We start from the raw sequence: 72089 nt of genomic DNA, 5'->3' as shown, positions 1-72089 counted from the left end.
AGAGTTCTGGGCCATTATATTCTCCCAATGATCAGCCATTGGATGTGGACTGTCCTCCTAGGCAAGGTATATGTCTCTAGCCAAGAGTAGTTTCCAAGAAGAGAGGACAGTTTAGGGCAATTAAACAGAAGCATTCTCAGCAGCTGGCCAAGAAGTTCTGATAGGAAACCTGGTGTTGCATCACAGTGTTCATTATAGATAGTATCTTGTCCATTTGGGCGGTTATAACAAAATACCACAGACTGGGAAGCCTACAAAACAACAGAAATTTATTCCTCACAGTTCTAGAGACTAGAAGTCCAAGATCAGGGTGCTAGCATGGTAAGGCTGTGGTGAGGGCCCTCTTTCAGATTGTAGACAGCTGATTTCTCACTGTGTCCTCACATGGTGGAAAGAGGGGAGAGATCTTTCTGGGGCCTCTGTTATAAGAGCACTCATCCCATTCACAAAGGCTCCATTCTCAGGACCTAATTACCTCCTAAAGCCCTCACCTCCAATACCATCACTTTAATATTAGGTTTTAACATATGAATTTTTGGGGGGGGGCGGGATACAAACATTCAGATGATAGCAGGTAGTAATGAAAAATATAGCAGGATATGGTTATTCTGTGAAAGATTCTGAAAGTGAAGTGAATCAATAAATGGTTAGTAGACTGGATTATCCCTACTAGTCATCAGTACAGCACCTGTAAAACTAACTCATCTTCAGCTATCCAGACAGACACGATGTTTCTATAGTTAAATGAGCAGTCTTGATGTGAGTCGCATGTGGCAGATGCATCACTCTCACATATGGGCCCCACACACTGAAAGTGACCTGAAGAGGGGATAAGGATGAGGCAAAGTCTGGAAGCCAGGAAGATCTTTGCCATAGCGGAGGAGTCAATGGCTGCTTGGTACAGAATGGATCTGAGGAGAAAGCCTCAGTCTCAACGGAGGAAAGATTTCATGTCAGTATTGAGGCAATAGTTTCTAAGGTTAGAATTGCTAGATAAGGGAGTGAGGTGAACTTCTCTTCCCTGGAGATGGTTTAAGAGAGGTAACATGATCAAGAAGAAAATTTAAAAATGTAATTAGGGAGACATTGCTAGGTTAAATTTACCTTGACCTTACTAAGATATGATAAAGGAATGATAAGAAGAGATTTTTTTGTTTGTTTTTTACAGATTTTCTGGAAACTATAAGACAGAAGAAGAAACTGGAGTGGGACGGGGAGGGTTTCTGCAGTGGACAGTCACAGAGATCAAAAGGAAAATGTTTAATAGATGGATAAAAGGGATTGTATTGGTCTGTATGTCCAAGGTATTTTTGAGCATAGCATTTGCTGTTGTATGTAAGCATGTGGTGAACCCACAGTGTATCTCCTGAGGGTCTAAAGAATTCAGCCGTGGAAGGAGACTCTAGGGAACAGTTTTTAATTTTGTTTGTTTGGTGGACCCAACTGGCAGTCTGATGAAGCCTAAGGACATATTTCAGAATAATGTTTTTGTATGCATGAAACAAATATTTAGATTACAAATACAGTTATCAAAATATTAGAAAAGCAAATTTGTGATGTAGTATGATCCATTAAAGAACCAGATCTAGCAGTGGATCTAGTAACTGCTACATTTTTGAAATATTGCTGAACACAAATGATATCTTCAAAGACATCTGTAAATATCATGTGATGAGAAAAATGTGTGATTTCTATTGGTGACAGCATCACAGGTATTGCTAGGATTACTGTGGTTTGTTACTTACATTCATAATTGAAGGAAGTGCTAAATGTCAGTTAACTGAATATTAGTTTAGTTAAACATTAGTTAACTTTTCCTCACCCAAGTTTGGGGATCCCCTAAATTCTATCCACATCTGGTATGAAAAGCACAGGTTAATTTCTAGAGTGATCACAGTAGGGAGTCAGTAACCATCAAGGAAGGCTAGGGACCACTCGTTGGGTCAGATGTCGAAAGACTCATGCTATAGATGGGAGTCTGGTGAGAGTCTCTGACCTTCCCCTCTCTCTCTAACACTATAATCCTTCCTTCTGGCATTCCAGGCACTTTCTTTTTAATCTAATGTGAAACTATCATCCCAACGAGGATGAAGATAGTAAACAACTTGAGCTAAATTCTTTTCATGCCATTTGCTACTATTATTGACCTGGAGAAGTGTTATACTGGGAGGGTTTCCAAAGAGGAAGAGTTAAAAGCTTTAGGCAAGGATGTAGTTAGAACTGAGATCTGAAACGGGGTAGGCTCAGGAGAGGGTACGAACCCAGGGCCCATCTCTGCCACCTTTTAACATATTTATTAACATAAATACCTAACACGTGTTGTTAATTATGAAACAGGAATATCTTCCAGACTTAGGGATTCTTGAGCTAAATTCTGGGGATTTGAAGCCCCACTTTTCTTTCTTGTGCTAGTTTAATAGAGTTTTACTGATATCAGAAAATGGTCTGATTTTACATTTTATATTTTTCAAACCTAATATGATAGAATCATTAGTCTCAATTCTCCACTTCCTGTTTTATACATTCACCTCTATGCTACGGCTTCATGATAAATAGAATGTAGTCCCTGACTCCTTGACTTTGAGCATAATTATGTGACCTGCTTTGGCCAATGGGATATTAGCAGACAGGACACAAGCAGAAGCTTGAAACGTGCCTGCACAGTTGGACTTGCTGTCTGTGCTCCCGCCTTTGGCCATGAGAAGGACATCCCCTGGATAACTATCAGACAAGGAAAATATGGAGACACATAGAGCAGATCTTGACCTGGCCTGTAGCTTGGAACCAAGCCCAGCTGAGCCTGAGATTAGCCAACTTGCAGATGTGTGAGCATGAGAATCAATGCCTATTACTACGTGGCACTGAATTTGGGAGATGGTTTTTATTGCAGCATGATTCTAGATAGAGCTGACTAATCTACCTAGAAATATCATATTTTAAGGCTTTTATGATTTACAATAAACTCATGTTTTAATTTCTCCATTGCTTAAAATTCTGTATACTAAGTTTACTCTATAAAAGGGATGCCTATTAGTTTATTTAAGTACAATATTTATTTATTTATTTTTAGGCTCTGGAAGTTGGCCACTCAGGATAGTTCTGTACATTAAACACACATAAGCTGATGTAACTCAGAGGTAAATAGTGGGATGGTGGTGAGGTTAAATAGAGAAGGCTATTAGATATTAAATCCAGCAAATATTTATAGGATTCCTACTATAAGCAAGATACTTTTCTAGGTACTAGAGCTATACATATAAAACCCCTGCCTTCATGGAGCTCTCCTTTTGGGGGTCATTCACTAGATATAAGAGTCATTCTATTGCAGTATTGAACCATGAATTATGGGAGTGAAATGGAAACAAAGACCAAGGAAAGTTCATACCCATTGAGATTTTACTATGTGGAATGAACTATTTACCATTAAAGGAAAAAGGAAGAAATGAATGAAAACCTGGGAAATAAATAACAGTGCTTTACATTCAAGATAAGGCAAGAATCCCATCTGCCAAGTGGGAAACCTAAAACTATGAAAGTAAAGTTAAATTAGGGCAAAAAAGTGGCTTTTTTCTTGCCAAGAGTTGGCCTCAGAGACAAGAAGAGGAAGAGAAATGGACTCAAAGTTGTTATTAACAGTTATGGCCTCTTCCTTCTATTTAAATCAGAGACTCTCCTCTGTTGTTAACCATATATATCTCCTCAAATATCCTCTGCTTCTTCCAGGAATATTATGCTTAAAGAGTTGTCAAGCTCTCCTAGGCAACCTAAGTGATCTGCCTAAACTATCCACTCTACTAAGCAGTTCTAGGCTGATTCTGGCCTTCTTTGCCACACATTTCCAAGACATTTGCAGAAAAAGTGAAGAAGCCAAATAATCTACCAGATATGCATTTGGTTGACATGGTCAAACATCTGAATATATGAAAGATTCTGGAAACGACAATGGCTTAAACAAGGTAGACATTTATTTCTCACTCACATAAACATTTGGTCAAGATGTCTGCAGTTGGTATGGTGCTCCATGCTATCTGGGATTCTGGCTTCTTCAACTGTTGCTGCTCCACTTTTGGCCTTGACCTGTTGTCCAAGATGGCAGCATTCACATTCCAGGTAGCAGGATGAAGAAGAGGACAAAGAAAAGCAAAAGATATATAATTGCTGCTCCTTAAGGAAGAGACAATACTCCCACCTATGTTCCATTGGCTGCATTTTAAACATATTGCTTTTCCCAGCCACCAGGAAGGCTGAGAAATACAGTCTTCATTCTGGGTAGCCATATGTCCAGCCAAATGTTATGGGATCTAACACAATGGAAGAAAGGACGGATGCTGGAGATGAATTAGTTAGAACAGACTAGGCTATGGTGTGTTACAAATAAGTCCTAGTATTTCAGAAGCTTAACAAACTAAAGCTTGCTTCTCACGCAGGAAACTAGGTTGGCAGACACTTCATCATCTCTCAGCTGATTCGCTTAGAACTCAGGCCTTCCAAGATGCTGTGACAAGTAAAGAGAAAGCATGGAGGGAGGACATTGGCTCCTAAATATCTCAGCCCTCTAATGTACATCATTTCTACTCTCAGCCCATTGGCCAGAACTATAACTAATGGGGAGCTAGGAAATGTGGAGGAGTGTTTAATTATTATCAATGAACAATAATCATCTCTGCCTTATGGGTCAAAACAGTTAAGTTCAGTTAAAATTGTATATGTGTCTATGCATATACAATGATTGTTACAACAAGTTGAAATTTGATGGGGAACATTTCGTCAGTATTTAATATTCCTTTCTTTCTCCCAACTGCTTTATAGGTGGCTAGGTGCCTCAGTTTCCTTCTAGACTTGACTATTGATTTGTGCTTTTCTCTGTATATCCACATTCTTGAAGAAAAGCCATGGAAGTTGATGCTAGATTTTTCCATCTGACACAGAATAGGCCTCCTTTTAAACAATAAAAATAGCCCTCCATTTATGTTGCTGTTTTTTTTCCCCCCCTTTTGTCTCTTCTACTGAAGGAGCCAATTAAACAAAGTGTGTGCTTTCGGCGCCTGTTCTGTGCTCACTTTAAGATTTAATCAACCCTTTGAACCTGGAGCATAACTGCTTCATAATGTCAAGTTAATATATTGAGATCAGCTCAAACCCACCATTCCCAAGGGTGGTTTTGTTTAAAGGCAAATTGTAATTGAATTTCTAAATAACTGCCAAGCTTTCAAGGTACAAAAATAAACATTATCTAAACAGAAACTTACCCTGGAGTCTTTGGTTAACTTACGTGAGCTTTAAGAAAACAGAGATTTTTGTGTTTTAAAAAGTGAGCTGAGCTCTCTGATATCCTTTTAAAAATTAATCACCACTTTCTCCCATTTCTCGAGGTACCCACAGCTGAATACCCAGATTTACAAATCAGGTAAATCATCAGTTGATTATTCATTGAAACACAAATTTCTTTGCTTTATAGGAAGTTGCTTTTTGGCCTCTTTTAACCTATGAGCTCTTTCATTTCTCAACTAAATATCTTCAGGGCTGCTCACTGCCTGCAAGCTGGAATTCAGAAATAAGCCAGGGCTGGATATAATTAATATTTGAAGAAAGTGGGTTTATTTTCAATTTCGGAGCATCACTATACACTAGCATTTTACTACAGGAATGTCTATGTCTTTAATTATTGGAGCATCTTAATAGGAATATTTAATAATATTTTTACTGAGATATAATACAGGTACCATAAATTTCACCCATTTAAAGTGTATGATTCAGTGCTTTTAAGTTTATTCACCAGGTTGTGCAACCTTCAACACAATGTAAGTTTAGGTCATATTCATCATGTCTGAAGAAAACTCCATGCCCATTAGCAGTCACTCCCCATCCCTTCATACTCTCTCCCAAGTCCAAGGCAATTGCCAATTTACTTTCTGTCTCTATAGATTTGCCTATTCTGGACATTTCATATAAATAGAGTCATCAATATGTGGTATTTTATGACTGGCTTCTTTCACTTAGCACATTTCAAGGTTCGCCATGTTATAGCATGAATCATACTTAATTACTTTTTATTGCTGAATAATGTTTCATTGTTTGGATACACCATATTTTGTTTATCCATTCATCAGTTGATGGACTTTTAGTTTGTTTTCACTTTTTGACTATTATGAATAATGTTGCTATGAGCATTCACGTGCAAGTTTTTGTACTGATGTATGTTTTCATTTCTCTTGAATACATACTTGGGGTGGAATTGCTGGGGAATGTGGTAACTCTACGTTTAACATTTTGAGGAATAGTCACACTGTTTCCAAGGTGACTGTACCATTTTAAATTGCCATCGACAATGTGGAGAGTTCCAAATTCTCCACATCTTTGACAGTACTTGTTAATGCCTGTCTTTTTTTTTATTATAGCCATCCTAGTAGGTATGAAATGGTATATCTCGTCGTAGTTTTAATTTACATTTTTCTAATGGCCAATGATTTCGAGCATCTTTTCTTGTGCTTATTGGTCAATCATGTATCTTCTTTGGATAAATATCTCTTCAAATCATTTTCCCATTTTAAAATTGGGTTGTCTTTTAGTTGTTGAGGTTTTCTTTATATATCTTGGAATAAGAGGAATAAGCCCCTTCTCAGATATATAATTTGCTAATATTTTTCCCCATTCTGTGGATTGGATTTTCACTTTTTTGTAGCATATTTAAGTAAGTATTTAAATATTTAGCTCTTACATTTTACCTCTTACATTTGGTAAATGGGTCTTTGATCCATTTCATGTTAATTATTGTGCACGATGTGCAGTAGGGGTCCAAATACATTCTTTTGCATCTGGATTCCAATTGTCTCAGTGCCATTTGTTGAAGACTATTATTTCCCTCTTGTGAAGTTAACTGACAGAGAAAGACAAATACTGTATGATCTCACTTATGTATGAAACCTGAAAAAAAAAAAGATTAAACTCATAGAAATAGAAAGTAGAATGGTGTTTACCAGGGGCTGGGTATAAGGGAGATAAGGAGATAGTCGTTGCTCTAGAGTTTACAACATATAGCTTACTTATTAAATTTACTTCAGATTTTACTAGCATTACTTCCAATGAATTCAGAAACTTTTCTCCTCTATAGCTCCAAACTCTTTCCCCCTTTATTCTATTAATATTATAAATATTACATCCATACATGTTCGAATCCAGAAAAACATTGCTATAATTATTAATTTATATAATTGTATGTCTTCTATGGAATCTAAGAAAAGAAAGGGAAACATATATATATATAGAATTTGTTATATTAACCTTTTTATTTTCCATTTCTGGCTTTCATTTAATCCTATGGATTCCAGTTCCCATCTGGTTCAGTTAATTTCTTTACTCCAATGTATCATTGTTCCCAACTGCCTTCTTTTTGCTGTTATTATCAAAAACATTACATTTCTATATTAAAGGTCCAATAATACAATTATATATGTATTGTTCTATGCAATAACTCTTTATATCAGTTAAAGAAAGATAAGACAAGAAATATGCCATGATATTGTCTTTTATAATTATCTATACAATTACCTTTATTGGTGCTCTTTGTTTTTTAGTATAGATTTTAAATTAGTCTTGTGTCACTAGTTTTAGATTGAAAAACTTCTTTTATTATTTCTTATAAGGCAGATCTGCTATCAATAAATTCTCTAAGCTTTTGTTTATCTCAGAATGTCTCTCTTTTGCTTTAATTTTTTGCAAGATAGTTTTGTTGGATATGAGGTTATTGATTGACAGTTTTTAACTTTCAGCACTTTGAATATGCTATCCCATTGCCTTCTGCCCTCCATTGTTTCTAATGAGAAGTCAGCTGTTAATCTCATTGGCATCCCTTTGTATGTGATTAGTCAGCATTTTCTTATTGTTTTCAAGATTTTTCTCTTTATAGCTGGCTTTCAAGAATTTGATTATGATGTAGCTGAGTATAATTCTCTTTGAATTTGTCCTTCAGGGAGTTTCTTGAGCTTCTTGGATGTGTAAACTATTTCATCAAATTTGGTAAGTACTTAGCCATTATTTCTTTGAATGTTTTCTCTGCCCCTTTCTCCTATCCTTCTGCTATGCCCATTAAATGTATATAGATGAATTTATTGTTCTACATTTCTCTGAGGCTCTGTTAATTTTTCTTTATTATTTTTTTCTCTCTGTTCTTCAGATTGCATAGCATCTATTGGTCTATCTTCAAGTTCTTGGATTCTTTGTTTTGACAGCTCAAATCTACTGTTGAGCCCCTCTAGTAAATATTTTATTTTTGTCAATGTACTTTTCACCTCCATAATTTCCATTTGGTTCTATTTAATAATTTCTATTTCTTTGTTGATCTATTTGATGAAGTACTTTTTTTTTTTTTAATCATACCTTCCTTTAGTTCTTTAGACATGGATCCTTTCAGTTCTTTGAACATATTTCTAATGGCTACTTTGAATTCTTTGTCTGCTATGTCCACCATCTGGGATCTTTCGAAGATAATTGCTGTTTTCAGTTGCTTCCCACTCCTGCCCTCAACACCCTGCCCCCTCCCACTGCCCCATGTATAGGCCATACTTTCCTGCTTCTTTGCATGTCTAATAATTTTTTTGAAAAGTGGATATTTTAGAAAATATATTGTAGAGACTCTGGATACTGGCTCCCCTCCTCCTCTGGGGTTAATATTATTGTTGTTGTTTTCTTGATAATTTATTTGTTTAGTGACTTGGCTGAACTAATTTTGTGAAGTCTATTTCCTTTGTGGTATGCAGCCTCTGAGGTCCCTACTTAGATTTGTTTTTCTGGCTACAAATGCTACTATTGGTCAAAGGTTATGCTTAGATTCCTTTAGTTAGTTAGATTTTTATCTCCTTTTCTTTTTTTCTTTTTCTTTTTCTTTTCTTTTGGTGTATGTGTATAGCTTGGAGGTTACTATCACAGTCTAGCAAATTTGTGTTTTGACTTGACATTCAGCCAAAGGCTAGCTTAGAAGTTCCTTCTTTAGCACACCTGAAAGGGCATAGCCTTGTCTTACATGCATTTGTCAAGACTTCTAGGGATGTTTGTGGGTGTTTTTTCAGTTTTAAAAACTTTTTATTTGCATATTTAAAAATTGTGCATTCCAATAATTAAAATAATTTAAACAACAACAACAACAACATAGCACTCTGATTAAACTGCATTTTACAGCCTGTAGGACATCTCGGACCAGCTTGGTTTTTACTCTAGATTTCACTGTCTTCCCACCCAGCTTTTGCCTTTACTAACATGCCAGTTCTTTTCCTTCCCTGTGATCCACATAGGCTAGGGAGAGGCAGGTGTGGCCTTCCATGTCAGTAGTTCTTGGATGTGAAAAAGAGGCAGCACAGGCATTTAAACTTGATCCAGTCTTTTTGCTTCTTACAGTTAAAAGAAGTAAAATAAGAATGCAATGCTTGTGGAACGTACCGTGCATATTGGCGGTGCGTGCCTCATTAACGATTTGCCAGCTTGCTTTTCTTGTGCAGTCGTTTCTTTTGAAGGCAGTGAATTCTTCTCTTGCTTTTCTGTCTTCCTCAATTTTGACTTATCGAATTTCTCAATCTCAGCCATATCAGGTTTGTTAGACATGGTTGCAGAGGAAGCGGAAGCACGAGAATTAGTGAGTCCTATCTTCTCAGTGGCTGCCACAGAATCGTGGTTTTATTTTTAATCTTGGCTTCGTAGGAGTTCCCCTGTGTCAAAGTAGCTTATTGTAAGTGTTTCATCAGAGGTTGTATTTACACTCCTTGTGCCCGTGAGGCTTCTGCTCTTTGTTTATTAATCTGCATGTGGCTTGGGGAATGCTTATAAGTCTGGCTCATGTCCAGCTTTGGTTGTTCCCAAGTGCATGCAGACTACTACGTGTGCATAGCCTTCCTAACTCCCCAGACTAACTATGACCCCATACTTTACCCTGGCTGTACTTTACCCTGATCCTTTTTGGTAAACTTCTAGTTACTCTGCCACTTCATTTGTTGCTACCAGTATCATAGAGCTACCAGTACCCTCTTAATTACTCTTCACCAAGGTCTCCAAGTTTTAAACAACATGCTTAAGCATGAAATTTTCCACATTCAAATAAAGTCAGTTCCCTCAGGCAGTACTATGAACCCTTTCTCATTATGGCCTGTCTCTTCCCCTGGAAAGATTCTTTGTACCACTGCACAGTAGCTGGAGTGGAGACAGTGGCCCATTTCTCCTGGAGTGACACTCTTGCTCTGCAAGCAGGTATTGGGAGGGGTGGTAGTTTCTTGTCTTCTTAGCTTTCCCCTGTTAGCATGGAATCTCTACCTGACGAATGAGCAGGGGAAGGAATAATTGGGGCTTCCATATGTTTAGTCTGCTATAGGTAGAGCAGAGCTCCCACCATACAGATAGGGCCTGGGTGGGGGAAGGGAGCCTCTGTCCTTTCACACAGAGTAGAGGTTCTGCAACATGGGGCTGGAGGAACATGAGAAACATTGGAGCCTTGTCCTTCCCAAAGCGAAACTGTAGCTCTAGACTGGGGACTTAAGAAAAAGGGTGTCCAGTCTTCTTGGCCATATTCATCTGGAGTAGAATTTCCGTAAAACAGAACTGGAGAAGGAAGAGAAGGGAGCAGGTCGTGCACCAAATACTGCAAACTCTTGCTGTTCTTATTGAGATTTCATAGATTTTGCTCAACAAATATATTTTTTTTTTTACTCACTGTATGCCCTTAGGACAATTTTAGAGATAATAAATGATTATTTTTAAAAATAGTTTTTGCCACTTAAATTGTTGTTTTCTGGGAAGAGGATCTGCCAAGCTCCTCACTCTGCCATTCCCAAAGTCCCTAAGGTCAAGTATCTTAATATTGTCATTTAATCTCAATGTGAGGATGACCATAGAATTCTTGACTCTTATTTCTCATAGCCCTACCTGTCAAGAAATCCTGTTTGTTCTCTCTGAAAATTTATCCAGGATTCAACCTCTTCTCACTTCTCACTTGCTATCATCCTGGTCTGAGCCAACATCTTCTCTAACCTGCAAGAGCCTCTTCCTTGGGGTAGTTTCCACTGTCATTCTCCTGCTTTCTGTTCTGGATACAATAGCCAGGGTGATCCTTCAAAAGTATCAATTATCTCGAGCCATTCCTCTACAAGGACCCCTTTGTGTCTGACTCTGCTCTACCTTCCTTTTGTTCACTCCACTCTTGCCAATCTGCTCCTCACTGAACATACCAAGCCCACTTGTACCCCAGGGCCTTTGCAATGATTGGGCCCTCTGTACATGATATATTTCTCCAATTATCTACATCGCTAACTCCTCACTTCAAGTGATTACTCAATGTGACCTTCCTGAAGAAACCTACCCTGACCACCTTTACATTGCAATATTCCCCCTTCCTCCCAGTATTCCTAATCTTACTTCCCTCCTCTACTTTTTCATTTTCCATAATGCTTACTACCTTCAAATATGTAATATAATATATTATGATGATTGTTTCTGGAATATATTTCCTCACTGGAATATGAGCTGCATTAGGGCAAGAATGTTTATTTTTGTTCACTGTTGCATCTTTAGCACTTAGAGCACTGCCTAGAACAAAGCAGGTGCTTATTAAATATTTGTTGAATGAATGAATTAAAAACTCTGATTAATTATGTGGACAACATGACTGAATAAAAAGAATAAGAGATGAATTTTTAGCCTCGTGTCCAGAATAAACTTGGAGTTTAGTTAATGTCTTTTCCTGACACATTTTAGACCCTTGTCCAAAGGAAAAACAGAAATTTCCCAGTGGTATTCTCTGGAAAATACCAAAGGCAAAAAAGTGGTGTTATAGTCTCATGCAGGTGGGTGTGGGACTTCCCTATCAGACTGTACACCTCTCTTGACTAAAGGTTTAACAGTTAAGCCCAGTATGTTGAGAGAACAAAGGTAAAGATTATTAGAGAGGGAGTGATGTGGCTGTCCCACCTGAAATGATTTCCCTTTTTGTGATGCACTTCCAGCTTTTCTCTGCCCCTTATTTACGCTACCCCTGGGCAGGAGGAATGATGTGGCTGGTTGCTAAATCTGAGAAGAATAAACTGAGTCTGCTCAGATTAGCGACTCCAGTTTTCCTTTAGGGAGAGAGTCTGCCTGTCGGTACCAGGTCTCCTCTGCTTCTTTGGGCTATAACTCTTAGCCCCATCTCTACCAGATAGGGAGACCTGTCCTAGTTAATCTGGGGTGGACAGGTCTGCCTTTGTTTGCCATTTAGTTAATAGGCTTGTTTCATAATAAACCACACTCTCCAATACTCAGCCTTTATAAGTAATTAGAGTGATATTTTGGACCTTCAAATGTTACTCCTTTGTCTTAATTCTCAAATTGTTGAGAAACCAGAAAGGGGAGAGAGGTGCAATTCATGAGCCTCTTAAAAGACTGCCGCCATTTTGCTTTCATCGTGTCGTTTAGAACTTGTTCACATGGCCACCCTGGCTACAAGAAAAGATGAGAAAGTGCTTATTTGGCTTTTATAACTTCTATAATGAAAGGCAGCAAAAGAGAAAAGATTTAGAATGGTGATAGAGTTAGCTGTACCTGTCACAGGAGTTATCAAGAGCTTTATTCCTGAGACCAGCAGCATTAATATCACCTGGGAGAGTGTCAGAAAGGCACTACTCCAGAACTGCTGAATCAGAAACTGTATTTTAACAAGATTCCCAGATAATTTGTGTGCATATTAATATTTAAGAAGCACTGCCTAGATCAGTAGTCTGCAAACTACATCCTGTGGGCCAAATCCAGCCTGTGTTTGTAAATATGACATAGACAATATGTAAATATGTACACATCTGTGTTCCAATAAAGTTTTATTGGAACACAGATGTGTACATATTTACATATTGTCTATGGCTGCCTCTGTGCTACAATGTCAGAGCAAGCAGTTTTGACACAGACCGCATGGCCTGAAGAGCATAAAATATTAACTATGACCATTTACAGAAAAAGGTTGCTGTTTCCTGTTCTGAATCTAGTTGAGAGGTGAAAGCATGGCTTGGTTGACAATGCTGGGGAGAGATTTGACAAAGAAAAAATAAAGATGACATTTCTCCAGAATGAGAAAAACATGAGAATATTGAAAGGTAAGAGGTTAGAGCCATGAAGGGAGATACTGATAGAAAGAAAGGCAGAATAAGATCCCGGGGGAGGGGCAGGATAGTGTCAAGGATGCAGGTTAGACCTTGAGAAAAGGATGGAAGGGTGGAGGTTGGATGAGAATCTAGGTAATTGTTCAGGAGAAAGGAGGGGAGCTGACAGACTTGGTTGGTTTGCCTTGGCAGTGTGAATTTCCCACAACACCGAGCATACACCAGAACATTAAGTGGGCACCAATCAATGTTTTTTGAATTGAAAATGGCACTTGCTCAGTATATACACTGAGGTCTCACTCAGAGCACTTTGCTTTCAAACTCTAGGACCATGTGTCTTCATACAAGGCCTGTGGGATAGAGAGGGGAATGAATAGTCTTATTCCCACTACACAGCTGGGAAATTGTGGCCAAGAGAAGGTCAATGGCTATCCTGAGGTCACCGGCCAGGAGGCCTCCTCAGTTGGGGCTGAAATTCAGGCCTTTCTGCCCAAGACCTTTCTCCCATGGAGGCTGCAGAGAACTTCAGATTCGGGGGGAGGGGTGGGGCTGAGTTTTCCGCCAAGAAGAGCTTGCTGGTAATTTATGTTGGCTGAAAAGAGACTTAAGTTATCCTTTTCAACAAATCAAAACTCAACTTGAGGAATTTTGAGAAGGCCTCTGATTTTGTGATACCTGTGCCCAAAAGTGAGGGTTGCATTTCTGCACCAGACTGAGTTTTTGCTGGAATGCGAGGTGGGGTGGGAGCCAGCAAGAGAGTGGGTAAGACTGTCTGCCAAATGCCTGGGCCTCAGGGAAACCAGAGTTGACAGGAGGGGAGGGTGCCAGGGCAGTCTTTGCGGCCCTTTTCCTTTTCTGGGGCCCATCCTCCTCCTCCCTCCTTTTTCCAAACATCCTTTGACTTTGACTGTTTCCCCAGCTGCTCTGAGGCCTGTTCCCCAAGGCCTAGGCTCTGGTGCATGCTCTGACTGCCTTGATTCCTCTTCCCAGGCCCTCCAAACTTCCCTAGGATGTGTCCCATCTCCCCAGAAACACTTCCTAACACACTCATTAGTGCTAACGGCCTGCCTGAACACTCTTGGGTGCAGGTGGCATATTTTGGAGATAATCCCAGGAAGCAGGACTTAAGGAGGTGGGAGGTATGTTAAGGAGGGAGGAAAAGCCATATAAAGTTGTGTTATTAACATTGAGTTTGTGGATAATGAGGCTTCCTTCTTCCAGGACCCCAGTAAACGTGCAGAAATTCCCCATGTCTGTCCAAAGGGCAGAAGATGGGAGTACTTATTCCTCTATTTCTGATCCCTGCTGGTCAAGGATTATTCCTGGGGGCCTTGACTCCCCTAAACATCTGGACTGCACTTGTCCACAGGATGAGAAGACTTCTGAGGCTCTGTCAAAAGTTCCAAGACATAAAAGTGTAGGAGGGGGGTGGCCTCAGATAGGACACTAACAATGTGAGTCTAATTTTGCATAGAGTTGTCCACTGTAGCTGAGGCTGAGATCAAAGGTAGGTGAGAGGATGTGATATGGGCACCACAAGTACGCCCACTTTGAAAGTATGTTATAGACGTATATGAATTTAGAATAGTTTCATCTTCTGGGTGAAATGAACCTTGCATCAGTATACACTAAGCCCGTTTAAGATTATCTGCCTTGAATTATATTGGGTTTTGTAACACTAACTTTCTTTAGTTGCTATTTGCTTGGGGTATTTATTTCTATGCTTTTCCTTCCAATATTTTCTTTCCAATATTATGTTGCTTGTAAATAATACATAGTTGGATTGGAAAAGAATCTAGCTTTATTTTTTAATAAAAACTTCTGTTTTTAACTAATTTATTTAAACAATTTTTAAATTTTTCAATTAGAGTTGACATACTATGTTATATTAGTTTCAGGTGTACAACACAGTGATTAGACATTTATATAACTTATAAAGTGGTTATTCCGATAAGAAATAAGAGCTTTTTACTTTATATTCATTTATTGTTATTATACTGTATTCATTTATTTGTGTAATTGTATTTTTCTAGTCTTTTATTTTAGATATTCTATTTTTTCAATTTTCTTCTCCTTGTCAGCTTTTGGGTAGAGGTTTTTACTTCCCCTTATTCCATTTTTTTCTTCTCAGTTTTGAAGTTATATTCTTTTGTCCTTGTTATGGAAACTTTAACATGCATATTTAACTCAGTGAAATCTCAAATTAATCAAGAATTTTACCTTCCTTCTGAGCGATAGAGTATCTCTGAGCAATTAACTCTGACATCTGCCTTCTGACTTCTTTGTATTTTTTGTACAGAGTTTTAGTTCTATATTCTTATTTGGCACATTAGTATGATTATTGTATTATACATCAATTCCCGTTTAGATTTTCCCACATTTTTCTTTCATTCTCCCTGTGCTCCATTCCTTCTTGCATCTCAGACTTTCCTCTAGGGACCACGTTCCTTCTTTTGGAATTATGTCCGTGAGAAGTTCTTTCAATGAAGGTCTGTGGTAGTGCATGCTCTAAGTTCATTTTATCTGGACATTCTTATTTTGCGTTCATTTTTTACTGAAGCATTATAATTTTTTTAAAAAATTATTTAATATGTATAAATTTATATGTAAATAAAATAATATATTCATTACTTTGTCATTTTACATACTTTTTTTTCTTTCACATGTATTTCAATAGTAGCTTGTCAGGTTCTCTAAAAAAGAAGTATCATTTTTGGGCTTTGGTTGGAAATGAACTTAATGTGGAGATCAGTTTGGGAAAGAACTGTCATCAATATTGGATCTTTATACATCTGTGGGCCTTATGAAATCTGGCTGGACTGGTCTCTTAGTCGTAGGTTGGGTCCACAGGAGTCTCTCCATCTCTACAGTTTTTTATACCCTAATGTATTCTTTTCCTTCAAAATGTCTTGCACACTTCTTCTTTCATTTATTCCTAGGTAATCACTGATTTCTTCTCTTTTTTTGTCACTATTATAAATGGGACTTTTTTTTTTTTAAATCATTCTACTTTGTAATTTTCTATTTGGTTTTTGTTCATGTAGAAGAAAGCTTTTGAATTTCATGTATCGATCTTGTTGTGTCTGGTCATTTACCAAATTATTGTGTTAGTTCTAAAAGGTTTTTGGTTAAATAAACAACTGCATTGTGGTAAACAAGGACATTTTTCTCTCTTTTCTTCCAGTATTTTTACCTCTTTTTTTTTCTTGTTTTATTCTTGTCTAGGACCTATTATTGCAGAATATCCTTGAAGGCTAACATCTTTTCCTTGTCTCTGACTTTTATGTGACTATTTCTAATGTTTTATTATTCAGTACGATGCTTGTTTCAGATTTCTTGTAAAATTTTTATATTGTTTTATTTCTTCAGACCAAGGAAGCCTTTTCCTAGTATTAGCTTACCATGGTTTGCAGGTAGTTGTGTAACAGTGTATGGATGTGTGTTTTATTTTATTATTATTTTATTTTATTTTTTAATTGGATATGTGTTTTAGAACAGAGACCAAGGTTGAATTTTACCAAAGGCCTTTTTTGCATTCTATCAGTCAGCTATTGCCATATAATGCTGTGTCACAACCACTCCTATACTTAGTAGATTAGTACAACAATTATATTTCTTATTCACAGATTTTGTGGGCTGACTCGTGTTTGGCTGTGGCTTGGTTTTAAGTTTCAGGCTGAATCTAGGACTGTTCCAAATGCTTCTTACTCTTACGCTTGGATCAGTGATCTAGCCAGGGTATGTTCTGCTATGGCGATGGCAGAAATGTAAGAGGGGACAAGCAGAAACAAATAATAACCCATAAGACCTAGGCTTGGTACACTTCCACTTCTGCCCAATTCTCATTGGCTAAAGCAAGTCACATGGCTAAGCCCAACAACACTGAAGGTGGGAGTATACTCTGTAGGAAAGAACTCGAAGTCACATGACAAGTGTGGATACAGGGAAGGATGCAAAACTGGGAAGAGGAATGCTATTAATCACATGCATCTATTGAGAAATTTATAGACTCTCCCACCCTTAGAATGTTACAAACATTAAAAGATTTTCAATGTTTAAATATTCTTACATGCCTGGAATAAATGCTGCTCATCTTTATCTGTTATTATTGTTATAATTAAATGATTGGTTTTGATTTTCTAAAGTTATTCTTGTGATTGATAGGCTTCTATTGGTGACTGTGGGAAAAGGGAAGAGAGGACTCACTTCCAAGTAGGTTCTGCTAACAGTTTGTTTCATGGGAATGGGGCTTTCCCATATCTCTGAAGGGTAAATAGCCACCTAGGACATTGTGCTTCCTCTCACTGTCATGCGTAATTTCCTACTTTGGTACAGGGGTAGGTGGCCTGCTCCTGCTACTTAGCATAGACAGAGGGAAAAGAGGATCCAACTACTGAGTAGCTCTGACTATAGCTCCTTGTTATGTCGAATTGTGTCCACCCAGAATTTACACGTTAAAGTCCTAACTGCCAGTACCAAAATGTGATCTTATTTGGAAATAAGGTCATTGCAGATGTAATTAGTTAAGATGAGTCATTAGGGTGGACCCTAATCCAATATGAGTGGTGTCCTAAAAGGGGAAATTTGCACAGACCATGTCATGTGAAAATGAAGACAGAGATAAGGTTAATATTTCTACAAGTTGGTGAACACCAAAGGTTGCTGGCAAACCACTGAAAGCTGAGGGACAGGCATGGAAAAAATTCTTCCTCACAGATCTCAGAAGGAACCAACCTTGCTTCACCTTGGACTTCTAATTTCCAGAACCGTGAGGCCAAAAAAAAAATGTGTTGTTTAAGTCATCTAATTTGTGGTACTTATGGCAGCCCTAGGAAGCTAATACACCCCCTTTCCTAAAATAATCACACTGGCAAATGCTTGAGAACACTTGCTCGCTCCTTGTGTCCATTAAATTTTTCTTCTGTAGAGTTTTTTCTCTGCCTGTGTTTTTTGTTGGTGTTGTTTCCAATCTTTTTTCCTTCATAGATTTGATACTATCATCAACTTTGTAGTCAACATTTTCAATCAAGTGATGTCAGTCTCAATTTCCAGGTTGTTATAGTCTTGTTCAACATTATATATATTTTTCTGTCATTCTTGCTATTCAGGGCCATCTATTTCCCTTGACTGGTTTTGATATAGATATTATAAACTCCAATTTTATATATGAAGACAATGATGCCAGAGGGTAAATTACTTGTCTCTAATCATACAATCGTTAAACAGGAAAGTTGGGACTAGAACCCAGGCACTGCAATTCCTAAGTCAACATGTTTCATGGCTAAGAATTGCAGAATGATTTGTCTGGTATGATTTCTATCAGATTAGTGTAGAGTCTACATAAAGCAATATGTTGTGAATAGTTCTTAGGCTTCATCCAAGTTCAGTGCTGATCAATTAGAGATGTCTTCTGTGGGTGTGGGAGGGAGAAGTGGCAGCAGAGTGTCAGGAACTTATTTTGTCTGCACTAGATCTTGTCATTCCTCAAAATTTTGGCTCATGCTCTCAAGACTTCAATTTGAAAATAATGCAATGGAACTCCCCAAAGATCAATTTATATTAAAAAGGATTAACTAATCAGTAAAGTGGAGTAAATGTGCTTTAAAAAAACCAACAACTTGAATTTCCAGTTTGTTTTTTTTTTAAATTAAAAATGGAGGTTGCAGTGGTGTATAGTGAAAATCGAGGCCGCGAACTAAGTGATTTTAAATTGCAGGCATCTTTGTTTCTTGCTCAAGTCTTTTTTCTTATAGTTTGTGGGGGTTTGTTTTTGGATCAAAGAAAGTGTTTTGGATCAGTCTTGCTCCCACATTCCTTCATCAGAGTGTTTTCATTTCTCTAGAAAACTTTCCTCTCCGGACGGCTGAATAGAATTAAGTAACTGGTCAGAATGGCTGCATTTGCTTCAATTATTAACTCTTCCTTTCAGCTTCACTCAAGATTTTCATTATAAAAATTTCAAGAAGTGAAAGAACTTAGTCCTGCTTCTCACTCATCCATTACCCCTCCCTATCTTTATTTCTCTTATCTTCTTTTGAGCCTTGTCAACAGATATTCAGGTGATCCTGTAGAAAAAACAATGTTCTGAGAAGTTAGTGGTCTACTAAGTAGAATTTGGGGCCATAAAACTTTTAAATGGCTAGAAGATCTCTTGCAGGATGGGAAGAAGGATGGATTTTGAAGTCGGACTCCTCAGGGTTCAAATCCTGACTCTGCCATTTATTTGCTGGGTGAACTTGCACAAGAGGTTTAATGCCTTTGATACTAATTTTTCCTCCAGTGTAATGCAGATATGAAAAGGTTTCCTGGACCCAGTTCCAATGTGTGTAGGGGTGCAGGCTTTCCCACACCAACAAGCAATTTTTGGACACCAGCAGGTATCTTGACACAATCTACCCAGTGATAGAATCAGATTCCACAGGTAAAGTGTTCAATCCCATAAGACTGCCTTCCACTTCAGATGCCAGTCATAAGCCTAGGTTTTTACCTGACTGGCTATAAATCAGAGGCCCCCACAATCCCCTCTTAGGGTTCGATTAATTTGTTAGAACAACTCACAGAACTCAAGAAAACCCATTTACTTAGTAGATTACCAGTTTATTACAAAGGCAATTAAAGGATACAAGTCAACAAACTGATGAAGAGATACATAGGGCAAGGTCCCAAATGAAATAAAAAAGGCAGAAGAGTTGTCTCTGGGTTTTAAAGGAGGCTTCGTTACATAGTCACGATTGACCAATTCCTGGGCCATTGGCCATTTATTCAACCTTAAGCCCTTTTCTCTTCCTGGGAAATCCGGGTGTGGGACTGAAAATTCCAATCCTCTAATCACTTGGTTGACTTCACTGGCAACTAGCCCACACCTTCAGGTGGGGTTCAAAAAGTCATCCATTAACATAACAAGAGATACCATTGTTGCTCTCATCACTTAGGAAATTCCAAGGGGTTTGGGAACTGTGAGCCAGGAACTGTGGATAAAGACCAAAATATATCTGAGAAATATAGTTCAGTCGTCCGAACGACTAAATATATATGTATATATGTATATATATGTGTGTGTATATATATATTTTTATAAATCACTATATCACAGGATACAATGGGGACAAACATTCCTATTTGTAGACTTCTTATAATGGATAAACATTATAATGGATATAAAGAACACGAGACAGAGCATTCATTCATTCATTCATTCATTCAGAACATGTTTATGGAGGGCCTGCTGTATGTTAGCCTCTGGAAAGCCAAAGTAAATAAGACATGGTTTCTGCTCAGGATGTTCTTAAAGTATGATGGGAGAGACACACATTCCATCCATTTCAAAGGTCATGTGCCAAAGTCCTGGGCCAAGGGGTGCATAGGGCGCTGCCTCACATAGGGAAAGAGGTGGTCATGGGGAACTTCCCAGAAGATGAATTTGAAAAGCTGAAGCTTGAAAGACAGAGGAGGTGCTTTTCAGGAGGTGATAGGAGAGGAGCAGCCACCAAAACTGGAGGAATTTTCCCTTCGCTATGCAGCAGTGTTGCCTTGTGGGACATGCTAATTTTCTGTTCTGCTTTGTTTCTGGGGACTTGGAATTTGAGCCATCCCTGAGAAATCCTCTGAGACATAGCCCTTCCCTGTGTTAAGGAATGATGTTATCTGCTGGGTGAGGTAAAGCAACAGCCCGTTAGCACTTGACAGAACCAGTTCTCCTTCAACTCCAGGACGTGTGTGGTTGGTCCCATGGGGGCTGTTTCTGGGGAGGGAGGAGGCAGGAGGACTAGGGGCACAACCCCTTCCAGGGGAGGTGAAGAGATATAGTGTGGGCCTCCCTGAAGAAGCCTGCTGTTCCCTGTTTATATTTAGCCAATAAATGAAATGTGCTTGTGGAGGGTGGGTGTACACTATTATTTATTTCTTTGTAGAAAACTCCCACACAGGATTCTCTGGCAAGGGAAGCTTTGCAAAGAATTTCTGGCAGTAGCAAGGTATGGTTTTTATTTCCAGTGGGCTAAATGGAACACTTTGCCTCCAATGTTTGTCAACGTGTCACCATTAAGAGGGAAAACAAAATTGGTGGTTACATTTCTGGCCCAATGTGTTTCATTAGTTAACATACATTTATTGAGCACCCACTCTGTGCTAGATGCTGGGGGTCTAGTGGAGCAGTAAGACAGATAATAAGCAGTTAATAACATTATGGCGGGGATAGGCTCAAGAATTACCCCCTCCACCATCTGGGTTCTGATGATAGAGGGTCATGACACAAATGAAAACCAAAGTGTTATCAATGATTGGGTAGTCCATCAAATTCAGATTCTTATATCCGAGAGACTCGAGAAATTGAATGAGAGCTGAAAGCAAGTAGAGCCTTTCTTATCTCTCTCTTCAAATCTAGGCCTTGGGATCTACCTATGCAGAAAAATTCCCAAGCTCAGGCAGGCTCACATCTGTTGCCAGCTAATGAGAGAAAGAAAGACTGTGAGAAACAGGCCAGTGTATGCAGCCTTCCCTTGCAACAACTCTGCACTCTAGCAAAATGTGTCTCCAACAACATTTTAAACATTTGAACTTCCTAAACTTCTATAAATTTTTTTGCGGATATGGCCGCAGTTCTCTACCATTCCCTTTGCAATGTGACTTGGCAGCTCATCCCATCAACAGGTGTAGTAGTCTCTTCCCTTTCTCCTTGACTGTGGGCTGGCCTTATGACTTGCTTTGGCCAATAGAGCACAGCTGAAATGAATGCATACCAGTTCTAGCCTAAGACTCAAGAAGCCTTGTGCACCTGCACTCTCACTATTGGAAGCCTGCCTCTACCCTGTGAACAACCCCAGGCTAGCCTGCCTGAGGATGAGAGAACAAAAGATCAGGACCAGGCCCCAGGGAGGTGAGAGAACCCAACCCCGATCAGCAGAACTGCCCAGCAGGCCCATAGAATTGTGAGAAATAACAAATGATGCTTGTTTTAAGCTACTAAGTGTTTTTATTTTTTTAGAAGAAAGAGGGAATTTATGCAGCAAAAGTGGTTTGATACTTTTTGTACAGAGCTGCATCTCAGTAGAAAGAGTCTAAGAGATTAGAAGCAGTCTTTTCTATTCTTCTCAAATCAGGATGAGAACAAAACCCCCAAAGCTCTGAGCAAAGTTGGGGGAAAACTGCCTCCTTCCTTCCTGAAATGAGAAAATGTTTTTTTATTGACTATTTGGAAGGAAGAGGAAAGGAAGATAGATGTAATGAGGACTTCTTAACCTAATCTAGAGCATGAGGGAGACTTCCCTGAGATGTAGAAGATAAAGAATTTGCACAACTATGAGCAAGGTCAGGAGCAATTCAGCAAAATGTGTAAAAGCCAAGAGGTGTTGGTAAGCCTGGCACCCTCAACACTCTAAAAGTTTAGGTTGAGTGGAGGGCGAAGATCCAGAAGCCAAGTATTGAGACAGACAGGTGGGACGGGAAGTAGCAGGAGCTGATTATGCGTGTCAACTGGAGGGGTTTGCAATCTGTCTTAAGAACAATAAAAAGATGCTAGAAATTTTGAAGTAAGAGGATTTGAGTGCAAGTAGTTATCTGAGAGGTGATCCCAGGAAGCACTGGTAGGGGAATGGGGAAGTGAGACAGGAAAGGGAAGGCAGCCAATAAAGGGAGGTTATCAGCCAGTCACCACTGTGGGCTCAGGCCCTGCACAGAGCGATGGCTCACAAGCAACCCGCCGGGGCCAGGGAGCTGGTGTGTGAGGGCCCCCTTCAATAATGGATGAACGCTGCTCCTGGAGGAGGGATGTAGATGCCCCCACACCCAAGCATGCCCACATGGGCAGATCAGGCCTGGTGGCCAGAAGAACCCTCAGGCAGAGAGCCACAGAAGCTGGCTGCTGGAGTCAGTGAGCATGCACTGAGTGGTAAGGGTGAGGGGATGTGGGCAGAGCATGAGCATTAGGTGTCCCCACAATGGGCACAGTTTTATGCTAGGGGCCTGCCCTCCAAGCCTGAATGGTCTAAGTGGGGCAGCGAGTTCCAAGAAACAGTTGTCATGCCCCGTCACATCCACCAGTCTGCTCTCATCACCCCCATGTACCTCTGTTTTGGGACTTACCTCAGTACGGTGTAATCGTTTATTCACTGCTAAGTGTCCCCACTAGACCAGGCCTCCCTTAGGATTTGGAAAGCTGTCCTTCACTTAAACATCTATTGGGCCCTGAGTATGTACAAGGCATTGTAAGTTCTGACAGTAGAGATAATTCAGATGGTATTTCTGTCTCAAAGAGCTGTGTATGGTCTAGTCAGGGGGGCTATGTTCATCATTAAGTAAGTATGAGAATAAATTTTTAGGTCCTCTGATAAAAGCATTATATAGACATCGAAACATATATAAGTATGTGGTACTATGGGACATAAAGGAGCGAGCCATCACATTACCTGCTGGGATGGAGGGTGGTCAGGGAACGCTTCACAGGGAAGTGATGCGATGAGCGCCGAGTGCTGTACTCCAGGTGACTGAGGAGTGTGTCTAAGGGAAGGGGAGTCAAATGCCATACTTGAGGAGTATCATAGGCAACAGCATGGAGCTTGAGGATAGCTGCAGTTGTCTGGCCTGGCTGTGCCCGAGTGAGAGTGGAGGCTGAGGCTGAGGTCAAGGGATTGAGATGAGAGAGAGGTACCATTGTTCTTGGAAGGCTCACATGCTGTGCTGTGAGGTTTGACATTTATCCTAAATTATTTTTTTTCTTGGGGGGCGGAGGTGGTGGTGGTGGTGGTGATTTGGTTTGGGCTGTATTTCAATTTTAAGATACCAAGGGAGGAAAATTTTGTGATCTAACTTCAACCCACTGTTTATGTTCGACATTTATTATTCTTATTGATTGTTTTAGAATCTGAACATACTTTCTACGTTTGCACGGTTCCTTATTTTGTGGGGACTTTGCCATTTGGGGGAGACAGAACCTCCTCCTGCCATATAAAAGCTGAGATGTCAGACATGCGTTTTCCCAGTGAAGCCTCCCTAACTTCTCTTGCAGACACAGGTGGGCACAGGGAGACCTCCGAGTTTGAACTGGAAGATGGTGACAAAGGAGCAAGAGCCGTGGGACTCCCTCTGGGAGCAACCGGGTCCCTTTGTCAACAATGACTATTGTAGAGAGATCAGGCCCCAGGGGTGGGGCAAGACAGTGATAGTGGCCATCGTGTCGAATGCTGTGTGCTTCAGTGTTTAGTGCTCAGTGACAGCGGTAGAGATGTCCTTGTAGTCCAAGGGTCTCCCAGCTTAGCCACCAGCCCATCTGACATTTCTGTGTGCACAGAACCCTGCTGTGATAAACTCCATTTCTGCTTAGATAATCCAGAGTTGATTTCTTTCGCTTACAACCGAGAATTCTGATGGGTATTCCATCTTTCCTCAGAAGCTCTTCACAACAGACATTTTTATATCAAAGTTAAAATTTGGTTGACATTTATCTCTGTGTCATCATATTTTGGATCCTAATTTTGTCACCAGGGTACGAGCCTCTTGTCCCTCGCCTGGCACCATCTATAAGTGATACTACTCTTGACCTATAGGTCTCCATCGTGCAGGTTGAAACCACACCTGAGCAGTCCATGCATAGTCCTGCCCTCATTGTTTGAAGTTAAACACAGTTCACGGAAAGGGCAAGCTGTGGCCAGAGCCAAAGATGTGTGGTTCTCCAGGGATCAACACTTTATCTGTGATTCTCTGGACTTCCCTGTGCAGTAGGATGGTTGAGCTCTGGCTATTTGGGTATCTATCTACATGATACCATTGAAACTTTTCTTAATAAAACAGAAGTGGGAAAACAAAATCCAAACCAGAGGAAAAGGAAGGAGTGATAGCAATGCCTCCCACTAGTCTAGAACTGAGAAATGTCCCAGGATGAGCTCAGGGTAGGAAGCTTTTGTATCCCAATTTTCCTCTGGGCCTCTGTGGGCATTTGAGCAGACCAGTAAGGGTCATTGGTGGTGGTGGTGGTGGTGCTGTGGTATGTGAAGTTCTTGTTTTCTAAACTTTGTCTTCTTTACCATCTTTTCCCTTCTAAGTCTTAGAGAGTCTGGATGAGTGGAAAGTCAATTCTGCCTGGGGCTTGTTATGAAAGCTGTTGTAGCGCCTAGGAAAGTATATATACTGGGCAACCTAGTTCTGGTTCTGGGCATAGTATTATATATATTAACATCACCACTCAAGGCTGCCTATGGCCACATAAGTCATTCTCTCTTATTAGCATCAACATAATAGGACTGCCTAATTCATAAAACTACAGTCAAGTAGTTGAGATAGTAGAGCCAGCCTTCGAAACCCTTAATTAACCTGTCCTTGGATTCAGCTACCCCGGAGAGTGTTGTAACTTTCAGGGAGGTATCCACCGTGGACCCAAGTACAGTTCCCAGGGTGGAGTTCAGCTATGAGCTCTCATCAGTTGACACTCCTGGCAGCTGAGGGAATGAATACCTTGGTCCTGAAAGATGACTCTAACATTCCAACACCACCACTTGAGCCTCCTTAAGGCTCAAGTCCTGCGTTCCTTGTCGTCAGTCATCCACTCTTTATTTGTGAGTGGTTCTTGCTCCTGACTGGCACCCACTCTCCAGGGCAGGAGCTCAGTCTCCCCACGGCGCAGGCCTAGGACACTACAGCCCCTCACTCAGGTCGTAATTTTGTTGTTAGCAGGGTTTCCTAGAAGGATGTTTCCTCTTTTCCTGCTCTCTGCTCAATATGAGAACATAGTGACTTCTTAAAAACAAGAAGACATTCTGTCTTTTTTCTGACTTGCCAACAGTTTTTTTTCAAAAGAGGGTTTAAAATATTTTTGAATATGAAGAGCCTAATCTTTCTGGAAGAAGACAGTGGTGGTAACAAGCTTCCCACAGAGAAATGGCCCCTGACCCCAGTTGTTTTGTAGATAGGTCTCAGCTGGGCCATCTGCTCCCTGCAGTGTAAGTTGCTAATGAGCTGCGGCATTCCAGAACGGAATGTGGTGCTGTCTCCTCCCTTCCTCCATCTTCTCTCCCTCCCTCTTCTCCACTTGCCTGGAATCAAATACAGTAAGTCTTCACTTAACGTTATTGGTAAGTTCTTTGAAACTTCAACTATAAGCAAAACAACATGTAACCGTAGATGAAAGACAGTCCAAACTTATAGAAAAATTTTATAACCATTTTTTGCAACTAAATCCGAGGATATGGCCGAAAGCAAGATCTCAAGAGATTGAGAAAATGCTCTAGAGAATGGCAGTTTGGAAATTCCTTTAACGTATTTAGAATGAAAGAGAGAAGGTACATGAAATCCATTGGTGATAGATTAAGGAGGCAGGAGAAAAAAACAGGAAAATCTCTGGGATTGGATAAAAAAATAAAATGGAGAGAATACGTCTTTTACATTGGTACAGGATAATTATTAATAATTAACATTTACAGTACATAGAGATGGTATACAGGCAACAAGAAAATAATGAAGAGTTTCATGTGCTCTGGTGCCAGAGGTTGTATCTCCAAGGGGTCAGCAAAAGAAGATTACTCTGACATTTCAAAGGTATGTTATCCTAGATGCATAAGAACAATGGACAGGGCTCACTTAAGGTAAAGACCGACTTTTGCTGAAGAAGCTATAGGCGTAGGGCATGACTTCCCACCACGATCTGCCCAGTTAGAAATTTATGATCTGACCATCCTGTGTGGTTACTTTCAGTCACTGAGCTCGTCAGGCCTGCCATGTGGCCCCCTGAGCTTGCCAGGTCAGCTATGTAGCCCCTTTTTTCATTCAGATAACAAAACTGATTTTACCCTAGGCTAATTGATAGAAACAAGGTTAAGTTCCTATGGCATATTTCTGGTCACAAAAACATCACCAAACTTCTAAATAAAGACCCCAAACACTTTGAATATTAAACATTGAAATAAATAGGAGCTATACATACATTTTAGAAAGATTAATAAAAACAAGAGAATTATTTTCCAAATCACTGATTCCATTTCAGGGTCATGGGTGGCCAGAGCCTATCCCGGCAGCTCAGGGCGCAAGGCAGGGACCAAGCCTGGACAGGACCCACTTTCATCACAGGGAGCACTTACACACACCTACCCTCACTCAGAATGGAACAATGTAGACACACTAATTCCCCTCACATGGACATCTTTGGGATGTGGGAGGAAATCTGATTCCCCAGAAAGATCCCACACAGACATGGGGAGACCATGCCAACTCTGCTCAGACAGTGGCCCTGGCCAGGAATTGATTTTTCTTTCTCATCAATATTAGAACAAAACAACTTTGAATGAAATGGTGTTATTCAAGGACCTGCTGCATATGAGATTCTAGCCAAGGGAGGGCAGAAGGAGGAAAGAGAGAGAGAGCGTGGTGAGTCCATTAAACTGATGGCCTAAGGATATTAAGTTATAAGCAACTTCTAAGTCTGCCTATTCCAGGGCTCCTTAGAGTGTGGTCCATGGACCACATCATCAGTGAACCTGCTAGAAATGCAAATCATAGGCCCACTTCAGTTCTGTTGATCCACAGTCTCTGTAGGTGAAGATCAGGAATCTGTTTTCATAAGCCCTCTGCGTGATTTTCGTGTGTGTTCATTTTTGAGAAGCACCACTATAAAACCTATTTCATCCCAACCACACTTTGGAACTACCTTAAGCAGAGTGGGCAACAAGTGAATATGCAGAGCATTTAGAGGGGGAGCTAAATATGCACCCCCTGCCCCATGCAGAAGTCATCTACTTCCCACAGCATCTGCTACCTGTGCCTAAATCCCTCCATTATAGCAAAACTGTGAGTTCCATTCTGTCTCTGTTCAAACACACCATTCTAACCCTTTTGACACATCATCTACCTCTACCCTTTGCTTCTCACCTCTAGGAAAAGCTTTTGAAGAAAATCTTCACACACAGTGAAAACAGCAGGAATTCCAGAAACTGGGGTAGGTGATAACCATGGTGGTAGAGGGGCTATTTTAGACTCAAGATGCTCATATCCCAAGGCACTGGCTATAGGTGACAACTGATTTTGGTTTATTGGTCACATACCTAGAGACTGAGCCGTTGTCTTATGCATGGTTCTGCCTCATAGTCCTAGCATCTGTCTAGGCCCCAAGGACACTGGAGTCTATGACCTTACATTTCATGTTAAGGAAGTCTGTTTTTTAATAGTAATGAAATTAGCTTTTAAAAGCTCACTGTATCTTCTGATAAGAGGAAAGCCAATAATTCATACTTAGGTTTCCCTAAGTGTTTTAAGAGCACGCTGGGAACACACCAGAGTCTTGTGTGCCTAACGATTTAAAAATAAAACCTTTCTGGAGGCTGGGAACACATTCCCACAGCCTCCTAGTGCCAAGCTCCTATGACTTGCTCTTTCTAGCAGGGTAAGTCTGTGAGCAGGACTCTGAGAGCAGCTGTCCTTGCCTTGCCCACCAGTGTCCAGGCAAAGCAATTATCCGGTGGGCCTAAATTAACACCCAGCATGACACTGGCACTTAAAAATGGTAATTTCTAGAATCATAATTATTTCCCCCCACATAGCATAAGCTGAATAGAAAATTACTGCCCACTGCGGGAGGGAGAATTGAGAAGTTTTGTGTTTCAAGGACTCCTTCTGAAGAATGTTGGCTTGTTTATTAAACCAAGGGATATACAAATCACACAAAAAGGTGTGAACTGAGCTTGTCTGAAATGATGCACCTGGGTCAGGTATTTCACATTCAGAACCGAGAACCGGGTATTAGGCCTTGAAAATCCTCTTCTTGTCACTCGCCCTCCATGTAAACTTTAAAAGACATTTGGGAGACTGACATAAGGTGATAGAATGTTAATTATCTCATGTTGCCATCATTTAATAAAATAAACAAAAATTTAGAAAGATTCTAACTTCAGAATGAAGGACAATCCTTCTCAAGAAAAGATAGTTGGCACCTACACTTACATCTAAAAGGGAAGATATTTTAATCATTTGACAACAGAAAAAGAAATTATACGAGATTTTCTTATTTTACACTGCAGAAGATATAATTCTTTCCTGAAAGCAAGAGGGTCAGTGTGTGGCAGTATATTAGGCAGTGGATAATATATTGGTGATTGAATTTCCAATTTCTTTAGGTAAATAGTTTTTAGCCCAACCATTGTCAAAAATGGAGTTTCAAATAGAAACAAATGAAAATGATGGAGTCAACATCCTTAAAGCCATCCATTTTGGTTAATTCTATGTGTCAACTTCTCTGGGTCCCCATGTGTCCAGATACTTTGTCAGACATTCTGAAGTGTGTCTGTGAGGGTGTTTGGGGATAAGATTAACATTAGAATTGGTAGACTGAGTAAAGCAGATTACTCACCCTAATGTGGATGGGTCTCACCCATTCAGTCGAAGGCTTGAATAGAACCAAAAAGCTGACCTTCTTATGAGTGGGAGGGAACTCTTGTCTGATTGCTCAAGCTGGGATATCAGTCTTTTCTTGCCTTTGGATTCAAACTGAAACACTGGCTCTTCCTGGGTTTCAAGCCTGCAGCTTTTAGACTGAAACATATCATCAGCTCTCCTGGTTCTCTGACTGCAGATCTTGAGACTTCTCAGCCTCCATAATCATGTGAGCCAATTCCTTATTTTCTATATATGTTCACACACCTCTATACGAATGTTCATCACAACTTTATTTGTAATAGCTAAAAACTGGACCAGCTCAGGTACCTGTCAACAGGTGAGTGGTTAACAAATGGACTACTTGCATTCACATCTGTGTCTCAAGATCTGCTTTCAGGGGTATCTAAACTAAGATACATATGAAGAAAACTAGCTGTATGAAAATGGAAACCCAGGAAAGCAAACATAAGAGATTCCTGAAGGCACATAATTCAGTGAATGAAATACCTTGCCCCCCATAATGCTCAAATTAATATTAATAGATAGAATAAAAAAAAACTGTAGCTATAAAATAAGAACAAGCTACTATTTAAATGTAATAATTAGGGGAAAAAAACAACAAAATAATTCCTGGAAGTTAAATTTGTGATTGGAAAAAAATTTAATAGTTGACAGGAAATTTCCCAGAATGGAGAAGGAGAAGACATTGCCTCACCCTCTGATAAAAAGGACAGTTAAGAGCCACAGAGAATCAGTCCAAGAGTTCCATTGCTGTCTCTCTCAGCTTTACTTTCTTCCATTTTCATTTATTCCTAAATGTTTCATGATTGTCATAGCGCTTTTTTCTGAAGCAATGAATCATTCAGAACTGTGGTGTTTAATGTCTAAATATAGAGAATTTCTTTTCTTTTTTTAGAGAGTGTTTTAGTTGTTGATGGGTATTTTCATTGTATTTTGATCAGATAAATTGATGACTGCTACCCATCTTTAGAATTGGCTGAGATTCCTAGGCATGTGGATAATGCATGCTTCTTGAGTACAAGTTCCTAGTGTGATTAGAAGGAAGATATAAGTACTAGAGTTGGATGCAGAATTCTATATTAATCAAACAACATAATTGTGTTGATCACTTATTCTAAATCCCTACAATTTTTTTTTGTCTGCCTGAGAGCAACGTGTTTATTAGTAACATCTCTAAATATGGATTTATCAATTTTTGCCTTGAAATTCTGTCAATTTTTTCTTTATGTTTTTCAAGTCAGGATCCTTAGACATTCGTATTTGTACAGCTATTATATTTTGTAGATAAACTTTTCCTTTTGTCATTGTATAATATTATTATCTATATTAATGATTTCTATAATAAATTCTATTTTATTTGATAATATTACCAAACCCACTTTCTTTTGGCTGCTATTTGCTTGGTATATATTTTAAAATCTTTATGTTTAATCTTTAGGCGCCTTCTGTTTTAGGCCTGAGTATCTTTTAAATAGCAAATAGCAAGATTTTGCTTGCTAGAATTCTGTCGGGGGACTTGTACTTCTGGGAAGTTAGATGTATTTTCCCTAGTCTTACCATTAAGTACAACTAAAATTCCTGGGCATAATATGTAACACAAGCAAGAAGACTTCGAAAGATAGTGAGAAGGCAGACTGACCAGGGTCTGGAGGACCCAGAGAATGACTTGGAAATGAGTTCCCTGTTTTCATCTTGCCTCATACATCCCAGACTGGATACTAGAAAAATCAGCACCTGGAAGCACCAATGGACATTCCAGTCAATCCCCAAGAACCTTGCTCTGTCTAGCCAAAGACTAAGTAAGAAGTAGTCTAGAAAGACAGAAAACTTTACACAACAATAGCCCTACTCCAGCCAGACCCCACAGGAAGAACTGTATCCCCACCCTCACCATTGCCAGAAAAGTCTCTGTGGAAGCCTAGACTTTTACCCTTCAAAGGCTGTTAGGAGATGTTCCAGCCATTTTGGTGTCATAATGTGCACATGACACCTAAATCGACAAAATAAAGATGTAAATTCTTCCTAAATTGATATATAGGTTTTACACAATTTCTATCAAAATTTCAGCAAGATTTTTTTTTTTTGTAGATATACACAAGATTAACATTTACATGGAAAAGTAAAGGAACTAAAATAGCTAAAATTTTCTTAAAAAGAAGTTGGGTGGAACCACTCTACTTGATTTCAAGACTTACTTTACAGCTACAGCAATCAAGACTGTTTGGAAGTGTTAGAGAGATAGGCATAAAATCAGTGGAATAAAGTAAAGAACCCAGAAAGAAACTCCACGTAAGTATGGCCAACTGATTTTGAAAAAGATGTAATTCAATGGAGAAAAGATTGTTTCTTCTACAAATGGGGCTGGAGCCTCTCTACATTCATGGGTATGAAAAGGAACCTTGACCTAAACCTCATACTTCATATAGAAATAAACTCAGATACGATCATAGATTTAAATATAAAATATACAACTATAAAACTTTTAGAAGATAGCATAAGAGAAAAACTCTTTAGGACCTAGAACTTGGTGAAGAGTTCTTAGACACTAAACCAAAGACATGATCATAGAAGAAAAAAAATCCATAAACTGAACTTCATTCACATTAAAAACTTGTTAACAATATGGTATTTCAAAATTTGTTTGGATAGATTTTAAGTGTTCTTACAACACACATGCAAAACCAAAAACCCCACAAAACAAAGGGATACAAGGAAACTTCAGAAGGTATTAGATATGCCTATGACCTTGACTCTGGTGACAGATTCAAGGGTGCTTGCATGTTTCTAAACTTGCCAAATCGTACACATTAAATATGTGCAGTTTTTTTGCAGGCCAATCATACCTCAATAAAGCTGCTAAAAATTAAAAACTTTTTCTTTGCAAAAGAGCCCATTAAGGGCCTGAAAAGACAGGCTACGGACTGGGAGAAAATATTTGCAAATCACACATCTGACAAAGGACTCTTATCTAGAATAGATAAAGAACTCTCAAAAAATCAACAGTAAAAAAAACAAAAAAGAAAAAACTCCAATAATCCAATTAGAAAATGGGTAAAAGATATAGACAGACATTTTACCAAAGAGAATACATGTGCGTGGCAAATAAACACACGAAAAGACATTCAACATCACTAGAAAACAGCTTAGCAATTTCTTAAAAAACTAAAGATACACTTGTCATACAACCCAGAAATTGCACTCCTGGGCATTTATCCAAGAGAAATGAAGTTACATCTGCACAGAAACCTGTATAAAATTGTTCATAGCAGCTTCAATGGGAATAGGTCAAAACTGGAAACAACCATGTGTCCTTCAGTGGGTGAATGGATAAGCAAGGCGTGGCAAACTTATCTCATGAATACTATTCCTCAATAAAAATGAATAAACTATTGATACCAGCAACAACTAAGATGAATTCCATTTATATAACATTCTCAAAATGTCAAGATTATGGAGATAGAGAATGGATTAGTTGTTGCCAGGGATTAGGAATGGTAGGGAGAATAAAGGGCGGATATAGCATGAGAAAGATCTTTATGGTGATGGAATAGTTCTGTATCTTGAATATAATTGTAGTTACATAAATTTATACATGTGATAACATGACATAGAACTGTGACATCTTGTACTAATGTCAATTTTCTGGTTTTGATATTGCACTATCGTTATATAAGATGGGGAAACTGGATGAAGGGTACATGGGACTTCTCTGTACTATCTTTGTAAATTCCTATAAAGCTATAATAATTTCAAAATAAAAGATTAGAAAAAATCCAACTTGACATTTTCAGTTCTTCATTAAGTGAGTTTAATCATTTACATTTATCATGATTCCTGATACACATGGACTTATATTTATAGTTATTTTTTCTCATTTATTATGCCCCCTTTCTTCATCCTTTTGTTGTCTTTTTTCTTGCTTCTGTTAGACTGATAGTTTTGTAATGTTTTTTGTCCTCTATACTGGTTTGGAAGTACACTTTAAAATTATATTATTTTAGTGGTTAAATTCGAAATTTTACTTCTTATTCATTAACTATAGCTACTTAACCTTATCCTTTTCTTATACAATCTAAAATCAGATCAATCCTTCTTCTTCCCCTAATAAGGCAATTATCTTTGAATGCTCCTCCTTTCCCCTCTCCATTCTGTATCTGTCTTACAATTTGGTTCCACTCTGCTTATAAACATAAAAATAGCTATTGTTAAAGAGAGTCAATTTCCTTTTTAGACTTATGAACATATTTTTACAAATTTCTTTACCCCTTTTTCTTCTTGCATCCCATTTCTTTTCTTTGGGATTATTTTCACTCTTGATGAAGAATGTTTTTAACTCTTTTTTTTTTTTTAAAGTTCATGTTTCTGAAAATATATTTTATTTGCTCACTGTTGAATGAAGGCTTAGCTAAGGGTAGCATTCTTTTCCCTCAGCACCTTGAATATATTATTCCTTTATTTTCTGGCATCTGTAGCTAAAGGTGAGAAGTTAGTTTCTTTGTGGGTAATCTACCTTATAAATTTCTAGTAACCCTTAATATTTTTTTGATGTTTTTCAATTATACTATGAAACATCTAGGTGTAGGATAGAGATATCTTTCTGGCAATAGAATAGTTTCATTTCTTGAATGCAGTGGTGGTTAACAAATCTACACAAGTAATAACATGGCATAGACCTGTACACACACATTATACCAATGACAATTTCCTGGTTTTGATATTGTACTAGAATAATGTAAGATTTAACCAATTGTACTTGCACTATAATTATGTAAGTTTTGTTTATCCCCCCCAATGCTAGGACTTTGTATGCTTTTTCTATCTGAGGTTTAATATCTTGCTTCATCTCTTTAAAAATTTTATCTATTATCTTTCAGAGTTGACTCCCTTATTCATTCTGTTTTTTTCCTTCTGAAATTCCTATTTGGCATATTTTGCAGCTCCTTAACCCAACATGTTTATTTTCAACCTCGCTTGTCGTATTTCCATCTGTCGATCTCTCTGTGCTGTATCTTGGGTTATTTCCCATGGCTGTTGACCAGGCCCTATCGGGCTCATAGGTTCTGAACTAGTTTTTATATTTATTTCTCAGTTCTTGTAGTGGTTATCAGTACCTGAAATTATCTTACTTATTTACTTAGGGGTATATGTTTTTTCTTTCTCAACTAGAACATAAGCTCCATAGGGGCACCAACTCTTTGCTTTATTCCATAAAGAAGGAGCAGCGTCTGGCAAACTGTAAGTGATCGAGAAATACATTTTCACTGATAACAGACTCCTGAGGAAACAGATAATTCAGCAAACAAAATGAATCATAAAATACCCCCACAATGAACAGATATATTTGATAAGACATGGCATTCATAAAGTAAGTATAAGTTGTTATAAAATCGCAGCCAGGACACAAGAAAGAACTTCTTGGAAATTAAATATATAACTGGCAAAATAAAAAAAATCAATAGATGAGCTAAAAGTTAGTGTTAAGAAAATTTCCCAAAATGGAAAGGAAAAAGACATAACTTTTTACTCTTTGATAAAGAGACCAGATAAAAAAACATAACAGAATCAGTGAGGGTTTCCAACATCTAATAGATGCATCCTTCTTCAAGTACCATTTTGCTGTATCCCACAAGTTTTGCCTTCTTTCATATTCACCACTCCTAAACATTTTATGATTTTCATGCTGAATTTTTCTTTAAGCAATGAGTCATTAGAACGGTGTCTTTTAGCATGTAAACCTAAAGTGTTTGTTTTTCTTTTTTTCTTTTACTGCCAGGGGCATGGGAATCCAGGCTTATGCCCAAGTTTGGCACAAATTCATGTTCCGATCACTCATTAGTGACTCTATTTCTGTTTCCTCACATAGCTCTGGGAGGATCGACAGGCAGAAATTTTCTGTCCTCATTCCTAGCTAGATCATCATTTTCCTGGCTCCCTGTGATGCATGGGACCTGAGGCTCAAATCCTAAACCTGTGTGATCATAAATCTCCATCTTCTTATTTCTGTAAAGCAATTCTTCAGAAAAAAAAACACCACTATTTTACTACGGGAAGTGTTTTGCCCTCTCATAGAAATAGAGAATAGCATTATTTGTGGTAAAACTGTTGCCAGTCCCACATTTCCATGGAGGGAAATAAAATCCTGCCCCATTAATGAACTGCTGCTAAAGGCATGGGGATTCCTGACACCTAGTTCTGAGTGTGATGTCTACTGAAGTTGCTGGGGCTTCTGATAGCTGCTACATCCTGGTGGCCTGGGACCTTGTGAGTCAGCCTTAGGATCCAGAAGCATTCTAGGACTGGATTGCAAGTGATTTGGAGACTATCCTCACCTTTGTTACCAAGGAGATTGGAGATCTAAGGTGAATTTTTACTTCTCTGGAACTCAGTTTCCCCATCTGTAAAATGGGGAAATTTATATCTGCTCCTCAGTACAGGGAGGTTATTGAGATTGGATGAGGTAGGAGTACGAATATTTCTCAATGTGTCAAGTGCAATGGGAGGGATCATCTCTACACAAGCAGACCAGGGAATTACACTTAGCATGCCTGGACCAAGAAACCATCAAGCTTTGCAGTAGAATGGAGCAGAAGTTTCTTGGAAAACAAGGGAAAAATATAAGAAAATGTTTATTAACTGCCCCATATGGATAGATAAAACTTGGCATCCTCCCCTCGAAGCAATTGTGAACAACCACCTTCTTTTTACACCCCACTCGCAGCCTCCACTCATCTCTTTCCTGACATTCTCAGTAGATACCTCCACCAGGGCCCATTGCTGACAGGAGAGCCTGCTTCTCCTGGCACAGTGGTGCACTCAGTGGGCTCATATATAAGCATGCATCCATCTCTTCTTCTTTCCCTCTTGGTTCAAGCACCAGGGCTGGGTACATGAAAGGATCCATCCCCTTTGTTGAATTAAAAATGGGTTTCGAGATCATGATAAAAGTCAATGATAGTATTAATCAACTCCTCAGGTAATCTTTCACAACTTCTCTAGAATTATTTTAAGCAGAAGGCCTTTCCTGTAAAAGGCATGAAGTCAGAGAGGTACAGTTTGACAGAGAAGTAAGGGGAATATATTCTATAGACCTGAGTTTGCATCTCATGTGTGAACTGTGTGGGAGGTCCTGGGCAAATGGCTTGTTCTCATAAGTCTCAATTTTCTCATTAGTAAAATGAAGATAAACATAGTACCATCCCCATGGGTTAGTGGTAAGGCACGGGACCTGGCATATAACAGTGCTTCATAAAACAAGTGTGTCTGTATTGAACAGAGAGAAAGTTATTTAAAACCAAAACTGACATTAGCAACTTCTGCCTTTTAAGGGATGGGGCAAGGAGAAGGCAGCAGTGCCTTTATCAGTGGACACATAAATCTCTATATTGCTCCCTTCTACTCATGGAGGAGTCCAGGGCTGGGGGTGGGGACTGGAATTTCAGAGCCTCTGCCAGGTCTTCTGAGCTGCTCAAGACCCACAGTGGATGATGCTTAGTTTAGCAGACATTTCGAATGTCTATATATGAAGATATATGCCTGGGACAACATAGAGAGTGGAGAGCTATATTACTGTCCACAATAAAGAGTAGATAGAAGCTGGCAAGGAGTTTACTCCCAAGGACAAAGTACAGAGAGAAGTCTCCAGTGGCAGGGTGACCTAAAGACTCAAGAGAATAAGAATGTCTGATCTTTAGGTTTTATGTGTTTCTGTGATATAAGTCTCCTCCCTACCCATACTTTCAACAAATTTAGGGGAAATCAAGGAAAAAAGGGCTGGTTTCATATTTCATGTTAGAATGGAGCAAGGAGAACAAAACCATTGCAGGTGACTGACAAATGAGGGCAAGAATTGCTGGAGGTGACCCAGGGATTTGCAAAATGCTCGTAGTAGGACAATGAACTTACCCCAGGAAGAGAGATGGGGATTCAAGCTAGTTTTATATAAATTTCAAAGACTTCAGTCAATATCTGGATTATATACACAGGGTTGAGAAGCCACATCATAGGAGAAGTAGATAAAGGGGTAGTGTTGATGATTGGAGCTGGAAGAAGAAAACATTTAATATTTTAAAATATTAAAATATTAAAAATGTCAAGCTCTATGGAAAGTACAGTAGTCATCGGAACTGTTTGCAAATGTTCCGTGTCTTTCTTCTTCCAGGAACAGGATAAAATTGCATTTCCTTGCCCATCAAAGTTAAATTTGGTCACAGACATGCCTTGGCCCATGAAAAGTGAGAGAAAGCTTGTTTCTTCCAGGCAGGAGCTGTAAGGGCCAGTGCGTGACTTGCCCCCACCCTTCTTCCTCTGCCTCAGTGATGGGTAACAATTTATAGAGTGACTGTTCTGTCACCCTAGGACCTCAGTAAGGACAACAGCAATATATCTTAAACACACTTTTAAAATTTGTTTTAAAAACAACCAAAATTTGAGGAGGGGGCTTGTTACTGCTGCATGACCTTGCCCACTCTGAATGATACAGGAATTTGTGCACTGCCTTACTTTGTTAAAGAGGAAACCGAGGCTTAGAGAGGAGCAGTGACCTACAATGAATCACCCAGAGATTTTACAGAAAATCTACAACTACAACCCAGCTCTCCTGCTCCCCAAAAAACAGCTATTCCAGCTTTGACTGTAAAACTTCATGGACTTCACAATAAATGTTTATTGCTCATACTTCTCTCTCATCTTCCGCCTTAGAGCAGTGGCCCAGCCTGGGAATCTCATTCTCCTAGTGACAGCAAAGGTACCAGAGAGCAAACAGAAACAGGTAAGGCCTCTGGAAGACTAGATCACCTGTCACTTGTTCATCTTTCTACTGGCCAAAGAAAGTCATGTGGCCAAAGTCTACAGGTGGGAAAATACACTCTCCCAAGTTACATGACAAAGAATGTGGCTAAAGGAAGAAGTAAGAATTGAGGCAATTAATGCAATCTGCCGCACTCAACCTCTCTGTCTGACTACTGAGTTCCTAGGCTAGACTCGATCCATGTGGACCCCCTTCCCATGGGAGCCTCTCCCAAGGCCTTGTCTCCTCTTACCTCATGCCTGAGTGTTCCCTGCTGTGCAGGTTTGTCTTTAGGATTCTCAGAGTCTCAGGTGGTATTATCCAGCCAGTGCATTTAAACAGCCAAAGCAAGCTGGGCAGTTATGTTGGATGACAAGGCCTTCATCAAAGATTTATCGGCTCCTGCAGAAATAGCCTTAAATCACCCAAGGCCTGTAATTGCATTGGGTATGCCAAGTAAAAGTATCTATTCCAACACCCGTGAGTCAAGTTCATCTTTATTTCTTCTTGCTGGCAGAATATCCATTCCCTCATTTATTGATCACCTAATAGGGTTCATGCACTATGTCAGACTCTGCAGATACAAGGAGAATTCTCCCCTTAAAGATCTATGAGGTATGAAGATGGATAGAAATGTACCATGTGGTAAGGAGTAAGGACATGGAGAGAAAATAACTTCTAGTGTTATAAGAAGGAGGCATGAGGAGGGCTGGATAATGTTGTATCCATGCTCATGTCTTTCTGAAGAGACTATAAAATATATAGAAATGGGTGTGGAAGAGATGGAATGAGCATTCGGGCAAAGGGGATTTCATGGTGTCTTAGTCACTTCAGGCTGCTAAAATAAAAATACCATAGACTGAGTGGCTCAAACAACAAACATTTAATTCTCACATTCCTGGAGGCTGAGAAATCCATGATCAAGGTGCTGGCAGGTCTGGTGTCAGATGAGTGTTCTCTTCTTCATTTGCCGATAGTCATATCCTTGTTATAGACTTACAGAGAGAGAGAGAGAGAGAGAGAGAAAGAGAGAAGATAGGAAGGAGAGAGGAAGAGAAGAAGAAGAAGGAGAAGGAGAAGGAGGAGGAGGAGGAAGGAGGAAGAGAGGAGAGGGAGGAGGAGGAGGAGGGAGGCGGAGAGGGGGGGAGAGGAGAGGGACTAGAGAAAAGAAAAAGAAAGCTCTCTCCTTTCTTTTCTTATAAGGGCACTAGTCCCATCATGAGGGCTCCACCCTTATGACCTAATTTACTCTCAAAGGCTCTATCTCCAAATACCATCACAATGAGGTTTAGAGTTTCAACAAATGAATTTTGGAGGAACACATGCATTCAGTCCATAGCACATGGGAAAAGACATAAAGACATGAGCGTGGATATGGCAGCGTGTTGGGGCATAGGGAGGGTGAGAGGTGGGCAGTATGTGGTCCTAGGAGGATAGGTTTGGCTCTGGTATTCTAAGATCTTAAATGCCAATATGAGAACTTGGCACTTGAGCCTGTGAACATTTGGAGCCACCGAGGAATTTTAATCAGAAGAGTAAGAGCATTCAATATTTGTTTCTGAAGACAGCCGTAGTGTAAGATGTAGGATGTGTAGAAGAGAGGATGAACAGTTTGGGGAAATGTCTAAGCAAGAAGCAACGAGGTTCTGAGAAACGGGCAACAGTGGAGTGTGTGAGAGAATGAAGCCAAAGAATATTGAGTTTTCTAAGCTAAGTGCCTGGATGATAACAGTGCCCTGAACAGGGAAAGAGAATATGGAAGGAAAAGGGAAAATGAGTTTGGTGTTGGTCAAGATGAGCTTAAGATGCCTGAGGGATGTGTGGCCAGAAGTATCTAGGAGCTTTGAAGCTGTGACTTATGAATATGAAAGAAGATTGAGAGATATGGAGAAGATTAGTTTCCTCAGGGAGAATGTATATGGAAAGACATGTGAAGGAGTAGTCAGGAGGGGTAGGAAGGAAATGAGGAGTGATGTTGAGAAAGCCAAAGAAAAACTTTGCAAACAGAACAAGGTTGGATGTACCAGCCCACCATGTACAGTTTTAAAGGTTGTGCATGGCACATGTTTAGGGGGAACTATTCTCAATGAGGACTATGTGAATGGAGGCTTCTGAAATTATGCAATGTGCAGCCAGTGTAGCTGTAAAAGTCAGACCTGACCATGACCCTAATTGTAAGACACCACTAGATTTGATGCACAGGCTTCATCCTAAGCTAATTAAATCAGGAATTCCAAGGATGGGATGCTGGCATCAGTATTGTTTTTTGTTTTTAAAGGAATCACGTGGGGATATTTAAGACTGTCCGGGTGATCTCAGTATTCAGCCAGGGTGGAGAACCACCATTCCCTGCCCCTCTCCACCACCTCAGCCTGACATTAGCTTAACAGATTGGATTCATGTCAATGTCAAGATTGCCTACCACAAATAAACATTCAACACTGCTCAGGGATCAAATACATTTCTTTAGTGAGCTGGCTTTCCATTATCCAAGATGACCACTTCACAGCTCCCCCTCAGTCCTCAAACTACATCTCTAGCCCCCATTCAGCTGACCATCTCATCTCAAACATCACTGAGAAAACGAACGTCATGAGAATGAAACTTCCTGATCTTCACACCACCAAATCTACGACCCTACCTGAGTCTCTCACCACCATCTTTGTCCCTGCTCCGTCTTAGGCCATCCCCTCCTCAAGTGCTTTGGACTCATGTCCTTTCTTGTTTTTGCCTTCAATCCTCATTTCTAATGTAACATTCTCATCAGCACCCAGGCAACTTCAGAAACTAGAGAAAGAGGAAGAAGTGAGCCACCTGCATTCCATTCATCTTTCTAGACTCACAATTTTACTCTCTCCTCCTCCCATGGGAAGCAATGAGTTGCAGTAGAGAGGAGGGCAGAAGACATCTTCCCAAAGAATGTGCTGGTCTCTTCACAGGCTCAAGGACCCATCTTGGGGTGAAGGCTGGAAAGCAGGGTGTAGATGGCACTCTCTAAGATCAATTTTTGTCCACTTTCTCTGGTCTAAATTTATGGTCAACCAGAGATGTAACCACCCTCTCAGAAGAGGAGATGAGCAGTCTATTAGGGAGTACTCAACACCACAGTCATCTGGCCACATCCCAATAACAATATTTTTTCATTGTCCTGCAGCCAAGGTGTAATATAGGGTTTTGTTGTTGTTTTTGTTTGTTGTTGTTGTTTGGGTTTTTTTGCTATCCAGACCCAGTTTTGAAGTTCTGGCTAGAGGTCGGTTAGGCCCTTTTTGAGCAACAGATTAAGTTCACATTCCCAGTCACATCATTCATGGGTCTCTCCAGGCCACTATGTACCAGCTCTAACTGCCAGGTTTCAGACAAGTAGGGGCATTTCCTATGCCCTAGAGCCTGAGAAATGATTCCAACTAGCTGGTCTACAGAAAGCTGGAGAAACTAAGCTAACCCCATTCTGGTTTCCATACATAAGCTGCCCCCTACAGCTCAAGCTTACTATTACCCTGGCCCTTGATACAACCCGCTGTGTGTGGCCCTGCCTGGTAGTCTTTCATTTGGAGCTGTAAGTAACAAAGTGTTCTGCCTTTCATCTCTCTGAGTGTCACTGTGTTGTATCATGACATCAAAAGAATCTTTAAATCTTATAAAACACTAAGGTGGGCAATTTAGCTCTTTCTCTAAAGGCTCTGAAATGCATCAGTGCTGCAATTTACTAAATCAGGTCTAAGACCTACATCTTACACTGACAGTTCACTCCCTTCTTTGTTCCCATCTCAGAGGATGCCTTCTTGTATAAAATGGCTCAGCTGAGGTCAAGTAATGAACTCAAATGATAGATTAAAAAAACTCTAATATTATAATGGTGATGATAGAAACTGTAATAAACTTGAATAGAATTCAATTTAACTTCTCATTGTCAAATACTCAAACATCTGCTTTATGTGTAATCTAAGATATTGAAAGTAAAAGTTGCTAAGAACTCCACAAAATTAAAATCTCAAAATCACCCTGGTCAATATTAACTCTGTGGCCTCAACCATGGAGTCTCACTCATGTACTTGGATAGAGTCTAAATCCTTCTGTAGGCACAGTTTGATATCTTTGACTGGACTGGGTGCAATGTCTTCAGGACATCCAGATTGATTCATCCAACCCACAGTCTAGTGCATCATGTTTTATAGAGAAGATTAAGAGGACACATAAGACCATCATTGCACTGATAGTCTATGCATAACCATGAGACTCAGAAATACAAGAGAAAATCACCAAATTCTGTTCTCAAGCAGAATTCATTATTTACATTAATCCAAATGTACATTTTTGTTGCTGAAATGTAGCTTTGACTCAGCAGTGTCTAAGAGAGGATAGGTGGAGAAAATCTTGCTTTCAGCTTTGTTGTGATGCCAGCCTCAGGCAATACCAGTTGTCCAGAGTCATGAGAACTACACTTAACTGGGAGAGACATCCTGTCAAGAGGGTAACTAGAGCACTTTGTTTTCCAAATGTGGTAAATGCTGTTGAGCCCTCTCTGCATCCTCTCCACACTCACCATGACCATGATGCTGATGGCTTCCGTCGGCAAGCTCCAGAGATACTCCAGCTGTGGGCTTTCTCTGAGTGTGGGAATGTGCTTGGACCATTCGTGAGGTTGAAATCCTAGTGAGTTGAAGCCCCAGGAGCAATGTGCTCAATGAAATGATGGACAGGAAAAGCTGGTCAATAAACTACCCAGCTTCCTTGCTGGTCAAGTGGGACACAACCAGTTCCTCAGAGGGTCCCCAGCAAGACTGAGTCTCAGTTGCCCATAGCAGCATTCATTAGTTGATCTTTCTTTCTTCCTCACCCCACTTCCTTACTCTCTTACTGGTGCTTCTCAGAACCATCTCCCAAATAAACTATGTCAAAATCCTTGTCTCAGGCTCTGCTTCTGGAGGACACCAATGTTAGACCTCATACCTGTGAAACAAGTCCATTACTACATACTCTCTTCTCTGTCATGGGGTGGCTTTTTAGATATTTTAATTTTTCAGCAAAAAATTTAAATATATGGAATTGACATAGCCAGTCATTGGGGTGGATAGAAGTGTTCCTGTTTAATACTTTGTAGATAGAAAATTTCTTTGTTTCAAAATCTCCTTTGAATTTTATGCTTCTGGTACCCAGGAATGAACTGATTAAGGGGTCTGTATAGAGACATAGCCTCCAACACCTGTCATGAGCAGCCATATTGAATTTTTCAAGCCCATGAAGCCTGTCTTAAGGGATGAATAACCCCTCGTCCTCACATTTGCTTCAGCTGGGGGGCTCCTTCTGAGACTCCATGCCTGGAGCTGCCAGTGATACCTCAGAATCCTGAGGTACCAGGGATGTGGTAAGGACCAGCACTCCGTCATCTGATTTTCCCCAGAGCCTTGAGTATATGCTACTTCAATGGCAGCTACAAATCTTTCTCCTGTCATTTGGCTCCCCGCAGCACTCTAACATTCACACAAACCTTCAGAGTTCATCCCCCTCTGCCTTTAACCAGGCAGTCTTGGATAAGCTTTTAGCATTTTGACTTGTTTCTTCACTGGATCCCTGTCCTTCTACTTCATATATAAGGCCAGCATTGTTTAATGGACATGAATGCCTTCTTTCTCATTCCTCCTTCATCCTTGTTTCTTTCAGACTCAGGTTTACCTGTGTGCTCTTGTTGAATCTGTCTGGCAAAGTCCCCTAAAGTGGGAGAGGGGAGTAGAGTTACTAATGAGTGGTATGGTTATGGGATGTGTGTGTGTGTGTGTGTTTAATAAGAATTAAATCTCAAATAATTGTGAGAGGAGTTGAGGAAGTAAAGGTCAAGAAAAAGAGCTGGGGAATCAAAGTAAGAGTCCCCACTTGGTAAATCTGAAAAGCCAAACTTGACCAGCTACCATAGTAGAACTGTGAAGAGGAAGCTCACGAGATGTCTAAGAGAAAGAGAAGCTATGCCTCTGGGAAGCCCTCACCTCTGTGGGTCCACAGTTAAGCATCTGGGGTGACCCTTTGGCCAGTGTTGGTCATTAGGACCAGTCATCAAATCAAAGAGCTGGAAGTTGAGTGTGGAGAGCAAGGATAATCTGGAATTTTCTGGCACTTTTGTGTCAGGTTGTCACCACATGTGACCATGACAACCTTCAGAGAATAATGGCCAGTGCTTGACTCCTATCATCTCGTTGCTCATACAGTTTTCTCTAGACAACTTTAAATGAGAACCATATAGGGAAGGAGAATCTGGGAAACAACATTCCAGTTTAAACAAGCTGACCCAGTACAAATCATCAGAGATATAAAGTCAATTTTTTACACAAGTCCCGTTCACCTTTTCTTTCATAATTAGACAATCCCAGCTATATAATCAACATCTTACTGTTATTGCTCTTCCTGGCTCTCTGGGTTTGACACCAATTGGGAGATGACTACAGGATTCAGATAACAAGAAATCAAAATATCAGCTTGATTACTGCAGTTATACTGGGGGATAAAGATTTGACAAATTGGGCTTCTTAATATTTCATCTCCATAGTAGCAGAGCTGCAGGCCTCCCACTGCCTGGGGCAGAGCTGGCTCTTGTAAGAGGACCACATGGAGGGCAAGAGTCCCAGAGACCCACCTCCTGGGCAGGGATCCCAAAGGATCACATCAGGAGATGCTGGGCCTCACACATGCTCTGTTCATGCTCACAAACCTATCTACCCTCCCACACCATTCTTCCTGGGAATGAAAGGCAGAGAGAAAAGAAGCAGTCTTTAAGAACATTTCTCTCCTAGGGAGAGGAGTGGAAATTACCTCTCTCTGAGGAAACTTAAGGATTGGGGAAAGAAATTCCATCTACTTGTAACTCCTATGTGGAAAAAATGGTCCCTCTCTTAGTGCCCCTGTGCTATTGGTTGCAGTGTACATGGGTAGAGTTATCCAGGAAGGGGTCTAGTAGTTGTGACTGAGACTTAGAACACTCCAACCCAGCAATCTCACTCTGGTAGACATATTATAAGTACATTGTCTCATGGTCCATAAGGGGACTGCAAAGATGTCCATCAGAGTAGCTGGAGGCAACTTTGAGTCCATCACTAGGAGAATGGATAGGTACAGAGCAGTGGACACTCACTACAGAATAGTATGCAGCTCTCAGAGCAATGAGCCAGCAATGTATAACCATGAGAATAGATCTTAAAAAAAAGTGTTAAGTGAAAGAAGAAAGAAACAGAATGAGGCCCATTGCACAATGCCATTTATATAAATGAAAAGCATAACTACAAGTAGGCTAACATTTCATATTTTACAAAGATGCAAGCATACATATTCAAGGACACAGAGACAGGGAGAGGAGAATGCCATTTGGAGACAGATACACAGAGGAAAGACAGCCATGTGATGACAGAGGCAGAGATTGAAGTTATGCTGGTGCAAGCCAAGGACTGCCAAGGATTGCTGGTAACAGAAGCTAGGAGAGAGAGCGTGGCCCTGCTGATACCTTGAATTTGGGCTTTTCTGTTGTTTAAAGCTATTCAGTTGTGGTTCTTTGTTATGTATCCTTGAAAACCCCAATTACATCTTCAAAATTCCTTTGGTCACAGTCATGGGAATGGTATGTAATCATATTCACAGTCCCAGACATTAGGACGTAGAATCTCCTTGGGCTCATCATTCTGCTACCATCCCTCCTGTCTCTGATATCACGTCGATTCTTCGGAAAAAAAAAGTGTTTTTCAAATCTGTCCATTAACCTCTATCTCCATTGCCCTCCAAGACACCTTCATCTCCTACCTGAATTTTACAACAGTTCCCTAACTGATCTCCTTGCTTTTGCTTTTCCCTATCTCATAGAATTCATTCATACGAAATAATACTCAGATTATTTTAGAGCATGAATTGAGTCATATGATGTGTATCAGTGTAGAATTTCATCAGGGATAAGTAAAAAAAAAAAAATTAATATCTTAAGTTAATTTAAGAAAAGAAAAAGAGGCTTATTTTTTCTCATATGAGAAAATTCCAAACACAGACAGTCCGGAACTTACACAGAAACAGAACAATGACATGAAGGACCCAATCACTTCCTACGTTTCTGCTCTGCTAGTCTTATATTTACCTCCTGTCCTCATGGTCACAACATGACTGCTGTGTTCTAGGATGGAAGTTAGAAAAGGGAAAAGTACCAAATCTGTCAAAATTTCATTCCCTTTTTATTAGGAAATCCAAAGATTTTCCCCAAACTCTTCTCATCAGATATAAGCTTTTATATCTCATTGACCAGAACTGTATCACATGACTATCCCTAGCTGCAAAGGAGGCTTGGAAATTGAGTATTTCCATAGAGAAAGGCATGAAAATGAGTGTTCCATGAGCCTACCTACGTCATCTGCCTCATCAGTCCCTTGTTTAGATCTTTTCAGTTGGACTTTTTAATGTAGTGGTAATAAAAGTCAAATTTCTTTTTAAACAGCCTACAAAGCATCTCACTGCCTCTCTAATGTCATCATTCATGACTTCTCTCTTCTCTCTGGGTGTTTCAGTCACGGTGGCCTTTCTCCTAGTTCTTTCCTGACTCCAAGTCTTGCCAATGCCTTTCTTGAGGTAAGTCGTATTATTGTTCTCAACTGTGTTCCTGTGTCTGCCCATGCTCTTTGCAGAACCTCTCCATGGAGGAGGGAGGCCATGTGTTCAGGCTCCCATACCTTGAGTTTTGATTGATAAACATTAATAGAGTTGATGCTAGCAGGGGCTTTCAATGTGCTGAGAAATTTGTCTTGGCCTCGTCTACCTCTGTCATTCACTGTGAGAAGAGCATGTCCCATAGCTATTTGGCTCTGGGTAAGGCGCTTGGAGCAGTCCTGTAACCAACCTGCAGCCTGGAGCTGAGCCCAGCTGAGCGCAGCTGAGCCCAGCCAGGATCACCCAGACCCCAGCCAAATCCACTGGTGAGTGGGGAAAGTAAGTTTGTAAGCCACTGAGATTTTGATTAGGATTGGTATGCAGCATTAATGCAGCAAAACCTGACATAGTCTGAATTATTCTCCTCCCACTCTTCATTTTGCTAACTTTTATTTATCCTTTGGGTCTCAAAAAAAATTATCACTTCTTCAGAGAGCCTTTACCTGTGCTCTCAATCTTAGTTATGCTTTTCCTCTGCATTAAGCATTTTCATAGCGTACTGTTCTCTCCCCTTATTAAACCTAATGTAATTTGTAATTTCATTTTCATGTTCATTTGTTAAAAATACACCTCCCATTATGGACTGTTAGCTTCATGAGGGTAAACCCTTGTCTGTTCATTACTGCATATATTAGCACTAAACACAAAACCTGACACATAGTAAGTGCTCAACAAATGTTAGTTATTATTGCTTATTTAATATATATCCAATTGAAACAGAATATTATTTTGCTATTAAAATTTTTGCTTTCAAAGACATTTCAATGACATATAACCTATATTTATGTAATTATGATCCAAATAGTGAGAATGCATGTGAATATATTCATACAAAAGTATTCAAAGAAATCATACCAAAGTATTAATAATGCCTGTCTTAGCGTGGAGGTATTAGAGTGTATCTTCATTTTCTTTTCTATAATTTTCTGTATTTTACATATTTCTTCCAATATATTACTTTTATAATCAGAATACACAATGAAAGTTATTAAAAAGAGAGGAAGAGATTAGTACTTAATTGTGCTTCTCTTAGTGATGTAATGAGAAAATTCTAAAGAACATCAGAAATCAGAACAAAGCCTGGGCAGCTGGCCAGAACATTCTGAGTTGCAAATAACTCCTCCTGGGCTTTTCTGTTCTCAGGGTTCCCCAGGGTCTGTTGTTCCCTGCCTGTGGGAGGGTGTCTGACAAAGTACAAAAGAGACCAGGGTCAAGAGGAAGGGGTGATCCCTCGGGGCTGGGCTGACCAGGAGGACAGACAGCAGAGTGAGACCTGACAGGTGGGAAGTTCAGACTGAAGTCATCTCAATGGATGGACCAGGTGAGCAGCTTAAGCAAAACCACGAGGTGCAATTGCCATGGCAATTTGCTTTCCTAGGGAAGAGATTGTGATCTTTGAGAAAATGGACAACTTAATTGCTGTTTGGATTTCACAGGCCAGAGGTTTCTGTGCTGGATTCCTTAGATCCCAGAGTTCCACAATGATGTCTCTTGGGGGCAAGGGAGAAGCTGGAAAGGCCTTCCCATCTCCTGACTTCAATCAAAGCAGATCCATGATTATCTGTAAGAGTCTATTAGAAGCAAAGGGTTGCATCACTTAAAAAGGTGGTGGGGAGTTTAAAATCAATAGTAATGATGAGGAAGAAGAGCCACTGAAGACTGAGGAGTGGAATGATTTGTTGTGCACAAAGCTGCCATGTTAACAATGTTCAATGAGCCAGGTTGAAAGAGACTGGAGGATGGGTACCTGTTGCAATCGGTGAATGATATAATGGTAATAATATAGTAATAATAATAATAATAATAATAAATATTGAGCCAGGCCCAGTTTGAAGTACTTTACTTTTATTAACTCTTTCATCCCTATGAGATAAATACAATATTTATCTCTATTTTACAGCTGAGAGAACCAAGACACAGAGATCTTAAATAATTCACCCCAAGTCACACAGCAAGAAAGAGGAGAAGCCAGTATGTGAGCGAGGCAGGCCAGTTTAGGGCCTTACCCAGAGGGAAGATAAGAAAACAAAGGTCCATGTAGATTGACATGACCTCCTTCACTATGCCTGCTATCCCTTGGTCTCCTGACCTTTGATCTGTGTCTAGTGGATCAGGTTATTACTCAGCCTAACAAGTTCCCAGGGCATGAAGGCAGATGAGGTGTGTTGGATGTGTCAGGGCAGGGGATGAAATGTAGAGTCTGAAATCCTGGGCTGCACCAGTGTGGATGGAGCCAGGAAGAGCTGAGGATGAGTGCAGTGGGGAGAAATTCTGAGTTCAATCTAGGATGGTGAAGGTCCCTGAGGGCCAGAGGGGTGGAATCAATGATTATAATAGCATCGACTGTTACTGTGGAACAGTGCTTCCAGATGTTTAGTGTGCATCAGAATCCCCTGGAGGCCACGTTAAACCCCGGATGCCTAGGCTTTCTCCTCAGGGTTTCTGATTCAGTGAGTCTGGGGTGGGGTCTGAGAATGTGCATTTCTAAACATCTCTCAGTGAGTAGCTCTGTTTTAGAGCATGCTCCAGTCTGCAAAGCCCTTTCACAGACACAATATCATGAATCTTCTTTCTTTTTAGGTATGTGTACTGCTGAAGCAAGCACATGATTTTCTTAAATACTCCCCCATTATATTTTTGTTACATTAGTGCTCTGAGAAATACACATAAAAACTCATTTCCTGTTTTTATCTGATGTTCTTTACTTTAGTCATCAAAACTCCTGGGTAGCTGTTATACATCTGTGTCTTTACATAATTTGTTCCTCCTGTTTGTTATGCTCTCCCCTACTCTGCTTCCAAATTTATCTAGTATCTTTATTTCATCTGACCCTACCCAATCTTATCTGATTGCCCCTATTCTATACTTGTATGGCATTTCTACCTTCCTCTGCTGAGCACAGTGTCTGGCAGAGTAAATATCTGATGAATTAAGTAAATGAATGAAATGACCTCTCCCTCATCAGAACTGCCATAACCTGTATCTCTTTTGTGGTGCATTCTTAATAACGCACTCTGATCTCTAGAACAGGAATGAAAAATGTGTTTCATCTTAGATTCTAGCTCTTCTCAATTACTGTGCGGAAAGATTTTGAGGCTAGATCTGAGATCAAAAAAGAGCAAGTGATTGATTAATATTGTCTGTCACAGGCTAGATGTGGAGAGTTGAGGTAATGGTGCCACATATGTCATTTGTACTCTAGAGTGACTTGATTTTCTTTACCACATGCCTACACTAAGGATGAGGAGTTGAGATAAAGGTCAATGACTAAGACACAACTGGGCCCAGTACATTTTGAGAAGGGAACATTGCAGGGTTAGGATAATCAGGGAGGCCTCTCTAGAGTGGGTGCCCTCAGCAAAGTGAATTCTCAGTTTCTGGGCTAACTGCTCAGACACCCCAAACTGATCCTCTTCCGATGGAAATCAGATTGACTGAGGGAATTTAAGATATATGGCTCCAATGCCAGTGCCAAACATATAACCTAAGCTTCTTTCCTGTTGTTTAGACTTCCCAGAGTAGAGAGCCCAGAATGGGTATCTTGGCCCTAGGGAAAGTAAACAGATCTCAGCACCTTTTTGGACCAGAGGAAGTTTCAAATATCCTGGCTGGTTGTCAAGTAGAATTAGAGACTTTGGTTCAGCTTGTTCCCCATTAGAGTTACCACATATAGAGAGTGTTCTGGCACCAGAAGGAAGGCTGAGGGGCCAGAGCCAGGGAAACAGAGTGGTTGACAGTTACAAGTAAGGCTGCTGGGATGAGCAGATGGAGACTCTGTAGAGCTCAGCTTCCTCTGAGGATGTTTCTAACCTAACAAGTTTGATTTTTATTTCCTATAGGCCTCAAATAAAAATTTAAGTGGATCATTTGTTCTCACTAGATAAAGATTTTTTACCTCTTGCCTAACTGGGTTCCAACTCCACTTTCTTAAAAGTTAAATGACCAGAATATGCAAAGCCCAGCACAAATTAAAGAAAGAGACTCTACTTCCAGCCTTTAGATCATGTAATATGGGAAATGTCTTCTTGTGCTCAGCCTTGAGGTCTCTCTAACCTAGATATTCTTCAACAGATGCCTTCACAATCCCCCAAACACACTAACCCCAGTGTATTCTTTGGCAAAGATTTCTTTTATCCTTCATGATCCAGTTTCTGTTCTAGTCTAGACTAATTCTAGCTAGGATATAAGACATACGTCTAAAAGTCTAGGACATCTTTGACATGCTATCATTGTATGTCTTCAAATAGATGTTTGATGTTAAAAGACACAGGCCTGTAGTACCAGATCATCAAAATCCACATAATTCAAGAGTCATTGTGAGCCTTTGGGTAGCACTGAGTGGAGATAATATTGTGAGTTGTTCCTACATGAAGTATTAATAAATAATATTTCATGAATATAAACTAGTGTGGAATTTATCAAAAGAGATGGCTATTTGTTACTCAAGGATGTCAAGTTTCCTGAAAGACAATGATACAAGTAATAACATTCTATTATATCAGTTCTATGGTCAATTAATTTTGGGAAATTCTGCATATCATGCTTTTTCTTGGGAGCCACAAAACAGAGCTATCAAAGGCACTGAGACTTCCTGCAGGGACATGTCTCCATTTGACAATTTGGCTTGCTTTGCTTTTGTCCTACTTATTTAAGTAGACCGAGTGGTCTTTGAAGGCGAGAATTATGAGTTGAACCAATGAACGTCAGGACCGACCCACACTTAAAATTCTAAGAGGTTAACCCTTGCTGTCCACAGTCTCCTTGGCATGTCCATGACACCCTCCTCTCCCAAACAGGTCTCCTTTTAAGTGAAGTCTTAAGACATAACCCCTTGTTCTCTCCTGTGGTGGCAGCCTCCTCCAGTAGACATCAGAATGAGCAGCCAGGCTCTACTTTTCAGTCTTGGGAAGTTTGAACGAAAAATGGTTTTAAGAGGCCAGTTAGGATGCCTGAAAAAGATGGGTTACCATGGAGACAAGATAAGACATTTTCACTTTGAAAACTAATGGCATTTTTCTATCTAAAGGAAAATCATTCAATGGGTAGAGAAGGTGAATCTGACTGAGGCTTTTGTCAGCTACAGCTTTTTATCCCCATAGGTGTTGGTTCATGTGTTAGACAATGCTGAGTATTTGTTGGATAAAGTGCTATAAGAATCAAGTAAACAGGCTGGGAGTTGGGATACCTGGAACCACCGCTGCCTGGACATAACTTGTATCCTCCGGCAAGTCACATGATTTCTTTTAGGTCTCAGTTTCACCATTAGCTAAGTGCATGGCTGAAAATTAGCAGGAGCTTTGACATGCTCACAGAAATGCTGCATCATTCAGTTATAATTCCAGTAAGGTTTTTTTTTTTTTTACCTTTCAGAAATTGACAAGCTGATTTTAAAATGGAAATGGAAATTCAAAAGGCCTAAAATATCAAAGCAATCTTGAAAGAGAACAAAGTGGAGAACTTACACTACATGACTTCCAGAATAACTATGAAACTACAGTAATCAAGACCGGTGGTACTGGCATAAGGATCAAGAAAGATTTATGGAATAGAAAAAAGAGCTAGGAAATAGACCCTCACTTATACAGTCATTTAATTTTCAACAAAAGCAGGAAAGCAATCCAATGAGAATTCTTTTCAATAAATAGTCCTGGAACAACTGGGTACATATATGGAAAAATAAAATAAAATAAACATCAGCTCTCACCTCATACCACATACAAAAATTAATTCCAAATAAATCATAGAACTAAAATGTAAAAGCTAAAACCATAAAGCTTCTTAAGGAAAATGTCCCATCAACACGTAAAACTTCGTTTCATGCATGTTCACTGCAGACCTCCCTGAGCCTTGCTCCCTTGCTCCTCTTTATCCTTGACGTGCCCCAGAGTATCTGTAGTGGTTCATGCTATTGAGCAAATATTTCTTAAGATGAAAGTGTAATAGTCTGTTTTTTAAACCACATTAAAATGCCCCAGTGTGGAGGAGGCTTTATCTGAATGTCCATTACTCATAAAATGAAGGAGCTGTCCACTATGTGATTCCCTGGGCTCTTGTGGCTCTAAATGTTCTGTGTCTATTAAATAATGGAGGAATTGATGACTACTGGGTAAAATGCTCAAGATCCAGAAGCAAATGGCCCAAAATTTAGTCTGAGAATGTGGGTTTTGAGAGAATGTAAGCCTATTTGATTATGTGGCCACTCTGGGCTGAGCACAGAACGCAGGAGAAGGGGTACTGAGACGGCTTCCTTAATAAGATGTTTGCTTATGTGCTGCCTTCCCAGGCAAACACTTATAGAGAACCCAACCCAAGGCACTTGCCCATACTAGGCACAATGAGAAGGAAAAGAAAACCCTTTTTTTCAATGTAACTGTCTTTAGAGGAATGGCCCCACACAAAGCAATTAAGAAAAATATTTCTTGGACAGTAACAAGTGGTAAAAATATTGTGGCCCAGTTATACCCCATCTATATCATTGAATGTCTGTCATGGTGCCAGCACAGGGTAATGTTAATGTGAATGGAAAGGAAGAATGAATAGAGAGAGAGGGGAGATAAGGGAAACCACTTCCTGAAAAGGTGGCTTCCGAGGCGTGGGTAGAACTTGCAGCATTTGGTGTAGCGTTGGTAATAACATTGAACGAGGACTGCATTTCCCCCTCTTTTGATCTAGACATTGCTCAGAAGTCGGTTCAGGGGCTGAGAGAGAGAAACTTCCCCAGGGACCTGCCTGCCCTTTTCACTCCTGCCTTATTCACCATGGGAGCTGCCTGCCAGGGTTCTGCTTCTTGTGAATTATTTATGTCCACACCAGAGTCCCTCCACTTTAATCATCAGCTTTTTCTCGATGTCTTGTGATTTAAATTCTCTTTGGGAGTTAGGACATGACATGAGACATGTGACCCAGAGAAGTGTGAAAAATGTCTCTAGCTCTCAGCTTTTGAAGAAATAACCCCACCTCATTTTTAATTCTCTGGGTCCTGATTGATTTCCTTGTTCATTCATTCAGCAATTATTACTGAATGCCTACTGTGTGCCAGTCAATGAACTAAACTGCAAAAGTTAATAAAAGAACAGACACATAGAATTCTAATTTGGTGCAATGAGGGCAATGATAGAGATATGCATAGAACTTATGTGAGTACAGACAAGGAGACCCTAACTTACCACTCAGTCAAGGCCAACCATTCAAGGGCATTCTTTGTGTGGCCATGCCTTATCTTGCTACACATTTGACTGATTCTAGCCTATGTCATGGCTTTGCAATAACTATTTACTATATGAAAAACCTCTTCTCGTAGCCTGGGTTGTCAGGGGTAAAGAGAGTGAAATGTTATTTAAATCATCTCTCTCATATATAGATGTCATGTGCTTTCAAGTAGCTGATTTATGCTCTATGTGTACCCTGTTGGTTTGATCCCAACAGAAAAACAAAATGTCAGCTAGCATACACACAGGTGAGAAAAATTCGCCTTTCACATTATATCCCAAAGTGAAACCCAAAGTGACACTTGGAAAACCCCATTATATACCCTTTATGAGCATCGTCTTTGTGAATAACTTCTTGGTAATCGAGTGATCTTTTTTTTTTTTTTTTTTTTAATCTAAGATGCAACTTTGAATGTGATCTCTGGTAGGTTTGATCTCTTCTTTACATTTAGAAAGAAACCACATAATTTCATCCTGAAAATCATTATTTTGTACTTTTTCTGGTTGGAAATGTGCGACTTATTTAGTTTACTGGGGAAGTAACTGTGCTATATTTGAAAATCCCACAATGTTTAAATGCCTTCATGCTGCTGCTTAATAGAATGGTTTTGAGGAAGTCAGATTGGTCAGAGGATAGATGTAGAGAGCTGAAAATATTAAGGGCTTAGAGATAACCCTTAAATTACTAATTTGTTAACTGTGTGTCTGGTGAAGCCACCAATTGACATAGACACTTTAAAACAAGGAGCAGTTTGGGGTTTGGGAAGACTGAGAGCCTTTTTAAACCTGTTGAATTCAAGGTGCCCATGGGACAACCAAGTAGAAACATTCAGTGACTGTGAATCTGCTGTGAGTTGATGAGGGTCAGGGCTGGAGGGATGGGTTTGGACGTTACCAGCAAATGGGAAGCAGTTAAAACTGAAAAAGGTTAAGGTCATTGCAAAAGATTGAGAACAATGGGTAAAAATTGATCTTCGAGGGGCAGGCAGAGGAAGAAAAGCCCTGAAAAGTAGAGAAGTCAGGGCCAGAAAGAGTGCAGAAGAGTGCAGTGATATGTCAGGGAAGGGAATAGACGGTTTCAGGGAGGAGGGAGTGCCAAAAATGCAAAGAAATCCAGCAGGATTAGGACTGAACATGGTACAGAAGTAACATGTGACTTTTGTGGGAGGATAATTGGAATAAGTTTGATTCTGTTTTGTGGGTAAAGCAGTAATAAGTCCTCTGGATGAGTAGGAAAGGAAGGGGGTTACAGAGCAGATAGAGGGCAACCTGATACAAACATTATTGTTTCCTTGTTTAGAGTCTGAGAGAAATCTGCCAGAAAGACAAGTGGAAAGGGTAAAGGGAAGAGGATGATTGGATTAAGGGCCTGGCCTTGTACCGAGGAGGGAGGATGGCTGGGGGGATGTAGATATATGTATAAGGGGCAGGAGCAGAAAGTTGAGGTTCATGTCTGATGATTTATTTTTCTCCATAAAGTAGAAGGCAGGAGCATTTGCTCAAGTGATAAGTGGGGAAATAGTTGAGTAGGGGCTTTATGAGGATAAAGAAGGTTAGAATACTTGTTGAGGATGGTTGGACATGGGTAAGTAACAGAATTGTTTAATTCACGGCACCTAATGCTAAGCTAAGTTTGGAGAACTTGAATTTGTAATATTAGTTTTCTTCACCAACCCTTGGCATTATAAAGAAAGAAAGTAGATTGGAATCTTGATCTTTGATGGGCATTTTACAGAATAGGTGAGGCAGAAGGATGAGTGTGCAAGGGAACTGAGGGTTCTGCTTATAGAATAAACCAAGAGAAGTGTTTGGGCTAGGAAAAAAAAACAGGTCAACATGCAGCTGGTAAAGAGGTACACGGGGGAGGATGTGTCAAGGGATGGGACCTCTGCATGGTGGAAAAAGAGGAGTAGTGGGAGCCAGAGGTGGAGGGCAGACCACTCATACCAGTGCGTGGAGAGATGGAATTTAAGACTGGAAAGGAGCAAAGATTCAGGGCTTGGCTCCGAAAGTGAAAGGCCGAGACAAAGTATAGAAGCAAGAGAACAAGGACTGAGAGGCAAACACAAAGTGTGAGGATAGGTCACCTACCTGGGCATTGAAATCTCTCAGACAGTGTTAGGAATTTTCACAGAGAGAAGAAAAGGCAGACTAGAGGCCAAGTGGTCAGAGAATGAGGGTGGAGCCAGGAGGCGAGTTAATGAAATGAATCAGGAACAACAGAGAGTGGGAGATCTGTGGGATGGAGGCATCAGAGGAGGTATTTCTCCTCGATGGCAGAGGACTAAAGGGGGTCAGGAGAATGACCTAGGGGTGTGTGGGTGGGAAAAAGAGACCACACTGAAGAGAACTGAGGAGGAATTGGGGTCCTCGGGGAGTATCCCTGAAGTGGTTTAGGAAATGGGGTTGCTTACAATGGAACCAGAGAGGCAATTGGGATGGATGGGACAGGGAGTTATTGAAGGAATTCGAGAGGAGGAAAAATGTAAGAGAGAACGAAAGAGCCCCAACTAAGGCAGGGACAGAGTTCCCCTTTTATGAACTCCAAGCTTTACAGGGATGAGAGGCATGATTGGAAGAGCCTCAAATGCCTTGACTCAGGGACAAGCAAGTTTAGTTCTAGATGTCCCCGAAGGCCCCAGTGATTGGTGATTTTGCCTCGGAAGGGGCAAGGATCTCTCTAGATGCTCAGAGCAGTGATAGAAGCTCCCAGTGTATAAAGAGATAATAGGGGCTCTAAATCCTCTCATCTGTCATGGTTTGAAACGCTCTTCCACATTTTCCACATGGCACATTGCTCACAACAGCCTGATGGCTTCAGCCGTTCAGAGATAATGACTATAAGGCTGCAAGACCTCAACTGCTAGTTAATGCCCAAGATAATGAAAAGGGAAGTTTGGGGCCCTGGTAACAAAGCTTGGCATACCCACAGCTTTGCTGAGGCTTCACCGTGAGCTCATTCAGCCCAGACATCTTGGCATGGCACAAAGAACACGCACAAGGATCGAATCTGACCTGTTTTTAAACTTGGATCCACTGCCTGGGTTCACAGGCAAATCTTTAACTTTTTGAAGCTCAGTTTTCTCATGTGTATAAAACAGAGCTCTTTTCAGAGATACAGTCATGCATTTATAGTTCCTAAGACATGGTAGGTATAAAAGTAAAGAATTTCCTTCTCTCATGCCTTTCCTTGATACCCAGATTTAGCTTGGCTATGGAGCCCCAAGCAGCCACCTGGATCTCACCCAGGATTATTTCCAAAAGGTCTCAGTTCACATCTCTGCCCACTTAAAAGGAGGCTTTGGAAAAAAGAGTCTGCAGCTGCTTCTTTCCAACCAAACTATTTCTGCCCTTTATATTTCCTGCTCACTGGCCTCACTCAGGCGTGGGAGATCCATGTGGGTTTAATGAACAACTGTGCATTACAGAATTGAGCTCACACTCTAAGTAGAACCTGAATTTCAGTGGGATTTGTAGGCTGCGGGTGATAGGCTGCAAGCGAATTGGTCTGACCGTTGGATTTGCCTAAAACCCCAGTGAGTGAGTGGGTAAAAATAGTCGCCAAGAAACCTGTGTGGCCCAAGTGACATTAGTTTGCAAAGAGACTTGCTCCAGCATTTGCCTTGGGAGCTGGTCAGGAGCTGATTCCATTGGACACTTTTAGAATCGGGAAGTAACCTAGTGCCAGGGGTGGGAATGGCATTTCCCAGCATTTGGCTTTCTTGTCCCTAGGCAGGCACAGGAGAAGTGAGAGGTTTTTCTTCTACAGAGGCCATGGCCCAACACAGCTCACCAAGATCAAATGAGGCTGGATGTAGCATGAAGTTCTAAGGTTATAAAATAAAATTTTAGAAAATCTTATGAGAAGAAAATAAAGCTCAGTCATCAAGTCCCAGTAGTTAAGAGTAAGGCCACTGGAACTGGGAGGGGGCTCTGGGTGGCCAGACTCCAGGCTTCATTCTTTTCCTAATATGGAGAGACCATGGGATATTGTCATTCCCTCAGGGATGTCGCAATGAGGACATGGAAATGGAAGGTTTGAAGAAAGGCAACACGGGGTCCATCTCTACTTCATGAGGTGCCACAGCCTCCCAAACCACACTTTAGGCTGCTCTTAGAGTCAAGAATGAAAGGAGGAAAGATTATGGTTCAGAACCCAAGAGCCCAAGTGCTGCCTTCTCTGTAGTAGGCAGGACAGGAGATAGGAACTTGGACCCGCTCCCCTGGAGAGATGAGCTGAAACAGGCCACCAAGCTCTTCCTAGGTAGGACTTACAGATAGCTACATGCAGGTGACCGTCCCTGATATCTTTCCTACCCAGCCCACCCAGGGTTATAACACCTTGAGAAATTCATCATTCCATTGGAGTTAAGCATCACAGGGCCAAAAGGCCTTTTAAGAGTGGTAACTCTACCTAGGACAACTTTACACATATAAGCTGACCAGCAGTCTCCTTGCAGAGAATATGGAACCTGAGAGGGCGTGCGTTTGAATAGCGTGGTGGGGTAGGGGCCATTAGTGGATGTGGAACTGTCTGGAGCAGAGTGCCTGACTTATTATTGGCACTCCAAGAACGTTGGTTGAATATGCATGGTAACTTATCTAATAAAGGGTTTTCTTCCTTCTTTCCTTTTTTCGTCTTCTATTCTTGGTCTGTTCACATGAAATATTTAACTTAGATCTCTGGTCTAAAATTAAAAGCCTAGGTTAGAACAAGTTTGCAGGAATGAATCACATGCTCTCAAATAGTTCTTTCTTAGAATGGTCGACCACAGGAAGAAATCACCACTCATGAGCACGATTCAAGGTCACAGTGAATTATTTTCCTTTGTTTCCATCCCAGTTATAATGGCCCTTGTTCCTAGTTCCCAGAGAAAAGATTGTCCTGGTGTTTCCCACTGATTCTGGCTTTTTATTCCTTCCTGGGTACTCATATTTTTGAACCCCAAATTCTAGGTGGCAATGAAGGGCTGTTGTTGTCATTTCACACCACACATGGATTAATAACTTCATGATTTTTTCCTGAAATCAAGTGTCTCCAAGACAGAAAGAACTGTGTTGTAGGGAGGAGAGAATGGGGCAGTGACCAGGGAGCCTTGTCACACTTAATAGATCATCTTTATTTTCCTTGGTTGTAGGAGTGGGGTCACCGGGAGGGTCTGTGGCAAACCACATTGGACAGCTGAAATGGTTTATTTTTAGTGGTAAGAGAGGAAGAACTTCTCAAGATAGGACTTGAGCCTATGCTCTGTTCTGCCAGTTCAGACTTGAGGAGGCCGGCAAAATGGGCTGGGGTTTCTGAGACAGAACAAAATCTGCATGGCCAACTCAGATGGAGGTCTGGGGGGTGGCAGCTGGTCTCACTATAATGCACAAGGAATGAGCTTTGTGGGGTTCTGGATACGGTCCTCACATCCCTTCCAATGCATTTTACAGCAGGAAAGACCCATTTCCCTTCTTATTTGTCTTTCTTCTCCCTAACTCCTGACCTCTTATTCCCACCAGTGACTTTGATAACTTTTCCCAGCCCTCTCACTGCTAATGACAACCCTTGAGGCCTCACAGTGTTGACAAAGAATGTGTGTGTGTGTGGGGGGGGGATTCATCTTTGGAACCAATGACACATGAGCTGAGTAGATAGTCTTTATGAAGTGTGGCTTTAAAATCATGAAAATGCTGTGCAGTCCCCAAACTTGGCTCTGCACTGCCTGGCATGCTTCCCGCAATCGCCCCATAAGAATAAAGCATTTCCACAGACAGACGGTGTGAACGTGCAGATCTGAGACCTGGAGATCAGTGAGTGCCTTATCTGGGAGCAGTGGCCAGCTGGGACCTAGAGAATTAGCTTTGGTGAGTCAAAGGTTGCTGTATGTCTTGGGTCTGTATATCCTGGGTCTGAAACCCCTGTTCAGGTTTGTGTCTCTCTCCCTGCTTTCTGCTCTCAGAAGAGGCCTTGCACAAAGAGAGGTACTGACCTTGAGGCTCCCTCCCTGGGGCCTTTGCATCTCAGAAGATGGTCTGTGGAATGTGAGTTGCTTGCATGCAGGGTTTTTAGGACCATAAAGGAGGCCAGGAGAGACTTTTTGGTGCTGTTGTTTGGGGAATCCAGCTGGAGGGACCCTGACTTCTTTGCTTAGGTTTAAAAGCTGTCTCTTTTGGGGTCTTAGGCAGGGTGGCCCTCTGAGAGAAAGACTTTAGCAAGAGGTCTGCCAGTGGGGTTTTTCTTAGACTTTATTTTTTAGAGTGGGTTAGGTTTACAGCACAATTGAGTGAAAATATGGAGATTTCCCATATACTACCTGCCCCTACATACTCACAGCCTCCCCAACTATTAAAATCCTGTACCAGAAAGGTGCCTGAGTACTACCTACATTGATGATGAACCTACATTGGCACATTATTATCACCCAGAGTCCTTAGTTTACATTAAGATGTAAACCTCTTAATGTTGTACATTCTAGGGTTTAATAAATGTGTAATGACAGGTATTCATTATTATGGTATCATAGAGTAGTTCTACTGTTTAAAAATCTCATGTGCTCTACCTATTTATGCTTCTCTTCTGTAATCCCTGGCAACCACCGATTCTTTTACTGTCTCCACAGTTCTGGTTTCCCCAGAATATCATGTAGTTGGAATCACACATAATTACCCTTTTCAGATAGGCTTCTGTCAGTTAGTAATATGCATTTAAAATTTTTGCATATTTTTTCATGGCTTGATAGCTCATTTCTTTTTAGTATTGAATGATATTCCATCGTCTGGAGGTACTACAGTTTATTTGTCCATTCACCTACTGAAGGACATCTTGGTTGCTTTCAAGTTTTGGCAATTATGAATACAACTGCTATAAACATCTGTGTGCAGGTAAATGCCAAGGACCACAACTGCTGAAGCACATAGGAAGAATATTTAGTTGTCTAAGAAACTGTCAAACTGTCTTCCAAAGTGGCTGTACCATTTTTCATCTAGTGGTAAATGAAAGTTCCTGTTTCTCCTCCATATTCTTTCATTTCTTTTCATCTTCTCCAGCATTTGGTGTTAGTGTTCTAGATTTTAGCCATTCTAATAGGTGTGTAGGGATATCTCATTGTTGTTTTCATTTACATTTCCATGATGACATATAATATGAAGTATCTTTTCATATGCTTATTTACTATCTGTGTATTTTCTTTGGAGAGGTGTCTGTTAATATCTTTGGTCCATTTTTTGATTGAATCTGTTTTCAAATTGTTGAGTTTTAAAAATTCTTTGTATATTTTAGATAATAGTTCTTTTCTCCTCCTCTGAAGCTTATTTTCTCATTCTCTTGGTGGTGTCTTTTGCAGAAGAGAAAAATGTAATTTTAATGAAATTCAGCTTAACAAGTCTTTTTTTTTCATGGATAGTGCCTTAGTGTTGTATCTAAAAAGTCATTGCCAAACCTAAAATTATCTAGGTTTTCTTTTATGTTATTTTCTAGGCATTTTATACTTTTTTATTTTTATTTTTTTTTTTACATTTAGGTCTGTGATTTATTTTGAGTTATTTTTTGTTAAGGGTTTAAGGTCTGTATCTAGAATCATTTTTTTTTTTTTTTTTTGCCTGTGGGTGTCCAGTTGTCCAGCACTATTGGTTGAAAAGACTATCTTTGCTTCATTGGATAGCAAAGTCTAGACCTCTCTTTGAGCAAGGTGAAATTCTTTACTATGCAATAATAATCACTTGATGTCTTAAACCATGGTTTTTCCTCACCTATAAAAAGAGAATAAAAAAATTCCCACTGCTCAAGGACAATATGCTGGCTAAAGGATACATATGAAAAGCACTCAACAGCTGTTGTTATTACTTTCCTTCACAAATATAAGATAGAGCTCGGCTATTCATTGGCAGAATTGGCATCAAACTTAATCATTATATTTTAAACCTCAATCTTCTGCTTCTGTCCCTCCTTTCTCTCATTGTCACTATGTGCCTTGGTCTCTGCGCTCGCTGGTAGTATCATGCCCTGTGTCTGTTGTTTCGAAAAAGGAAACAGGCTCAGTGTTTGGAACTCAGTATGTGCCTCCTTTTAATTCCCTTGTTCGCATATTTTAAAATGGGCTTCTAAATGAAATATCTAAGCAATTCAAAGAGCAAAGAAAAAATCACAATGACAATTAGAACATATTTTTAAAAAAATTGAACTAAAACTCCAAACAATCATGTATCAAAACTTTTAGTTATAGCTAAAGAGATACACTTAATGAAAGTTAATATTTTAAATGCTATATTAGAAAAAGAGAAAGGCTAGATCTTTATTAACTTATAATTCAACTTGAAAATTATGAAAAGAACAGCAAAATAAATCCAAAGAAGCCTAAGGAAAGAAACATGTAAGATAAAAACAGAAATTTGTAATCTAGAAAATATACCATTAAGAGCACCAATAAAGCTAAAATTTGGTTCTTTGAAAATATTAACAGTTAAACTTCTGGCAAGATTAATCAATAAAAAAGGAAAGAACAAAATTAAATAAGAGGAAAACTACAGATGTAGGAAAAATTAAAAACATAGGAAGAGTGTTAGGAGTAACTTTTTAATAATAAATTAGAAAACAGATATGAAATGGATAAATTTCTAAACTTCTAAAATTACCACTTAAAATGGACTAGAGAGGAAATAGAAAACATCAGTCTTCTATAACTAACACTTGAAAACATTGATTAACCAGTTTAAAAATTTTCTTCAAGCCTATACTAGACTCTGATGATTTTAAAGTCAAGTTTTATCAAGTATTTAAATAATAGATAATTCCAATCTTATGCAAACTCTTTCAGATAATAGAAAAATAGAGAACATTTCTCAATTAATTTTATGATAAGGGTTAAATGTTGATATCAAAACAAGACAAAGACAGTTAAAGAAAGAAACATTTTTGACTAATATCACCTATGAACTTATTTGCAAAATCTTAAACAAAAAATTATCAAGCCAAATTCAGGAAAATGTTATGACCAAGTTGATTTTATCCTAGTAATATAAGAAGATTTAACATTAGAAATCACATAAGAAATTAAAGGATAAAAACCGTGTGATCATCTCGATAGACGTAGGAAAAGCATTTGATAAAATTACAAAGCTATTCATTATTAAAAGCTCTAAGCAAATTAAGAATAGAAAGAACTTCCTTGACCTGATAAAAAGCATTGGTAAAATGGCAAAATTAGAATGTCATATCTCTTTTCTTCTATTCAATATTGTACTGAAAATCTTAGCCAGCGAAGTAACTCAAGTAAATTAAATTAAAAGTATAATAACTGGAAGATAAGAAATAAAACATTGTATATAACATTGTCTGTGTCAAAAAAGTAAAAGGATTTTCAGATAACAGTTTATTAAAAATAAGAGTATTTGGCAAGGTTCTGAATATAAAGTCTAAATACTAAAGATGGCATTTATGAAAGCAACATTATCTAGGAATAAATCTAACAAATGATGTGCAAAAGCATAGAAAAGGTATAAAACTTTATTGAAAGATATTAATATATTAACCTAAATGAATAGACAGTATGTCATGTTTATGGATGCAAAGACAATGTCATGAAGACAAAAATTCTCCACAAATTCTTCTATAGATTCAATGCAATTTTAATTCATGAAATTTGATAAGATGATTCTAAAATTTATATACAAAAACAATGGGCAAAAAAAAAATAGGCTATATTGTTTTGAAGAAGAACAAGGTACAGAATGTTGATACCTATTCTAGATATCAAAATGTATTCCAGTACTATAGTAATAAAAGCAAGGTGAGGTTGGTTTGGGGATAAAGATGTCAACCAAATGATCAGAATAGAGAACTGAGAAGCAGACCCACATAATATGGAATCTCATTCATGCCACAGTGATCACTGCAGAGTAGTGGAGGAAGTTTGAATTCCTAAATACTCCATTGTTTTTTCATGTGGAAAATGTAAAATTGGATTTCTGTCCCCATATCATACACAAAAATCAGTTCCAAATAGGAAAAAAACCCATACATGTGAAAGGTAAACTATATAACTTTTATAAACAATATAGGGGAAAAAAATAATGATTTGGGAGTAGAGAAGAATTTCTTAAATAAAAATCACAAAAAACACAAGCACTGTAGTAAAATCAAGAGCGTCTTTCCATTCAAACACCCAGTAGAGTGAAAAACTAGGCCAAAGCTAGGATGAGATATTTGTAACACAAATAAGCTACAAAGGATTAATATCCATATCTAAAATATATAAAGAGTTTCCACAATCAATAAGAATGTAATATACAACTCACTAAGAAAAGTAGAGAGAAAGGGCAAGAAACAGCAACAGGCATTTCACAGAAGAGGAAACTTAAATGGTCCCTAAACTAAAAGTAATATATTTATCAAAAATTTGGTGCATAAAAGAAGTAAGGGTATGAAAATGGCAGTGTCAGTTAAGAGTTCTAAATTAATATATTGATAATTTAAAAAGTATATTATTTTGATTTACAGACTTTAGCACCATAAAAACTGCAAATAAATTTAAAGTTTTTGCTGCTGGGGAGTGGGACTGAGGGCTAGGTGAAGGAACTAAGTACTCCTATATTCTTCTAAAAATATGTGCACTTAAAAATCAAAGAAAATATAATAAAATATTCCACTTTAAAAAGCAAAATGCTAAATACTCTAGAGCAAATATGCCCGAAGCAGGCAGCATCTGCATATAAATATATCTATAAAACTTTACCAAGGGATATAAAAGAAGAATTTAATAAATAAAGGGATTTACAATGTTCTAGGATGGGAGGATAATGTAAGGATGCCAGTTCTCCTCAAATTAACCTATAATTTTAACATCTCTCCAAACAAAAAAAAATTTCTTTAGAAGATGATCTAAAATCCTTTAGAAGACTATTAGGTAAAAATAGCCGAGAAAAAAAAAAAAACAGTAAGAGTTATAAAGATTTCGTTTATCCTAAAAATTAAGATAACATAAAAATTCAGTAACGTAAGTATTTTACTCCTGGTGGAATGGTAGACAGATTAATTGTACTAAAATAAAATGATCAGTTGAACTCATCAAAGAGCATAAAATGTGATATCCACGGTTGTGGGGAAAAGAACATAGTTTTGCGACCTGGATTTATTTGGAACCAATGGTAAAGTCTTACATAGTGCACATATGATGATGAAAAGAGTATGAAATAATTTGTGGAATATAATCTCATTTTTGGAAGAATAACTAAACACATGCACATACACACACACAGATGCTAAGAATAAAAACAAATAATTACACTGATTATCTTGGGTTGTTGGCCATAAGTAGCTTTTATTTTCTACTTTATCAGCATTTTCTAATTTTTTTAAAAGAAGAAACTCAATTTTCAAAAATTCAGCTAGTTATTTTAGGAAGTATAAAGTAGATCTAAATATTTCTATCAGATATATTGAAAAACTCTTAAAAACACTCTAAGTTTCTGAGATTCAACCACCCATATTTCTTTTTTATTTGTGTGACAAAGATATTAAACATGAAATTGTGCTCTTCGCATTTATTTAACTATTCTCCTTAAAGTACTTGCACTGCATTATTTTAAGCAGTTAACAACAAAAAATCGATGAATTTCCATGCAAAACAATAATAGATTATGCTTCATTATATAGAAATGTATTTGTTCAAAACAGCTCATTCCCCAACCACATCGGGCCATCCAGTGTTACTACCTCTGGCTACATGCACATTTTCTTAACACTATTTTTTCTCAATTGCTCCATGATTTTACAGAGTCATTCTTTTAAGCTGAAATTTTCCGTGTTTGGTTCTCTACCAAAGGTGATTTCATTTAGGAAAGATTAAAAAAAAAATGTATAGTCCAAACTGTCCAGTCATTTTTGCAGTTATATAAGGATGAAGAAAACACTCTATTTGAAAACCAATTTAAAAGACTTTTTTTTTTCCCAAATAGTAACTCTAAGTGGCTTGTTTGGGGGAAGTTTAATATTTGCATCCCACCAGTCCCCAAACAGCGGTTTCATTTTTAGAAACAGCCTACTGTTGATTTCAATTCTCTGCTTTCTTTTTTTTCTTCCTTTTCTCGGTTTTTTTAAAAAAGGGAGAATATGGTGTATTGGGTATCGCTCAGGGCTAGAGTTAGACGCTGGGTCTGAGCTGGAGTACAAAAACATAACAACCGCCTGACTTGTCCATGCCATTCAAAGTCCCATGTGTCTGCTGAGAACCCTGCTGCTGTAGTGAGCATCATGAAGGTGTATAGAAAAAAGCTGGCTGGAGCTTTCCAAGCTCTGCGAAATGCAAGCAAGGCACACTGACAGGCAAACTCTCTAAGAGGTGTTTTGGTCTCTGTAGGTTGCCGGCTTACACTGAAAAGCCTGTGTTAGCAACATTTACCTCACATTATGAAAGACGACAAAGACAGACCAGTAAAATGAACTCATCAGTAAGTCAGTACAGTGAGCATTACATTACAGGGAACTTTTAGTGGGCGAGTCTTCAGTTTTTTTGACCAAAACTCATTTACACTGAGTGACTATATCAAGGCTATTGTGTATAGTTACACAGGTTGTGCACTGCACGATTTGAAAGGGTGCCTTTCACGGACCCCTTGGCCAATCTATCCCTCCCAGTCCCACTTGCCAGTGGAGAACTCCACCCAACCTTAGAGAGGAAGAAAATTGAAGCTTATATCAGATTTTAAAATTATAAAATTTAAAATTTAAGCCTATATCAGATTTTAACACTATAAAACTATGCTCTAGGCACTTAAAAATAACTCAGTAATTTTATTACACATAACTTGAGATTTTGTTTGGAGTTACTCATATCATATAAGTTCAAAAGAAGCACATCTAATAAAGTGACACTAGGCAAGAAAATTTAAGGGAAATTACACATATATCTGTTTTAGCAATAAGGAAGTGGATGATTATATGAGACCAAATGCATATATACCTTAAGCTCTGATTGTGGAAGATGGTCAGCCAAAAAACATTACTGATGACAATATGCATCATTATCTACCATAAGATTAACCAAGCAACTACGAAAACAGAAAAATAAAACCAAGGAAAATGTATAAATACAAAACAAGAAGTCCCTTAATTAGAAACCATAACCAAGTCAAGACAATGATAAAACATTTACATAGTGTCCGCTGGGTGCCTGGCACTAGTCTCAACATTTTGCATGTATTAACTTATTTCTTACATGTATTAACTCATGACACACTTTGAGGTAGATATTATTTTCTCTATTTTACAGACAAGACACTTAGAGGTCAAAGAATAGCATGGATGGCTTTAATTAATGGCCACCCTGTATCCATGGCCTTTGCTCTATAACTTTGTAGTTTTCACCCATTATGAATACTGGGAGAGTTTTGTGTCTTGCTTTGGCCAATAGAATAGAGAAGAAGCGAGAATAAGCCTGGGTACCTCTTGTAGGATGGAGGAGGTGAAGGAGAGCTGATGCACCCTGGCCAACAGGCAGCCAAGCTGATTCTGAAGCAGAGTCCTCTAATTCTTAGTCATTCCCAATACTGATGACACACAGACAACGAAGACTGTTTTGATGCACACAAGTGCAGAACTCTGCAGTTATCAATGCATGAGCCATATTTCATAGAAGAATACCAAATCCGAATCCTCTGAACACGCTAATAACAGACCAAATTACCAGAAAGTTGCTTACTGGTAAGTAACCCTTATTAATGTATAAAAATATTTGAAATTGCACATCAGTTTACTATAATAACTGAAGAAGTGACTTGTCATTCAGGATGTTGAAACTCACCAGCCAAAGACCACCAGAAACATACTTATGGCCAAACAAAGTTAAGTTTATTTAGCTGTTACAGAAAGAGAGAGAGCACATGATAGGACCCATGAGATGTCTTGCTAAGAAGTCTTTATTATAGATTTTGGATTTGTACTCAGTGATTCTTAGGAAGGTTGAAGGGAGTTGGGGGTCAGGTTTGGATTGGATATGTCAGGAAGTGAAGAGCAATCTGGGACCAGAAAGTGCAGGCAATTTTATGATTGGGTATCTTGGTAATTTTTATCTAGTAGGTGGGAGGATTGAAGCAATACTAGAGAGTTGTCATTGGTACAGAAGAAGCAGTGACTCCTATCAGCAAGCAAAAAAAGAAAAAGAAAAATGTTTATTTTTATGATTGTGGTATGGCTTTGTCTCTGCCTTGTTTCAGGCATGGTCTCAGAGTGGCCTTGTCTGAGTTTTGTTTATGTTCTGTGAAAGTTGTTTATGTTCATTTGGGAACACTTTGCTTCAGTCTAGCTGTTAGCTGCTAGCTTTCAGCTGTTGGGGCCATATTTTACTTTCTGAGGAATCACTTGGAGACCACTGGTAGGAGCCCTTCTGCAAAAATGAAGAAGTGTCCTGAGAGCAGTTCACTCTAAAGCATGTGAGTTGCGTGTAGGTTATTGCCCGAAAGGTCCAGAGACGAGATGATGGAAGTAGGAGGGGGCAGCTGTCGAGAGGGAGGCATCTGCGAGGAGAGGCTACTAGGAATCGGGAGTTTGACCAGGAGCCCACATACTAACCTTGCCTCTGGCTGTGATTCTGAGAGGGGACTTAACTACCAAAGAAATGAGTAGTTAGAAAAACATGCAGACTGCCTGTGGATAAAGATAGAATCAAGCCAGCCAGGAAAACAGGAAAGACAGGACCTGGAGTAAAGTATAGTGAAACTAAGAAAAGGAAGCAGCATGCTGGAAAAGGCAGAGGACTAGCCTGGTTCTGAAAATAATCACAGGCAGTATCTTGAAGAAGATTCTGGAAATTGTGTGGTATTCTCGGAAGCATGCGTAAAGACAGGGCTTCTGAGTATCAGGGAAGAAAAATCATGAAGAGATTACAGGTAATTATGCAAAGACACCTGAATAAGAGCAGTGGAAATGTACAAGATTCAGAAGGATTTAAATCTTTTAAATAATTCTACAAATGCTAAACTTAGAATCACATTTGAAGGTAGTAAAGAGATTACTTGATGATGTAAGAGCATAGATAAATGATACACTGTGCAAATCTGAGCACACAGGAAAAAGGCAATGAGGTGAAAATGACAAAAGAGAATAAATAGAAACAGAGGTTGGATAACGGAAAACCCAAACGTGGGAAATTCTAAAGGAAAAATCCAAACAAATGGAGCTAAAATTAATGTTTCAAATTTCCTCAGTTATAACTTCCCCCCATTTCAATCTTTCCGAAATTAAAATGTGTCCGATGTCTTATAATTTGCCTGCCATTTTCCCCTCGAAACTAGTCAGCGATGTACCTTTTCAGTTGACGTCATTTTAGACTCAAGGAACTATGTTCGAGGAAGAAAACTTCCTTTACCAAAAACAGATTCAAGGATTGCAGATTGAAAAGGGTCACTTGAGTTCCAAGGAATATAAATGGAAAATACCCTAAATTAAAGATTTCTTGGCGAAAATTTTTAACTCTTAGAGAAAAAAATTCTATGAGCCTCCAGGCCTAAATATCATATTACCCACAAATGAGCACGTGCCAGGCTGTCTTCCTACTGCCCTCCAACAGCAAAAGTTAGAAGTTCACAGAGGTTGAAAATTGTGGCCCAGGAGCTTTTTACTCAGCCAAGTTGTTGATATTTAATAGTTATAAAAAGACACTACTGGGATATACAATGTATATCACTCAGGGTTCTCCAGAGAAACATAACCAATAAAATAGAGAGAGTAAGAGAGAGAGAAAGAGAGAGATTCATTTTAAGGAATTCGCTCATGAAATTGTAGAGCCTGGCAAGTCTGAAATCTGTAGGGAAGGCTGGCAGGTTGGAAACTCAGGTAAAAGTTCTCTTACAGTCTTTTTTAAAAAATATTTTTTTATATTTCAATTACAGTTGACATATATACAATACTATATTAGTTTCAGGTATACAACATAGTAATTAGACATTTATATAACTTACAAAGTGATCACCCTGTTAAATCTAGTACCCATCTAACACCACACATAGTTATTACAATATTATTTTCTCTATTCTCTATGCTATACTTTACATCCCCATGACTATTTTATCAATTAGAGTTGACATACAATATTATTTTATATTAGTTTCAAGTATACAGCACGGTGGCCACACATCCTCAAAACCTACGAAGAGATCCCTCAACCAGTCTAATACCCACCTGACACCATGCTTAGTTATTACAATATTGTTGACTGTATTCCCTGTGCTGCACTTCACATCCTTGTGATTATTTTGTAACTACCAATTTGTACTTCTCAATCCCTTCACCTCTTTAACCCAACCCCAACTCCTTCCCATCTAGCAATCACCAGTTTAGTTTGTTCTCTGTATTTATGAATCCGTTTTCATTTTGTTTGTTTGTTTACATTGTTCTTTAGAGTCCACACACAAGTGAAATCATATGGCATTTGTCTTTCTCTGCCTGATTTATTTCACTTAGCATAATACCCTCTAGGTCCATCTGTGTTGTTTCAAATAGTAAGATTTCATTTTTTTATGGCTGAGTAATATTTCATTGTACCACCTCTTCTTCACATTGTCTATTGATGGGTACCTAGGTTGCTTCCATATCGTGGCTATTGTAAATAGCACTGCAGTGAACATGGGGATCCATATATCTTTTCAAACTGTTTTTTTTTTTTTTGATAAATACCCAGAAGTGCAATTGTTGGGTCATAAGATAGTTCTATTTTTAATTTTTGAGGAAGCTTCAAACTGTTTTCCATAGTGACTATACCAATTTTAAATCTTACCAACAATGTGTGAGGGTTTCCTTTTCTCCACATCCTCACCAATACTTGTTGATTTTTGTTTTATTGATGATAGCCATTCTGACAGGTGTGAAGTATTATCTCATTGTGGTTTTAATTTGCAATGCATTTTTTCTGATGATTAGTGACATTGAGCATCTTTTCATATGTCCGTTGGCCATCTGTATGCCCTCTTTAGAGAAATGCCTATTCAGGTCCTCTGCCAATTTTTTAATTGGATTATTTGTTTTTTTGGTGTTGAGTTATATGAGTGCTTTATAAAATTTGGATATTAACCTCTTATCAGATGTATCAAAGACAAGTATTTTTTCCCATTCATTAGGTTATCTTTTCATTTTGTTAATGGTTTCCTTTGCTGTGCAAAAACTTTTTAGTTTGATGTAGTCTATTTGTTTATTTTTTTTCTTTTGTTTCCCTTGCCCAAGGAGATATATCAGGAAAAAAATATTACTAAGAAGAATGTTAAAGAGTTTACTATCTATGTTTTCTTCTAAGAGTTTTATGGTTTTGGGTCTTGTATTTAAGTATTTAATCCATTTTGAGTTTTTTCTTGTATATGGTGTAAGAAGGTGGTCCAGTTTCATTTTTTATTTGCATGTATCTGTCTAGCTTTCCCAACGTCATTTATTGAAGAGGCAGTCTTTACTCCATTGTATATTCTTGCCATCTTGTCATAGATTAAATGACCATATAGGTGTGAACTTATTTCTGGGCTCTCTATTCTGTTCCACTGATCTATGTGTCGGTTTTTCTGCTAGTACCATGCTGTTTTGATTACTATAGCCTTGTAGTATAGTTTGATATCAGGTAGTATGATATCTCCAACTTTTTTCTTTTTTTTCAAGATTGCCATGGCTATTTGGAGTCTTTAATGGTTCCATATAAATTTTAAGATTATTTGTTCCAGTGCTGTGAAAAATGCTATTGGTATTTTGATAGGGATTGCATTGAATCTATAGATTGTTTTGGGTAGTATGGACATTTTAATGATGTTAATTCTTCCTATCTATGAGCACTGTATATACTTCCATTTATTTTTATCTTCTTCAATTTCTTTCTTCAGTGACTTATAATTTTCCGAGTACAGGTCTTTTATCTCCTATGTTAAATTTATTCCAGACATTTTATTGCTTTTGATGCAATTGTAGATGAGATTGTTTTCTTAACTTCTCTTTCTGATAGT

Source organism: Pteropus medius, unplaced genomic scaffold, assembly GCF_902729225.1.
Source record: "Pteropus medius unplaced genomic scaffold, Ma_sr-lr_union100, whole genome shotgun sequence".
NCBI classification, from domain to species: domain Eukaryota; kingdom Metazoa; phylum Chordata; class Mammalia; order Chiroptera; family Pteropodidae; genus Pteropus; species Pteropus medius.
Note: the sequence above shows the minus strand (reverse complement) of the source record.